This window comes from Aricia agestis, chromosome 16 (assembly GCF_905147365.1).
Source record: "Aricia agestis chromosome 16, ilAriAges1.1, whole genome shotgun sequence".
Lineage (NCBI taxonomy): Eukaryota > Metazoa > Arthropoda > Insecta > Lepidoptera > Lycaenidae > Aricia > Aricia agestis.
Window position 1 is genome coordinate 13,129,010 of NC_056421.1, and position 72,089 is coordinate 13,201,098.

Here is a 72,089-nt window from a genome sequence, read left to right on the forward strand (position 1 = left end):
AACGAAATCAGCAAGAGAATTGTGAGAAAAAGTTGGAAAAAACAGCCTTTATTTCGGTTCGGTTCGTGTGGGTCGGTTTATATTAGAATCTATACTTATATAATATAACTCAAAGGTGAGTGACTGATTGACATAGTGATCTATCAACGCACAGCCGAAACCACTGGACGGATCGGGCTGAAATTTGGCATGCAGGTAGATGTTATGACGTAGGCATCCGCTAAGAAAGGATTTTGATCAATTCTACCTCGAAGGGGTTAAAATAGGAGATGAAAGTCTGTATATAATAATACTTCTTAACGCGAGCGAAGCCGCGGGCAAAAGCTCGTATAATATAAGACGCCTGCACACATCAACAGTCAGTCATCAGTCTGAGACTGACGCCAGAATGATGGCTGAAAACTACATAATAACAAAATGATCAGTCCTTCAATCAACCGGTCAGATCATCCCATCATTCCTGACTAAACTGACGGACTAACTGATGCCAGACTGACCGAGTAACCGTAGTCTAAGCCAATTGTTCGGAGTTCAACACGGCAAGCGCGCAAAATTCACATATCTAATGGTTCTCCCTCACCGGGATTATTCGCTTGTAATGCAGAGTGGAGCATTACATCAGTGAGGGAGGAGAGCGCACAATGCGTACCTTGTAATGATACAGTGTGTTATATTATCTTGATACAACTTGTAACATCAATCTGACATTATGGAATTATTTAGCTATGCAACGCACAAAGTCGAATGTTACATTATACGCGAATGCTCGTCAGTCAGGGAGGAAGTCGAATCTTTAATGTTACATTACACGTGAATGCTCGCGGTGAGGGAGCACCTTAGGGCCTTATCACACTGGCGATAAGCGAGCGATTTGAAAGCGACGCGATTGCGCAGCGCTCACGCCGCGATGACGTCGCGATTGCGCGGCGTGCACGCAGCTTGCCTTCGGCGTTATGGACACTCAGCAGCACAATGAATTCTGACGTCACTCCCTAGACGAGTCTACTATATATAATAATTAATAATAATTTGTGTAGACGAGTCTACAAAATGGCGTCCACGCCACGCTGCGACGATGCTGCGCTGTCGCGACGTGCACGCCGCGCGATCGCGGCGTGTGCGCTGCGCAGTCGCGTCGCTTTCAAATCGCTCGCTAATCGCCAGTGTGATAAGGCACTTAAAATACTACTTTATGAAAAAGGCCATTTTCAAAATCTAAGTCGGTTGCGGTCGCTTGCTGCAAATATTGGAAAGCCACCTTTACACATACTCTAACTTGAAAGTTGAAGTTGATTTTGCGTTTTCTTTCTAGATATAACTAAATAAAATCATATTTACCTGTATATAATTATTGTTAAGTATCGTTAATTTTGTATTTCGTATTATGTACCTACATAACTTAATTAACTATAGTACTCGTATTAATATATATTTAAAATGTTGACTCTTGATAATTATATATTATGATTTTGATATAATATGGTTTCTAAGCTTATTGTTAATGTATACAATGCAATATTTTAATATTTAGTCTGTGTGCAAATAGTTTTTTTTTTTTTTGTCTATGAAGATTGTCTACCTTCATGGCGTCCGGAGTTCTGTGATCTGTCATATACATAAAACTAAATTGTGCAAGTAGATACCAATAAAACCTTCTTATAATTAATATTGTGGCTTCATTTAATAACATCACTTATCTTGATATCAGTGATTTTCAAAATTTAGACAAATCCAAACGCGTTTAACGTTGGTTTGACATTTTTGACTAATTCGTTCTCTGAACATGTTAAAAACCCGTAAAATACCCAAGTTTTACGTCTTCTGTAGCTAGCCTTTTTGTGTTTGTGCAATACTTGGGGACTTAAAGAGCTCTTTGCGTTGTCTCACGTCGAGAGTGAAAGACGAAGTGTCAGCCCACGGGAAAGATTGCACTTGTTTTTATACTTTTTTAGAGTTTTACGTGCACTTTTACTAATGCACGCTTTACACGTCAGTGTAGCCCATTGCTAAGTTTATCGACGAACTTGTTTTACGGAAATATATTTGATACATTTCTACCACACATATTTTAGTATAATATTTTGATTTTGTTTAAATACATAATATATATTCAAACACAAAAGGATAAGCAGACAGACACATATTATTATTAATAATGAGAACATTTAAAAAATTTAAACCGTCTAGGCCAATTATAACTTTTGATAAAAATTTGACGTAGCACTGTCTACGAAGTCGTAGAGAGTGCTACGGCGTAGCATTAACTGTATAAAATAATAATGATTTTGTTTACGGTTCAATATAATATTATGTGTTTACATTGATACATTTCAAAATATTAATTTATACTGTGTATGTGTGTGTCTGTGCGTGTGTGTTCGAAGTGTAATATTTGCTGTATCAATATAAACTAGCTATTTGACCGAGCTTTGCTCGGTATTTGATAAAACACGAATAAAATGACATTTTCTAAAAATGATTCCTAGCTAGATCGATTTATCGCCCTCAGTTTAAATAGAATTCTTTGTTTATCGCCCCCGAAATCTTCTATATACTAAATTTCATGAAAATCGTAGGAGCCGATTCCGAGATTCTAAAAAGTACTAAAAATGTATATACAAAGCCATCAAATTGATGTCAAAGTTCAGAAGTAAATATTTTAGTAACCAATATCTAAAATACATAAAATTTTCCCAACAGTAATTACGCTAAACGAATGGGTATTGTTATGAAAGTTTACAATATTTTTATGCTCAGTTATCCTGTTGGCTTTAATAAATTGCAAAGGTAATAATATATTTTGTATTATTTTCATAAAGGCTATATTAACAACCTTTTGTAGGTTCTTAGCTTATTAATACTTATGCAGGAGGAAAGGTTTGTTTGTGTACTGGTTTTTAAGAAATTTGGCACATATTTTTGATCGCTGGAGGCTTCTTTTTATAGCGGAAATAAAATATGGTTTCGGTGATACTTTTTGTTGTTTGTATAAAGCAGATTTTTATTACAATAGGACGCAAACAAGCAGAGTCGTAGAGTTCTGTAGTTTAGAAACATATAAGATGTAAACGAACATACAATACGTTAAGATTAGAATGAAAAGTAAATAATACTTTATTTTAATCCAAGGTTAAAAGGAATATTTCGTAATAGCTAAAATCCCCATCCAATTTTAACAAATACTGACTGACTGACGTGGTGTGAAGCGTCCATAGATATTATTATTATAAAAAAAACATTACATTATTTTTTATTTATTTTTTAATGAAAGAAGAGGGCAAACGAGCAAACGGGTCACCTGATGGAAAGCAACTTTCGTCGCCCATGGACACTCGCAGCATCAAAAAAGCTGCAGGTGCGTTGCCGGCCTTTTAGAGGGAATAGGGTAATAAGGGAGGGTAGGGATGGGAAAGGAAGGGAATAGGGGAGGATAGGGAAGGGAATTGGGCCTCCGGTAAACTCACTCACTCGGCGAAACACAGCGCAAGCGCTGTTTCACGCCGGTTTTCTGTGAGAACGTGGTATTTCTCCGGTCAAGCCGACCCATTCGTGCCGAAGCATGGCTCTCCCACGTGTTATGATTAGAATGAAAAGTATAAAACTAAATTCTTTCTTTTACCCGAGGTTAAAAGGAATATTTAGTAGAAGCCAAAATACCAATCCAATTTTAACAAAATATGAGATTTAAATACTTATATTGTTTTATACGTGGGAGAGTCATGCTTCGGCACGAATGGGCCGGCTCGACCGGAGAAATACCACGTTCTCACAGAAAACCGGCGTGAAACAGCGCTTGCGCTGTGTTTCGCCGAGTGAGTGAGTTTACCGGAGGCCCAATCACCTACCCTATTCCCTTTCCTACCCTCCCCTATTCCCTTCCCTTCCCTACCCTATTACCCTATTCCCTCTTAAAAGGCCGGCAACGCACATGCAGCTCTTCTGATGCTGCGAGTGTCCATGGGCGACGGAAGTTGCTTTCCATCAGGTGACCCGTTTGCTCGTTTGCCCCATTATTTCATAAAAAAAAAAAAATAACATTTATAATTTTTAACGTATGTAGTTAGGTTATTCTTTAAACATTTTACTTGTTTTGTTGGCTGTCATAAAAAGTACGTGCTAGCTAAATTCTGGCATCTGTTTATATTACTCCAGCTAAATTTCCAGATGAGTTTTGGCTATAGTCTAGTTCCTCAATATTGCCTGCTCTTGTTTGCTCAGGTAAGGCTCGTATGTTATGTCTGGCCAACACAAACACACAGACACTATATTAGCTAGGTTGCTCTTGTAAACTCATGTAAACTGAGGTGGTTAAGGAGGAATAACAATTTAACACATAGTTACTTAAATATAAGTATGTGACTTAACTTTATTTGTAATCTAAAATGTTTTGTTAAGTATTATTTTAGGAATATAGTTGACGAATTCACTTACACAGTTAATATTGATTTATAAATCTTAGATCCACGACAAAAAATTATTAACTTTAACACTTTTTAAAATGAAAGCTATCCGAACATGATACTTAACCTTAAAGCATTTACTTTTTATAGTAAATTAGAACAGTGATTGACCATTAAGATGGAACAGACCGACACACTTTCTCTCTCTTATATTGTACGTGTTTCTTTGTAGATCTTTTAAAGCAATTTTGATGAAATTTATTAGGAAAGTACATTGATTATTAACGCAGAAAAATTACAATTTCTGCGGCGTGACAAAATTAAGAGCAAAATTTATTTTCTATGTAATTAATTGTACTGTTGGTTCACCATACAATATATAATTGTAAAGTAAATGTTGAACACTAATAAAACACAATTTTTCGTGCACTTTTGCACTATAATATAGTGCAAAAGTGATTATAGTGCAAGAGTGCACGAAAAATTGTGTTTTATTTCTTTACTTTACAATAATATTATATTAAGTATTTACTTTATAATAATGTAAATATTAAGTACCTATATAAAATTCTTTACTTTACAATAATATATGTATGGTGGAGTCGCTGTGATTAACACGTAACAAAATTATAACCCTTTCGCTTTTCGGTTTCAGGCGTTTTCCCACTTGTAAGCAATCCTGTTAATTATTACAGCTCAACACTACGTCGCGTTACGCTGCATTGCGCCCGACGCTAATGAATGCGACGACGCGTTAATCTTTAATTAACTTACGTTAGCTGCAATCCTTAAAACCGTATAAATACTGTCTGAAGCACTAACTATATGCTGATATAAGTGCAGTTGTTTGTCTGTCTGTTCCTTCATGCTCAAGCCGCTGAAACGATATTTTATTCCGGAAAGATGTAGGATTCCTGCGCGATAAACGTTTTTTTTTTTGCTAAAAATATAAGTGCGAATGTACTTTTTCACGATTAAGGGTCAATTTAGACCGCAACGCAACGCGTAAATGCTTTTCTAAATTTATACGGATTTGACATATTCGCAAGACGTCTCACGCAATTGAAATTTGTCAATCCATACATGCCGCGTCGCGCCTCGCCTCGCCTCGTCACGTTGCGGTCTAAATTGACCCTAAGTGTCCCCACTTGGCCGAAGTTACGCGGCGTAAATTACGCATGACTACGCCCGCAATGTTTTTAAAATTACCGATGACATACTATTCCGCGTCGCGTTCCGTCCGTATTTTTATTTAGGAATTTACGCCGCGTAACTTCGGCCTAGTGTGTTTAGACACGTCACTGCACCTATTTTGATGAAATAGGACAATGGTTTATACATAAAGGTTCATTCCCGAAGAACCGTACGGAATTTCGGCGCAATTAATATGAATTATTCATAGCAATGAGAATGCAGTAAATATGTCATTAAATTGTTGGAAACAAAAGTAGTAATTTGACTACCGATTTCAGTTGCTGCATTTCTGAATAATTTGAGAGTAGAGTCAATACTGAAATATTATTTGCGGCGAGCACAATACACTTAATACGGTCCGTGTTAAAAATGAATTAAATACAAAAACCCGTTTGTAACGTAACGTAACGTAAAAAAAGTTTCTTTACGGTTGTGTTTTTTAAAGAAAATTATTACAAATTTATCAAATTTCCGTTGGAAAGAAACGACTGGTGCCGAAGCTCGCTGCATATAAATCAAACAACACTCGAAATCTGTATAGAGAAGATAGATAAAAGCTCATAGCAAGGCAAGGAGTGGAGATAGAGACAAAGTGTAAAAGAGAAATTTGTAGAAAATTTTCCTACGATTTTATTATATGTATAGATGGGTATCATGATACACTTTTTGAAAATCGTAGAAAGAACGAAGAAAATACAGAAAGACCGACTTTAGTATTTAGTATGAATATTTTGTAAATGTTTATATCTTACATTACCTAAAGATTACTTCAAATCAACTGCTTATTAGTTTATTACGGAAAGTTAGATCGTCTTAAATTCAATGAATCGCCGATAAGATTGTAAGTTTACAAAATGATAGTAATATTATATCGATTTATCTGGGGTTCTATCGATAATAGCGTCCATTCGACTTTAATAACGGACGATTATTGGCCTCCCAGAATGTTCTTTTCCCTCGTTTTTATCGGTTTGAAAAAAACATTTATCAGTTCGATAAGCCTTGTTTGAAGTTCAACTAAGGAGTTTACTTCACTACTGTTTTTATTAGCAAGTTAAAAGAAAGTTAGTATCTTTACAGTATTCTGAGTTATTCTTTTCTATATAGCTTTAGAAGATCACTAACAACATGATACTAGATGATGCCCGCATCTCCGTTGCGTCAAAATTCGTTTATCGCGCGGCGACCGTACATTTTTCCGGGATAAAAATTATCCTATGTCCTTTCCCGGGACTCAAAGTATCTCCATACCAAATTTCAGCAAAATGGGTTCAGTGGTTTGGCGTGAAGAAGTGACAGACAGGTAGACACACTTTAATATTAATATCTAGGGAATTAAGGCTGACCATAACATAACTGTACTTACTAGCGAAGATGACTAGATCATGATGATGATAATGGTGATGATGATGATGATGCTGATGATGATGATGATGATTATGATGATGAAATAAATCTGAAAACACGAGTTCTTACCGTTAATACTTTTATCCGCGTTAACAATGTATCAGATTGTCCAAAACTTTTAACAATACGTCACAGAATCGACGTGAGAGAATTATTTGATCCTCTTACCAACTTCCCGAAAGTTCTTAGTTTATGATGTAGGTGTATAGTTGTGAAAATAAAATGTACGTAATACTGGCTGACCCGGCAAAGGTTGTTTTGCCTTATGCGTTTTCAGGATCATCAGATTGGAGAGAATAAAGGAAGAGGGAGTGCTCTTATGTACCATCGAGGAAGTTGATTCCTATGCAATTGACAGACCAACGTTATTTGATCGGATCTTGTCAATTCAATGTTGATTGTGATTGGTCGACAGACAGACAGATAGACTGACAGTCAGACGGACAGACAACGAAGTCTTAGTAATAGGGTCCCGTTTTTACTCTATGGGTACGGAACCCTAAGAAATATTAAGCACCTATATTATATAAACGATCATATTTTTATCTAATAACAACACGAAATTTATAAATACTTAAAGTAAAAAGTGTTTATTATAAAATTAATCTCAGAAGTGTTTCTGTGAAAAACATTTACCTTGTAAAAGTGTTTTCTTTCTGTTGTTCCGTTTACAAAGAACTTCTTGTAATATCAAGCTTATCTGGAGCAAGCTCGTTTTTATTAAAGATAAAAATAATAATAACTTATATTCTTTAATCAAAGTATGTAAGTACCTCTTAAGTCTTAACACTGCCACAGTGTAAAAACTACCAGTAGTCTAACTTAATATAATATACCTCTATTGTACGATAAGTTACACGGTAATATTTATAATCAAATCCGTAGTTGACCATGTCAATCTGTGTGCATTTTAATTGCTTACCGTATCTATTACCAACCATGTCAATTTGTGACAATATTATTGATTTCTGAGCACATTTGCACTTGCACTTGCACCTGTTAGTACTTGATAATTTGGCCATAAGTTCTAATGAACAAAACGTATATCCATCTCATTCGCCACACCTGTATTTCAACAGTAGGAGCTTGGAGAGAGTCCAAGCAGCTAATATATCTCGCCGGCTCGTTAAGTACACGTGAAATGCTACTTTTGTAATTGTTTGACTCCCTCCTAACTCATGTGCGCCTGGTAATTTGATAAATTGGGACTACCGTTTATCAAAACATGCTATACAATTTTAGTGCAATTTTATAGCTTCGTTCCTTCTTCGATATAATACGTTTCCCATCTTCATAATATTACTGAATTTGATAAAGCATAGCAATTTGACTATGCTATTTTAAAATCTGTAATCAGGGCCAGCGAAGCGAGCCCTAATATACAACCTGGGGGGTAAGCCAAAATCTTTTCGTTTTCGCTTCGTTATAGAATCGCCGATCAAAATGTATGGAATTGACATAAGCGTTCGTTAATATGACGTTGACGTTCGACTCGTCTTATGTCAATACCATACAATATTTTGATCGGCGATTCTATAACGAAACGAAAACAAAAAAAAATCGGCTAAATGACCTGAGCACTTTTGTGGTACACTTTACGGAAAAACTATCACTATTGATTTGTGCTTTAACATAATAATTTTTGTTTATATGTAGATATGTGTATCATCGATCAGTCAAGGTTTGGTACTATTAACATATATAAAAAAAAACTGCCTTAAAGATTTAATCCACTGAAAAACGACGCGAGCCCTCACAAAGCTCGGCTTTTAGCTAGTATTTACAATAACAAATCAAAATGGAATCATTGTATACTTTCAACTAACAGTGTTGCCAACAGCACTTCCCAAAATGTTTTACCCTCCACAAATTCCGGGAGTTTTTCCCGTGATTTACTCACGGGCTGACCAATTAGCCACTGGACTTATATATCACACTCTTTCACTATACGTGATCCCTTCACACGTCGAGGATCCGATACGATATTAAAAATTATTTGGTACGATATTTTTGAACAATCAAAATATAAAAGACTAGACGCCCGCAACTTCGTTGCGCCAAATTCGTTTATCACGCGGTAACCGTACATTTATCGCGATAAAAAGTCTAAGTAAAAAGTCATACTAATAATATGTTCTTTCCTGGGACTCAAAATATCTCTATACCAAATTTCATCAAAATCGGTTATGTGGTTTAACCGTGAAGAGGTGACACACAGACGGACAAACACACTTTCTAATTTATAATATTAGTTTTAATTTTCATCTAGGTTAAAAGTCTTGAAATTAAATGTACTATACTGAGAGTTGTTCCTAAAAGGTCTCCTTTATCATAATTTCATGGATGAGTTCACAGGTGAAGGTTATTATAATACAATTTCAATTTAAACAATTAGTAATTGTAAGGGCTAATTTAATAGAGGCACACGTGCAGAAATAATAAATGAAGACGTAAATCGCAAAATTGGACGGAGTTTCTAATAGCCATTTCCAAGAATTGATTACCAATTATTAGTAATGAGAAAAATTTCTTGATATTTTAAAGATACATAACTGACAACATAAACCGAAGGGTTCCGTACCATTATAGAACAAAAATAGGAAAAAATGTGTTTTTTGTTTTTTTACCTTAATTATTTTATTTAAATTTAATTATTAATTATTAAAGTACAAAATATACAATTGAGTAATTTGTGAAAATTTCAGGTACCTATCTATTGCCAGCATTTATAGCAAGCTAAAAATGGTAAATAAATCACATTTGTTGTATGGGAGCCCCCTTTAAATATTTAATTTAGTAGGTATTTTTTTAGTAGGTATTTTTGTTGTTATAGCGGCAACAAAAATACATAGTATGTAAAAATTTCATCTCTCTAGCTATTACCGTTCTTGAGTTACAGCCTGGAGACAGACAGACATCGAAGTCTTAGTAATAGGGTCCCGTTTTTACCCTTTGGGTACGAAACCCAAAAAAAATATTAAAAGGCTTTAGAACCGAAAACATAATTTGAAATCAAAATAAATGTGGGTTCTATGTATATATATCAGATATGAACCAGGTAAGTTACAAGGTTTCTTATAAGAGAAAAACCGGCCAAGTGCGTGTCGCGCGCAATGTTTCGCAGGGTTCCGTGGTACTGCTAGTTTTTGATAAAATACATTTATAACGTGTTCTACACTACTAACAACACCATCTCAGTTATGTTCAAAGGAATTAGAATGAAAAGTTCCTTTATACTTCGCTGAATACATTTTTTATAGTTGATCGACTCTTGAACTCAATAATTTATGAAGTCTTCTTAGCCATGATAATTTTTCTTTTAAATTCAGTATGTTTCCTACTCCCGTCAATTTTTTCACATTTCCAGAAGCACCCGTTTAGCTGGTAGAAGGAGGGGACACTGGACTCTAACGATTTTTTCCATTTTAAAATCCCTATTATTTAAGATCCCTAAATCGGAAAATTATTTTAAAATACTCAAAATATTTTTTAAAAATCTATCCGACGATACCCCATACGATGGGGTGGACGCGATAAAATAACCATCCCCGCTTGATGTGTAGGGGAGGTACCATAAAAAATATTTTCTTAAGATTTTATGTACCATTTTGTTGGCATTATTAATTGCAATATTCATGCTAATTTACTGCTTTGTAGGTCCTATAGTCTCTCAACAAAACCTCGGACAGACAGACAGACCGAAACTATAAGGGTTCCTGGTTCACTACGGAACCCTAAAAATGAGTAATTGATATTATTTTGTAAAATGTTATTACCCCCTTCATCAATTCATGTCTTCAACTTTTTTCTGGGAAACCATCTAAAGTTAAGTTGGCTCCTGAATTAAATATAATTTGTAATAATTTTTAAATAACTACATTTTTAAGGGTACTGCGTGGGCTTGCCAGTGGGTGGGGTATTATTTTTATCTCAGGGAAAGTAGAGTGTCCATTACAAATTATACTTTGCTTGGATCCATATTCCATATACTAGTATTTACTGTTTTTAATATCATTTATTCACATTGTTTAACTTCTATGGCTTGGTAGTTAGTAAGTTTTAAGTTTTCTCAATTCAAATTATCTTGTATCGTGGATGTACCATCGAGGAAATTGATTGCTAGGCAGTTAATGTTAATTGTGATCTGTCAGCTGGGTTTAACGTAACGCGACCAAACTACGTAGGTCTCCCATCTGCCCAGGAATCAACTTTTATGATAGTACATAAAATAAAATACTTTATCCATACCAATACTTGCCTTTACATTTTATTATTTTTCTTGCTATGGAATCGGCTCCAAAACTACGAGGGCGACTTTAATAGAATTCTACACAGACATAATACATATTGCATATTATAATATTATAATGAATGACGTATATACTCTAGGCTACTTTTTAGAATAGTGAATTGTACAGGTCCTTTCAGGGGAACCTATTTTTTAAGTACGAAGTTGCAGCATCGAATGTCGTATATCGTAAGGTGTAAATCTAGAAATCCTTTTAAATGAAATGCGGTCACACGTCGTGCCTAATCCATGACTTGTGAGGTTTGATCTGCACTGAAAGCTTCCAGAATACTAGCTAACGATTTGCATCGGCTTTCTCTTAATTTATTGTGCGAACACTGAAGATTTTGGCGTAAGGATAGGCTCTGTCTTACAAAAACTTGATTCCAAGTTAAGTGACCCATAACCCCGCAATTGCAACGCATCGGTACAGCACAACTAGATTATAGCAAAATGACGAGTGTTCAAATATTATAGAGAGTAAATAATACAACTAAAAATAAATAAAATTTTAATAATGTAAATATTATTAAAATTTTTGGTATTATCTATATTTACTTGCCATGCTGGTGTTAAATTGTTCTATTAAATATTTTTAACTTTACACAAATTATTTATACAATTGTGCTGAGTAGTGTTGTTTTTGAATGCACGTTTTATGAATTTTTAGTGTGCAAATCAACGCGAAAGATCTCGTTACTTTTATCATAGTTGTCAGACACTGTAGTATTTACACAAAAAGCATTTTTTTAATGTTTACGTTATATTTTGTATTCATACAAAAAAGACACTTTTACGCTACTTAGAACCAGGCTGTATCGAGTCATACAAACCCTACCCAAGGGACGAGATGGGACGAGTAACTAAATTGGCATCGTTTTACGTTATACATTTTTTCTCGTCGCATTTTGTTAACGTATTCATTTTCGCAGCGCATGTATTATAATGGTTCTAAGGCTTCCGGATCATATTGATCAACATCAGATTTTCGTGATCCACTGCCTAGCGGCCGGTGCCTGTACCACACTTACATAACAAAATCGGTCAAATGTGAGTCGGACTCGCGCATGACGGGTTCCGTAACGTTATAGAGCAAAAATAAGCCAAAAATTGTGTTTTTTGTCCATACAAAAAACACAATTTTTGGCTTATTTTTGCTCCCCTAAATTTTTATTTAATTTAAATATTATTAATAATTATTAAAGAACACATATATTTAAGGCCTTAGTCATAATTGAAAGTGCCAACCAGACAGACAAACAGACAGACGGACAGACATCGAAGTCTCAGTAATAGGGTCCCGTTTTTACCCTTTGGGTACGGAACCCTAAAAAGTACTTTCGTTAGTGTCTAAATATTGGTTGCACAAAGTTAAGCGTACCACATTATACATTTTTTATGCACTACAGCTCTCCAAGGCTGTTTTTGCTCAAACATGTAGGATTTATGTTGCCATATTGTTATTTTGTTTTTGCCATATTGTAATGTATAATTTAAAAATGCTGTTTTACTTTCATTCCAATGTCATCCAATTATTTTTAAGAATAAGAATGGAATTATTTTTAGCATCACACAATACATATTACATCATAAAGTTCGACTATCTATATATTATATAAAACTCAAAGATGACTGATTGACATGGTGATCTATCAACGCACAGCCCAAACCACTGGACCGATCGGGCAGAAATTTGGCATGCAGGTAAATATATGACGTAGGCATCCGCTAAGAAAGGATTTTGATCAATTTCACCTCCAAGGGGTTAAAATAGGGGATGAAAGTTTGTATATACTTAATACTTCTTATCGCGAGCGAAGCCGCGGGCAAAAGCTCGTAATATTATAAGATTAATTTACTACAATGCTGTGTGACACCAAAAATTCGTGATTGTGACACCAAAAAATTTTTAATGCATTCACAGTAAAAATACATAATTTTCAGTGATAGTTCACAGATAGGGGAGGGTAGGGATGGGAAGGGAAGGGAATAGGGGAGGATACGGAAGGGAATTGGGCCTCCGGTAAACTCACTCGAAACACAGCGCAAGCGCTGTTCCACGCCGGTTTTCTGTGAGAACGTGGTATTTCTCCGGTCGGCCGGCCCATTCGTGCCGAAACATGGCTCTCCCACGTGTAATATTATTCTTCTAATTCGTGATTTTTTCATGCTATACAGAATATAACATGACATACACTGTGAAAATCATGGTCATAATGGTCAAACGCAAACTTTTAAAAACCTGCCTCACTTTTGGTTTGGCAACTCTTTTTATTCGGACTGAGGCAGAAACATCAATACAGAATTATTGCAACAAAAACACACGATCGTATTGTGGGGTGCTCGTTTGTTTTCGTATGTAAAACCCCACGTAAAGGCGTTTACACACTCCGCGACGCGTGAATTATGTAATGTTGATTGTACTCGTTGAAATCCATTTTGGTGAGAATTGTAGAGAAAATAATCTTAGTTGTCACGTGCTCTTAAGAGGATACACCAGGGGCTAGAGAAATGAAAAAAAAATGTACGTGTAATATCTATAGCTGTCTCCCTTACCTCAAGCTTATACCGCAGAACGCGATAGAGACAACTGCAGAAAATCAACGATTCGTTGTCCCCTGATTCCTTCTCCAAAACTTAACCGATTTAAGTACTTTTTTTCATTAAAGATTAAAGAAAGGCTTGAGTTGTGTTCCTATATTTTTTTTTTTTTGTATAATCTAGCCAAATCTGTTTTCTGGATGTTTGAACACAGCGGAAAATCTGGCAATTTTTTTGGATTTTTAAACGTTCATATCTTATTTAATAATTAAATTATGAAAAAAAAAACATAGGGACATTATATTAGTGGCCGTAGATATTCAGGAAAAAAAATATAACTCTACTAGCATTATCCAGGGAGGAAACAGGGGACAACGTTTGTATGGAAAAAAGGGCGGTGTGGACTCCTTTTAAGAGGATACACTAGGGCCGTTTTTCCATACAAACGCTGTCGTCTGTTTCCTACCCGGATAATGCTGGTAGAGTTATAATTTTTTCCTGAATATCTATGGCCACTATAAGCATGTCGCTATGTTTTCTTTCTTTTCATAATTTAATTATTAAAAAAGATATGAAAGTTCAAAAAACCAAAAAAATGGTCAGATTTTCCTGTGTGTTCAATCATCCAAACAACAAATTTGGCTAGATTATGCAATTTTATTGTATAATCTAGCCAAATTTGTTGTTATCCCGGAATAATGTACGGTTCCCGCATGATAAATGAATTTTGGCGAAACGGAGTTGCGGGCGTCAACTAGTTTTGACTAAAGCAAAGTCAAAAATGTTGACTGAAAACTCTTTAGCGGTGTTGTGCATTTTTTTGGAATGAGTAAAAATGACTCGCGTCTTGACACGTGACGAAAGAAGGAAAGAAAAAGGAAGTGTAGACCGCCCCGGCTGGACCTAGTAGGGAAAGTATATTCTCGGAAAAATCACGTTCTTGTTCTTTTTTTTCGTTATTTAGCAATAAATATATTGTATTATTTTATTTATTGCTTTATTGTACAATAAATCAATATTTAACATACTTATTGTAGTACTATAAGCATTTTAAAACGTCTATCATGACTAAAGCAAATCGAATGATACCTTTCATATTAAATCACTTTTGATAAAGCTAAGCAAAAACGATCGCGTTTTGACATAAGAGAATACACCAAGGGCTAGAGAAATGAAAAACAAGTATTTGTAAAATCTATTGCTTTCTCCCTAAAAAATTCTAATAAAAGAACAGAAAATCAGCGATTCGTTGTCCCCTGATTTCTTCTCCAAAACTTAACCGATTTAAGTACTTTTTTCATTAGAAATTTAAGCAAGGCTCAAGCCATGATTTTTACAACATTTTTAAAACATAGAGACACAGTTCAACGGTGTCTCTATGTTTTATTCTTTTGTATAATCTAGCCAAATTTGTTGTTTGGATGATTGAACACACAGAAAAATCTGACCATTTTTTTGGTTTTTCAAAGTTCATATCTTTTTTAATAATTAAATTATGAAAAGAAAGAAAACATAGCGACATGCTTATAGTGGCCATAGATATTCAGGAAAAAATTATAACTCTACCAGCATTATCCGGGGAGGAAACAGACGACAGCGTTTGTATGGAAAAACGGCCCTAGTGTATCCTCTTAAGAGGAGTCCACACCGCCCTTTTTTCCATACAAACGTTGTCCCCTGTTTCCTCCCTAGATAATGCTCGTAGAGTTATATTTTTTTTCCTGAATATCTACGGCCACTAATACAATGTCCCTATGTTTTTCATAATTTAATTATTAAATAAAATATGAACGTTCAAAAATCCAAAAAAAAATGGCCAGATTTTCCGCTGTGTTCAAACATCCAGAAAACAGATTTGGCTAGATTATACAAAAAAAAAACATAGGAACACAACTCAAGCCTTTCTTTAATCTTTAATGAAAAAAGTACTTAAATCGGTTAAGTTTTGGAGAAGGAATCAGGGGACAACGAATCGTTGATTTTCTGCAGTTGTCTCTATCGCGTTCTGCGGTATAAGCTTGAGGTAAGGGAGACAGCTATAGATATTACACGTACATTTTTTTTAGACTCGAAAACGGCTGAACGGATTGGGCTGATTTTAGTCTTAAAATATTCGTAGAAGTCCAAGGAACGGTTTTAAAGTGACACCAAGTTCACCGGGACACATTTGAAAATCCATTATTAAAAGACTTTATAAAAATGGATTTTCAAATGTGTTAGTCGCACTAAAACTCGAAAACGGCTGAACGGATTAGGCTGATTTTAGTCTTAAAATATTCGTAGAAGTCCAGGGAAGGTTTTAAAGTGACACAAAGTTCACCGGGACAGCTAGTTTATAATATTAGTATGGTTAGATCGCGATTGTTTCGGCCAAATCGCGTAGTGCGAACACGCCTTTATGCAAATAACCCCAGTAAGTGCTGTGTAAATCGACTTGAACAACAATTGTGTCCAATATCGGCGGGGCTTGTTTTATTGAGAATTTAATTCACGTTCTACAAATGGAGGTAAAAACTTTAATATATCGCCGTGATAAATCATACCTAGGCACGTGTAAATATAAAGTGCTGTTTTATTTTGACGGCTCGTGCGAGCTCTTGCCAGGCTCGTTCCCGAACCGGCGCGGCGGTAGGCTTCGTTGTAGACTTAAAATTGACAAAATATGTAATATTAAAAAAATATTGTTCTTCTTTTACTTGCCTTATGTAACTAACCTACGAACATGCTGATAATTAATAAAGTCTGCGTGGATTGTACATTTAGTGTCTAAACACACTATGCCGAATTTCCGTGGCGGAAGTTTGGCTTGATTCCGCCTGCAATGTATTTTAAATTACCGATGACACACCATGCCGAAATTCTGTCGCGTTATATTGTATGCGTGTGATCCAATAGTTTTGTTGTCGTATAAGATAATAATATTACAATATACAGTCTACTGTATATCCGTCCATACAAATATAATAAATGCGAAAGTGTGTCTGTCAGTCCGTCTGTTACCTCTTTGCACCCAAACCGCTGAACCGATTTTGTTGCAATTTGGTATGGAGATACATTGAGTCCCGGGAAAGGAAATAGGATACTTTTTATGCCGGAAAAATGTACGGTTCCATCGCGATAAACGAATTTTGGCGCAACGGAGTTTAAGGTGTCATCTAGTTACTTATAGTATATTTTTTTTAAACGGGCTTTGGCCCACCACACATCCCCACCACTATATACCACTATATATATTTATAGTATATCAAAATGTCTATATCGTACACACAGTCTCTGTGGCCGTTTACGGTTCATACGCCGTACCCCTTTGAGTGCTGTGCACACACTTACCCACTGTAATCAACTCCTGTGTGTTTGTATAAAATGACTTTCGAAGCGACATTCGAAGTATGAGAATAGAACCTATGTGGTCTTCAATTCCGCATGTAAAACAGTTCAGCGTTTAGAGACCATGAATTTTATAATGGTGGCAATACCGTTTTATTTCTTCACCGACTTAATGGCGTCCGAATATGTTAGTATGTTTTATATCGCTGTTAAATTTAGATTCTTACCTAGAAATAATTTTCCGTTTTATTTAGATTGAAATAGAGTGTTTACCTTTCGAATCTATTTATTTTTCGAACAAGTTTGGTGTGTTCTTCAAGTGGCCAATAATTGAAACTTCCGAATAAAAAAAATTCCGAATGAAAAAAGGGGTGTATCATTTGACCGATCATATCGACGGTGGAAAGGCAAAAGTTACCAAGCGACACTAGGGGTCAAACTGTAATTTTTGGCTTTACACGTTTTTAATTCAAACTACAGTTAGTAATTTGTGCCTTTCCACTGATGGTATCAATTAGGTACTTGGGACGTTTTACCTAAAATACATTTATTTATTTTTGGTATTTCGGACTCTTTTACAAACCCTTGAGATATTTTTTCTGTCGTTAAGTATTTTTTAACAAACCGTAATCATATCAAAAATTCGATATAGTAAATTTTACTCGCCGAAACTAAGATAATAGGTGGCGCTTGGTAACCTTTTACCTGCCGTTTAACCTATAAATTTTGTTACTTGGATACCAATTGCTGAAATAATTATTTAATTTTAAATGTGGTAAGCCCAAACAAACACTTGACGCGTTGTCGCTTGTCCCCGCTGTAAATCATACCTAATATGGTGGATAGTAACGGTTTTTTCGATCAGTCGTAGTTCCACTGTCGCTTAGGCAACCAGCGTGCGCGCTCTCGCGCATTTCCTTACTACTGTTTTGTGCGATACGACACTTGGTATCTATTAAAATTATTATTTTCCAGCTAATTTGTTTTTTTGAGTTTTCTGTTATGAATATAAGAACTTACCGATGTGGTAAGTTCTTATATTAATTTTATAATAAACTCATACCAAATATTTTACTGATTCCGTAGCAAAAGCTGATTATAAAATAAACGAATTTGTGAAGAGAATCGTCTTTTTATTTTGAACCGACTTCCAAAATAAGAGGAGGGTTCTCAATTCGATAGTATGTTCTTTATTTAGTTATGTTTGTTCGCGGATAACTCCACTATTTGTAGACCGATTTTTAAAATACTTCTGTTGTTGTATATGACATAGTTGAAATTTGGTACCACGTTCACAAAAGTTGTGATTGATGATCCACGATGAATCGAGGCAACTCCTTAAAAATTGTAAGGAAACATGTACATTGTACAGGGGTATTACCGTTATAGTGATTTTGACTTTTTCTAAAGGATTTCAAACATATATTATGTACTACCAAAAAGTAACATTCTGCAAAAATGTATAGCTTGGTTCCGAAGGTGCTGTACAGAACTTTTCAATCCTCATAGATAGATGTTCAGGGATTTCAGCATTTAAGCATAATAATATGCCAATATATCAATTTCATCAATTGTCATCATCATCACCATAAAGTTATTATGCCACGCTGCACGCACCGTCAATCCTGACCCTATCATTGGTACTTCTCATGGTCATCAATCAATCACATCAAAATAATGTGTATTTTTTTTTAAATACACCCAGGTATAGTTAACTCTCTTGGTAGTTATATACACATAGATAAAATTATTCACCACTGACTGCGTACAATATATAATATATGCGTAATGGACATCTAGGTAACTAACAAAACCAGCCAAGTGCGTATCGGACCACGCGCAATATAGGGTTCCGTAGTAACGCAAGATTTTGATAATTTTTCACCATCTCAGTAACATTTAAAGGAATTTTAGCGAAAAATTCCTTTATACTTTTCATACATTTTGTTTATGTCATCGACTATTACTAAATAACTTGTTAAGACTTCTTAGCCGTGAGTGATTTCTTTTTAAATTCAGCATCTTTGCTTCTCCCGTGAATATTTTCACATCACAGTAGAATGGGGGGGGGCGAGGCACTGGACTCTTACGTATTTTTCCACTTTAAAACTTCATATTTCACAAATGGACCCCGAAATCGGAAAATGATTTTTGAAATGAAAATGTTTTGGGATGGACACGAAAAAAAACCGGCCAAGTGAGTGTCGGGCCACGCGCAATATAGCCTATAGGGTTCCGTAGTACCGCTAGTATTTGATAATTTTTGTATAGTTAATGAATGTACATTTATAACGTGTTTTAAATTACTAATAACATCATCTCAGTTACATTCAAAGGAATTTGAAGTTTGAACGAAAATTTCCTTTGTACTTCGACGAATACAATTTTTTAGTTGATCGAATACTCAATAACTCATGAATGTCTTCTTAGCCGTGATAGTTTTCCTTTTAAATTCAGCATATTTCTTACCCCAGTGAATTTTTTCACATCTCCAGAAGGAACCGTTTAGCTGGTAGAAGGGGGGGACACTAGACTCGCGATTTGTTCCACTTTAAAACTTCATATTTCACAAATGGATCCCTTAATCGGAAAATGGTCTTTGAATACTCATAATATTTTTAAAAAACCTATCCAACGACACTCCACACGTTGGGATGGACGCGGAAAAAATAAATCACCTCCGCTTAATGTGTATCGAAGGTACCACAAAAAAATAATTAAAGGTTTTATATACTTACCATTTTGTTGGTTTGATTAAGATGTACATTCATGCCGAAATACAGCTTTGTAGGCGCGGACAGACAGACGGACAGATAGACGGACAGACAGATGGACAGACAGACGGACAGACCGAAACTAATAAGGGTTCCTTGTTGACTAGCCGTAAAAAAGAGAAAAATAAATTATTTTCAAACAAAAAATTGGAACTGACTTCCTTGGCAAAAACAAAATTAATAATATTCTTATGAATAAACTAAAAAGTGTTATATAATTCTTATTTTACAGTAGTGCATTTTTAGGGTTCCATACCCAAAGGGTAAAAACGGGACCCTATTACTAAAACTTCGATGTCTGTCTGTCTCCAGTCTGTATCTCAAGAACGGCTACAGCTAGATCATTTTTACAGATAGTGTATTTCCGTTGCCACTGTAACAACAAATTCTAAAAAAAAATATTTTCCCATACAACAAACCTGATATTTTGGCCTTTTTTGCTAGATATCAATAATGGCAACAGCTAGGCACTTGAAATGTTCACAAAATACTCAATTGTATTTATACTTTTATAATTAATAATAAAATTAAAATAAAATTGATAAATAATCCCATACAAAAAAAACCTATTTTAGCCTATTTTTGCTCTATAATGGTACGGAACCCTTCGAGTTGTGCACGATTCAAACTCACACTTGGCCGATTTTTACGATTGGACTAAGCCTAAACTATAATATTATCTGTACTCAATCTTCATACATTTTAGAAGTCGGTAAGTAAGTTACGGTTCATTGGAATACTGAACATTGTTTTTACCGAAAAACTCGGCTTCAATTATTTGTTTGAAAATTATTTATTCAAAAGTATAATTTAAAATATTGTATACTTGATAGATTTTTCTTTAAGAGTTTAACTTTAGTTATTTTCGATTGCAGCATAATTACTAAACTGAGCAAATTTCCTCACTGAGTCTAAAAAGTAAAAACTTTTGAGTTCTAGCTCAAATTTATTTGGCGGCAAGTAAATAATTACTTACACTAACATAATTTTATTTGTCGTATAGTAAATATTGCTTGTTATAATAATGGAATATTATGAAATTTAGACCCCTTTGCTTGTTCAAATAATAAAAAAAATCTCTACTTAACCCTTTTTGCTTCGAACCATTTGGAAAAAAATATATATTTAGATATCTTTACTAGATTGAAAGATAAAACGTTTTTGTCGGTTGGTAACTTTTACCTGCTTCTAAATTTAGGTAAATTGTAACCAAACGCCACTTCTACGCTAAGTATACAGAAATACCTTTTATTTAATAAACCAACTAATAAAGGCATTAAAATACTTTAAAAATCCGTTGGAATTTTTAAAATATCTCTAATAGCTAATTTTCTACGATTTTTTTAAAGAAAAAATGAATCTTTAAACGGCTCTCCTGTAAAAATAGCTATATGTCGCTTGGTAACTTTTGCCTTTCCACCGTCGATATACAAAATATTAGATACGGATATTATGGAAGTTGGAACTCTGGTGTGACATTATATACTAGGCCTTTACATCAGTTGTGGATGATTTATACAGTATTTTGCAGAGCGAAGTAACCACTCCTCAAAGTAGTGCCTGGGACAAGATTTTTAAATGTCCGTATGTTTGCCCAAGGACATACGGCATTCTCGCATCATAGTCAGCCTAGTCCAGAGGAAAGAACTAGTCAATACGTCTGGGACCAACTATGTGCGGGTTTCCTCACGATATTTTCTTTCACCGTACGAGCGTCCGTATTAAGTACTTGAGATCAGAAAATGTCTCATAGGTGTACCTACAGGTGTCATAGGTACACACCTCCACCCGGGTTCGAACCTGCACCCTCTAGGAGTGCGAACCGAAGGTCTACCCATTAGGCCACGGACGCTCTTTACGGACGGACGGACATATTATAGAGCTGATGATAATAATTAATTTAGTGCACAGATTACTAAATAGTTGCAACGAAATATTTTAGACTGTCAATTTTGTAGAGTTTACTGTAAAAATAGTAGCGCTGAAAGTGAGACAATAATTGACTTTCATGTTTTAATTTTTTTTTTGCCTACTAAGGCAATAGGCCACGCCCAAAACATCTGTAACTCATTTTTTCGTGCTAAAAATAAAATTTATGGATATGCACCATGAATATGCATACACCATAATATTATAGTGTCAATTCAGACCGCAAAGCGACGCGTACATGCATTTCTAAATAATTGTAATGAATTGACAGACTTCAATTGCGTGACACATCTTGCAAATCTGTCAAATCCATACACATTTAGAAATGTATCTACGCGTTGCGTTGGAGTCTGAATTGGCCTTAAGTCTGCTCCTTATAAAAGACCACAATAAAGAATTTCCCAGGATCTCACAGGACATCGTTTATTAATTCCCCATAATCTCCCCTCAGCTCAGCACAGCCCTCAGTTAGCCACAGGGCGGCAAGAGGGACGGACGCCCTGCGCGAGTGTTGTGAGTGGATTGTGAGGAAGTAAGTTTGTATATCTTGTATAATTGTAGTCTTGTATAGTGTAAATTATTATACAACTGGACGCAAATTTTTTTTATCTATAATAATTTTAGTTCTGTTATAGTGAAGGATATTATACAATTGGACTTAATATTTTTATAACTTGTATAATTATTGTAGTCCCGTATATACGTGTACAATAATAAATATTTATACATATTTCGTTATTCTACACGACTACAATAATTAATATACAAAAGTAAGTTTGTATATCGACTTGTTTAATAATTGCAGTCGTGCAAAACGAACGATTTATGTATGTAAAATGAAATGAAAAATTATTTTTAAGAAGGAATACATTTCAAAATTTAATAACTTAATGTGTAGTCATGGAATACTGATTGTTTTAAATGTTGCTTAATATTTCAATTATTAATTCAACAGTTGAAATTATGTATTTAAAATACCGGTACGCAATTATTTTCCGGTATCTTTTGCGATGCCTTCTGGCGTTCTGTTTCTAGGAGAATCAGTTCAAAATTAAAACGAAAATATTAATTATAATATAAATTAATATGTTACTCATTGGTATATTAATATTGCGAATCTTTTGCAATCTTGCTGTTTGAGAATTGACCAACTCCGATTCATCACCCCGCTTAGAAAAAATCCTAAAAATAGTCAAAAACAAAATAATCTTATAGCGTGTACTACTCGTAATTACTATCCACTTTATATAATAATATTATTAAGTGTCTATTTAAATTCTAGTATATTAATTATATTATTTCTAAGTCGAAGTTGAAGATTTTTTTTTTTATGAAATAAGGGGGCAAACGAGCAAACGGGTCACCTGATGGAAAGCAACTTCCGTTGCCCATGGACACTCGCAGCATCAGAAGAGCTGCAGGTGCGTTGCCAGCCTTTTATGAGGGAATAGGATAATAGGGGAGGGTAGGGATGGGAAGGGAAGGGAAAAGGGGAGGATAGGGAAGAGAATTGGGCCTCCGGTAAACTCACTCACTCGGCGAAACACAGCGCAAGCGCTGTTTCACGCCGGTTTTCTGTGAGAACGTGGTATTTCTCCGGTCGAGCCGGCCCATTCGTGCCGAAGCATGGCTCTCCCACGTATAAACTCTGTTTAAAAACAGATATGAGTTCCGGGAGAATAACCGGGATTGTTTTTATCTTAGAAAAATGTACGGTTCCAGCTTGAAAAACAAATTTCAGTGCAATGAAATTTCCGGCTACATCTATTTAAAAAATCGACCATGTGCCACGAAGGGCGGAGCCCTTGTGTCTGTCCTATCTGTCTGTCTGTCTGTTTGTCTGTCTGTTACCTCTTCACGCACAAACCTCTGAACCGATTTTGCTGAATTTGGTATAGGGATACTTTGATTCCCGGGAAAGGACACAGAATACTTTTATGACGACCTCTGTGGCTCAGTTGGTGGGCTGTTGGTAGCTCAAGCCGGGGGCCGCGGGTTCGAATCCCGCCGGCGGAACAAAAAGTTTTCAAAGTTCCTGGGTCATGGATGTGTATTAAATATGTGTATCATATAATAAAAATCTTAAATATATGTAAAGTATAAAAGTATTAAATATAATTCCGTAACACAAGTCCTTCAGGTACTTACCACGGGGCCAGACTGACGTGGTTCCATAGATATTATTATAATTTTTTTTATCCCCGAAAAATATTCGAATAAACGAATTTTGACGCAACGGAGTTGCGGGCGTCATCTAGTTTAAAAAAATATATTTTTCATTTCAAATCCACCCAACTAGAGCAACATTTAACATCGCTACAATGTTAAATGTTGCTCTGATTTTGTATGGCGTCTAAACAAAATGTGCCACTCAAATTTTGTGTTCCATTCAAACGTTTTAACCGCGTTAAAATTACGTTTTACTACTTAATTGTCCATTAATGTTACGAGCATAATGTTATGCACACATTCATACTTCCATACTAATATTATAAATGCGGAAGTGTGTCTGTCTGTCTGTCTGTCTTTCACCTCTTCACGCGCGAACCGCTGAACCGATTTTGCTGAAATTTGGCATGGATATACTTTGAGTCCCGAGAAAGGACATAGGATAGTTTTTATACCGGAAAAATGTACGGTTCCCATGCGATAAACTAATTTTGGCGCAACGGAGTTGCGGGCGTCATCTAGTATATTATAAACTAGCTTTTGCCCGCGGCTTCGTATCAAAGTGTCAGCCCGATCGGTTTAAAATTTACAAAGTTTCATACAAACTTTCATCCCCTATTTTATCCCCTTGGGCATAGAACTGATCAAAATGCTTTATTAGCGGATGCCTATGTCATAACATCTACCTGCATGATAAAGTTTAGCCCGATCCGTCCAGTGGTTTGGGCTGTGCGTTGATAGATCACTATGTCAGTCAGTCAGTCACTTTTGAGTTATATAATATACGAGCTTTTGCCCGCGGCTTCGCTCGCGTTAAGAAGTATTATTATATACAAACTTTCATTCCCTATTTAAACCCCTTGGGGTTGGAATTTATCAAAATCCTTTCTTAGCGGATGCCTACGTCATAACATCTACCTGCATGCCAAATTTCAGCCCGATCCGTCCAGTGGTTTGGGCTGTGCGTTGATAGATCACTATGTCAATCAGTCAGTCAGTCACCTTTGAGTTTTATATAATACCTATATAGATTTAGACTAGATGACGCCAAAATTCGTTTGTCGCGCGGGAACCGTATATTTTTCGGGATAAAAAATATCCTACGTCCTTTTTGGAACTCAAGGTGCCTCCATACCAAATCAATGGAAAAAGAATTCAGGAAAATCAATTTAGCGGATTGGGGATGATGTGCTAATAGACAGACAGACCGATAAATAGAGAGATAGACAGACACACTTCCGAATTTATTATATTAGTGTGGATTATAAGATGCTTGTATACGTATATTTGTTTGTCTATGTGACGAGAAAGGAAAACAAGATAATAAATTCTTAACTTTGTAAAAATTGGTTTTAGGTTTTTGAAGAAAAAAAATTCTTTGCACTCTTTTGGGATACGTAAAAATTTTAAACTCGCGTCTGATCAAATGTTATAAGACGAAGAGATAGTAGACAGCCGGCGCGGCATAGAAAATAATGTATCTACCCCGCTTTCTATCGCGCTAAAAATTGTTTCTGCTGTTTTTTTTTAACTTCTGTCGGTACTCCTACAGTGCAAAGCCGTTTTTTTGTTGAATCCATGAATTGAAGACATATTATAAATGCGGAAGTATGTCTGTCAGTCACCTCTTCAAGCCCAAACCGCTGAACGGGTTTTGCTGAAATTTGGTAAGATACTTTGAGTCCCAGGAATACATAGGATACTTTTTGTCCCGGAAAAATGTACGGTTGCGTGCAATACAGTTGCGTAAAGTCTAAAGTCTAAATGTTTGTTATAGCAATGTATTTCAGCATCTTACATGAAGGTCGCATAATATTTTTTTGAATATTCGTAACAGAAGCTGAATAATACGGCCAAATTGTATTTGCAAAGTCGTAACGCAATTTTCCTCGAAAACCTTGTTAGATGTTGTCGTGTATGAAGTTGTCATATTAAATTATTCCAAGTCATTTCGCCAAGATTCAACTTGTAATTAGATGAGAATGCAAATGAATGTTTACAAAACCAGCGTAAAATAACGATTTTTTGATGAATTTGGAAAAGAAAAACAAGAAGGTTCAAATTAAATGAGAGAAAATATAGAGGGATGTTGAAATGAAGAATATACGGACTATTTTGATGTCTGTGTGTTTGCGACAGATTTCTCTTTACATTGCAACGTGAAGCGTTGATGCTTGATGCAAAACGATGCATTTTAACCCTCGACAAAAAGAGGGGTTTTGACTGTTACTAACTCTTGATTATTATAATCACTCTTTGCCATATCATGAAAGAAGAAACGAATTAGTTAAGCTCTTTCGGACTCACGTACCTCGGGTTCCGTAAGATTATTACGCTATTAGTTGGCATCAACAAAATGATTTTTCCTTATACTACGAGACCCTAAAACATGGTTCTTTGAAAATACAAAACGACAGGTTGTTTACATCCTGTGAAGGAAAAGTAAGCATCTTTTGGCGTATTTTTGTGGCAGACATCTTTGGGGATATTGTTCGAAATAAATAATATTATTGTCTTACATAAAAAAGCTTTTTTCTGTCAAATACCTTTTCCCAAAGATGTGAATTTCAAACGTCTTTGAAGCGACATGTAACATTAAAGGGAAAGTAATTGGATAAGCGATTATATCTTTTGAAATTTTCAGGTCTAATATATCTCCTTGATTATTGAGCTAGAAAGAGAATGCTTCTTCGTTCTCCGATATTAAAATGATTACTTATTATAAACTTCTTATTTTAAATTAAGGTTACATGTAATATTATGATCTTCTTTATTTTATTTTCTTAGTACAATAATATACGCAAGAATATTTTTAATATTATGCTTATAGTCTAACGCGCGAGCAGAAAATGCTACAGCTGCTGATTGACTGTACTAAATGTAATTAATGAATTCATGGCCTGAGGCTGGTTTCACAGTGCAACGCAAGGTGAAGATACAATGCGATGTAATTTATATGAGTCATTGAAAACTGAACTTTATTTATAACACGAGAAAATACAATTTTAAGGCGACGCCATGATAATTGGGCTGTAGCGATATCGATTTTTCTCAGCAATTTTGAATTACCCATAACACGATTGGTCAACTTTTATAACACAGAATAATCAATCAAAAAGACCTCTATAAAAAAAGGGATTCCTATTTTGCCAACAGAGGAGAGTGATTTAAGCTTCCAAAATTTGTACATAGATTGGTTCAAGCATACACTTTAATTTGCCCATAGCTTATATGAAATGTATTTATGGTTTTTAAATTACGCGACCCGAAAAACCATTTTGTCGCTTACGCCCTTTCCATTTTTTGCTGTTCCATTGCTTGTTTTCATCATAGAAAACATTATTATGGATTCACCATGTTAGGTCTCCGACACAATCATAGACATGAGCATATAAACAAGGTCTAATATTATGCTAGCTAGTCTCACTTTTCAAACTATACCTGCACGGAATAATTTAAAAATTTCGTTAAAACTTTTCGACGCTGTGTTTTTGTAAAGCAAAATAACTACAGGATTTGGCAGTCAGCATTTTCAATTTGAGTGAATTATTTTAGTCGGCGTGGGCATGCCTGATAGAAAAAATATCGTCAGCCATGCAATATGCATTGAGGTTTTTATTTTTGACCGCATATTTTTATCTGCCTTTTTTATTTTAATTCTATCCGATAGATATTATATTATATTTCCTAGAATTGTATTTGTATCAAGATTTTGCCAAAATCGCTTCAGCATCAAGGTAAAAACTGACAGAGAGTCAGTCTCTTATTTATCATCAATCATCATCATGTTTTTCAACCCACAGACATAGATCAATATAAATACCGCATTCCCAAACGATCGAGCAATGCTCGTCTTTCGAAAGTCTGTGCTTTACTGCTATCGGAATCGGATGTCAATCGGAATTTTAAAAATGCCTAAATGCCTAATTGTGCCGTATTGAATTGTAGAAATTCAAATAGCAACGTTAGCCTAGATAATTGACACGTTTCTTATCATCGGTACGTCACAGTAGGTAGGAAAAAAGTTGCACGCTCGTTTTCATACAAATGAAGCGACATGCGGTATCTATCTTGATCTATATCTATGGTTGAACCTTAGTCCTTACATAATAAAAGGTGCACATAACATAGCTGCGAATTCCTGAAATTCTCAACAACAAGCTTGATCACTTGTCAGAAAGTTTAACGTGGAAACAAGTAGAGATTAAAAGTATGTATACTCCATGCTAAAGTTACATTGTTTCAAAACTTCGATACACACGAAGTTTGAGAACCCGTGACCTCTTAATTCTGAAGACAAGCGAGTGACGTAAGCAGTGGCGTAACTAATAAGGAGCAAGGTGGGGTGGCGTCTGGGCTTAAGGAGCCCCTCAATTGCTGATTTACATTCTATAAAATATTTTTAATATTTTGTAACCGTTCATTTATTTCCGAGATATAATATTTTCGATGTGTAATTTAAGTAAAATTATATTATTTAATCTTGCAAAACTAAGCTTACACGATTTTCAAGTTCCAAGTTTTACGTGTTGAGTTTATAAAGTTGGAACCCAATCCAAACCAGAAGCGTTTGGGGCCCTACTTTATTTTTTGCCCCAGGGTCCTCGTTTACCGAGCTACGCCACTGGACGTAGGTAGTCACTTAGGCCAACTTCACGTGAGGACTCAACTAAGTCCACTTAACGCTTACCTTACTGTACTAACTTTACGTAATTAAGTCAAAATGAATTGTTTCCAGACGTCTTGTTTTGTGCCTTCGTGTGTAGTCAACTTGCTCTAAATAATCTTAGTAAACGTTTTTTGAATATATATCAGATGTTACCAACTATAAATTAAATTAATAAAACATTATAAACCATAAACTGTTATAAGTTGTTTTGTTAATTGATATTGTTGTGAATAATAATATTATTACTATCAAGGAAAATATTATTACTTACATTTAGATTGTGCCTGTAAGTTTTCGCGAACAAAAGAAAACGATTTAATTTTTATCTGAAAGAAAATAATCCTTTCCCGTACAACTGAACAGATATTATGTTACTTATTTCTGCTAAAACCAATACAGAAGTTTAGGATTATATTTGTTTTCAAAGAAACAAGCAATCAATCAAATATTTTCTTTTGATATTTTTATTATTTGTGTATCACATTTCACCGGATGTTGTAATTTTAGCCGAACGATAATGATATTATTATTTATTAGTTACCTTATTTACTTCTCATAAGACAAATGATAATATTATGATATTAAAGTATTATTGTCTTGTTGTTCTAAAAATTAAGAATGGAACGTGCCACCTATCCCCCTATGTAAACTTGCAAAAAAATATATTTATTTAAATTTATCTAGACACGTAGAAGATTACACTTCGATAAAGAATACAGTACTTTATATTTAAATATTATTTTTGCTTGTTACAGATAAAATATGGAGCATCGACTAGCGACTGTTTATTTAACAATGATACTCGTGTTCGCCAACGAAATGTCAACAGCCGTTCCGGCCGAGAATAAAAGGCGAAAAGAAAAAAATGGCTTCCAAAAGAATATCTGCGACGTCTCAGATCGAGAATCAAAAGTGCATTGCTATTGTGAAAATACGAGAGAACCTAGAAATGCGACGAAAGCGGAGTGTTGGGTGTTTAATGGAGGAATACCTAGAGACGACCCCATCTGGAAAAGTTTTGCTTCCCAACCTTTATTGCAAAGTTTGTCGTTCAATGTAAGGGTAGACGGCGCTATGAACTACGTCCCAACAAAACCGCTCCAGTATTTACAGAGGCTCAAACATATTAATATCAAATACGGAAACATTGCAAACGTGAGCTCATACGCTTTCGCCAATCTGACGAATTTAAAGGAGGCGACGCTAACGTCAAACCAAATAGAGGCTTTGAAGCCCTACGCGTTCGCCCACCTTCCCAACCTGACAGTGATAAATTTGGAGGAGAACACGATACTTGAAATAGGCAGGGACACGTTCTTTGATGTACCGAAATTACAGAAATTGATGTTCACCAAGAATAATATTTCCTACATAAATGATGGAGCGTTTCAACATACGTTCAATCTATTGGAATTAGATCTGAACAGGAATAGTATTTTCTCCTTAAACCGACATACCTTTGATGGATTGGCCAATTTGCGGAAATTGGATCTTAGAAGAAACCATATTTACAATTTGACTGAGTTCACTTTTGCCGAACTCTGGAACTTGCAAGAGTTACTTCTGTCCTATAACGATATCAAATACGTATCGGCCAGGGCGTTCGATGGCCTCTCGCAACTTAGGAAATTATCCCTCGATAATAATAATTTGGCCTCGATTCCTGCGGATTTATTCGCTGGAGTTAGGGGATTGAGCGTATTGGATTTGAGCTCGAATCACTTACACAAAATTACTTACGATGACATTAAACCCATTCTGGATAATTTGAAACCATCAAACAGCAGCTTACAACTTGAAGGTAATTTTATTCTCATTTCATGTAAAAGATTATTAGCTCTAGTGATCGTAATAAAAAAATATTGTTATTAATATAAAGCCGTAATGTAATAATGCCGTACTTTACTATAAGTATTTTATTAAATTCCCATTTTTGATAAATTGGCATTATGACGAAGAACTAACTTTATATTTTATTTACAGGTAACAAATTCATCTGTGACTGTAGGTTGAAATGGATGTACACACTCAGGGACGAAACTGACAGTAAAAGCACTAAAGACTCGCTTTTAAAAGTAACATGCCAAGATGATGAACGGATAGTTACTTCTGCTTTTAACAGACTAGAAAATAGAGGAGAATCGAATATCGCAATCAAAAACATAGAAGAAAATGAAGGCGTTAAAGTAAATAAAGACATTAAAAACAAATCTAAAAGTGGTATCAGAAATGTATTCAAAATATCACCAGAGTCTCTACCATGCCCAGTTCCTAAGCCAGAAACTACCAAACTTCCGTTTGTAGTAGACTATGTAAAGCCTTTTGATCATAATACAAGGCCTCTAAGATTCCAAGAAATTAATTATGCTAATAAGGGAACTATGGTTGAATGTATATTCGGCAGCTTATTGTTCCTTTTCTATTTCACTTAGGGTATTTTAAACATTAATTAAACGTTTGTAAATATAATTATTGTTATGAAACTTATATCATTCTGTTGTATAAAATAATACAAGATTAATTTTTGAAACGACACGATTTAAAATAGATGTAATTACTATTATAGATAATACTAAATTGTGTTCTCAATTTGTAAATATAATGATTGTAGTTACTTTAAGTGCCAATTTTGTGTTAAAATCTACATCTTTTCTCAGACTGTTAACATTAAGATACAATTTTAGATAGGTATAATGAATGTTTCTTAAGGTATATTTCTAGAATTGGTGACGAAAATTGTCGGTGTAAAATGTAAATCCTATCTTTAATTATTGGTTTCATCTTCAGCACAAGGAACTTTTTCACAGTTTGTATACGAATTAAGTACGTTATAATTTAACAATCGTACACAATTATTGTAAATAACACTTACAGACATAATATTATTGTGACATTTTTGTTGGATTAAACGATAACTTCTGTAATTTTGATTATTCACACAAAATTCTGTTTCCCTTATTAATTTCATTTACAGATAAAAAAATACTTTAATCATTATTCAAGAATTCTCTTGTTATTTTTTTATATTTCTTGTTCATGGATAGCAATAGCAAAAATAAAGAATCTAAAGTACTTTACACTCTGTCAGATAAAACTAAGTCATTCCATTTTGCAGGAAATATGTAAGCACTTTCAGAGCCACACTTCAATCGTCCTCAATAGAAGAGAGCTAACATTTCGAAATTTATTTTAACATATTTCACGCTTGATGCACCTACGTAATGGCAATGCATGGAAGCTTATTTCTATTTAAATCTCCAGTAAAATTCTAGTGCATATCTACAAAATATGGTCATCTTTGAAATTTTTATGTAATTCCTTGAAATTTCTTTGGTGTGTATGTCGCAGCCAACTAGTTTAAATAGCCGTTCAAATCGTCTGGGTTTTTAATTGAATATTTAAGTCGCTCAAAAGCCGCCGTTTGATTGAATTAGTTCAGCGCTCACCACCGCGCTAGGTGCGTTTTGTTTACAATATGGCGTCAAATAACCGGTGTTATGTGGTTGTATATAAATATTTTTCGTAAATATACGTTATAAGTATTATCAAAGAGACAAAAATTATGTGTCTATGTGAGCACATACGAGTGAATCAAAATTTAAACTAATATTCGAGGAGAAATTATGGGATTATGAAATGCATCACCAAGGTTTTAGGCCATTTGTGTTCAAAATGAGTTAGAATACATAAAATCTGCTTGTTATCTTTACGCTTGTGTAATAATAACTCTAAGCTAATGGTCACCATTGTTAATTTAACATTTAACTAGTTGGCCAAGCGTCATCTAGCTGTAGTGTTGAATGTTGCAGTGAACAAGTCGGCGAAACGACGTATAGCCGTGTGACTGAATGGCGTTGTTCAGTTAAAGGGCTAGCTGTTTGATTGAACGGCTATTTAAACCAGTTGGCTGCGATATGTATGCTATGTGCTTATTAAACTTTTCACTATTAACAAGATCCAAACTGTATAATGTACATACGGATGATACTTATACAATGGTTAGTTCTTGTCTGATTCAGATTAAAACACTGTTTTCCAACCCCTAGGAGGTTGTGAAGCTTCTTTAGGGGATCGCAAGAGGTTTTAGGAATACTAATTACTTCAGTAAAAAAAAATAATGAGTAACATTTTTTTCTTTTTTTTTCCAAACTAATATTATTATAAATGCAAAATGTATGTATATTTCTTACCTCTTCACGCCAAAGCCGCTGAAACGATTTAGCTGGTTATGGAGTATGGAGATAATTTAAACGAAGAGACTTTTGCCATCACGCTTCACCCTGCGCCGGCACGTGTATTGTGATAGAGACAGATACAGTAAATCGAGGTTGCGTAGTCCTCTGATTCCTTCTTCAAAATAGAGCCTTATATCTAATTACTAGCTGTCCCGGCAAGCGTTTCTTTGCCATATAAAGTATTGCGCCCTTATTATTTTATTGAAGTAACTAAATAAGTATGTCACCATGACAACGTCCATCGCTATCCCGTCGCACAAACAATGGTCGCCGTCAGTCTCGAGTTGTAATAATTTACTATAATTTATTCAACAAATACACTTATCAACATAAAAAGTACCCAGTAGCCGATTCTCAGACCCACTGAATATGCATATAAAATTTGGTTAAAATCAGCAAAGCCGTTTCGGAGGAGTACGCGGCCTAACATTGTGACACGAGAATTTTATATATAATATAAGATAATTTTTTGCGATTTTTGAAGGGTCATATTTTTTATTTATTAGTAAATTTAGAAAAAATCGAACGTAGGAGCATAGATTTAACAGATCCCAATATTGTATAAAAAATCATTTGTCTAGACGCATTGTCCAGGGAGTAAATTGGGGAATACGTTTGTATAGAAAAACAGTGTTAGCTTTTCCTCCTAAGTACCGGGAAAATGTACGGTTCCGGCGCGATAAACCAATTTTGCGCAACGGCGTTGCGGGCGTCGTATAGTAGAGTAATACAGTTTATTCTAATCTGAAACTCGACTAAATTCGTATTTGGGACCGGCACGGAAGTAGCGTACAGAATAAATCAAAATGACATACGAGCCACAGCATAAACTATTCGTGGCCAGCGAGTGTACCGCGGAAATTGTCATGGCCTTCTTGATTAACTTTTGTTTTATACGGCCTTCAGGCTGCGTTTCCACCAGCGCTGAGCTAAGCTGCGATGCGATGAACGTGTTTTTAAGAACCAATAGAAACGCTTCATTTGCGAGGATGAGCGGAGCGGAGATGTGTTTTTATGAACCAATAGAAAAGCTTCATTTGCCTGACCACGTTCAGTGCAACGATTTTGTTAGTTCTTGTAAAACACATTCCTCGCAACGCAGCTCATCTCCGGTGGAAACGAAGCCTAACACTCGGGCCATGATGGACGATTACAGATGAATACGTAGGTTTGTAGGTAGGAAGCCTTTAATAGGTTTAGAGTATGTGTATATGATTGCTCATGATCGACTTCGATTGTGCATACTGAATAGCTTCACAATCATGGTGACAATTGTGGTTATCCCTCATAGCAAAACATGAAGAGTTTTCACTTTCAGCAACGATGGACAACAACAAACGTGTAGAGACCATGATCGCCTAAGATCGGCGTTGATTGTGCTAACATCCTGTCCGCCACAAACACACACACAGGCAGCTGCGGTGGCTATCATGGTGAGTGATTGCCCATCATGGTCATGTGTAGAGAATCTTTAAAAATATGTTAAATGAATAAAGACATCTGATGGAAGTTGGAGCGACTACAGCTACAGACATTGCAGTGGCTACGTGTGTCACCAGAAGGATTTCAGATTCACTATCGTCAGACTTAGCCTGTATTCTTTCGAGCTGGGTTGCAAGGAATATTTAAAGTATCCATTAGAATCGCTTAGAGATTAGGCAAATAAAGCTTTTCTATTGATTCTCAAAACACATCGTGGAAACGCACCTTTAGAGCGATCACTTGTTTAAAATTGATCATTTATATCCTTCGACTATGTTAATATTTTTCAGAATTAACCTAGTGAATGGGTCTTCGGTATAATATAATATAGGAAACCATTAGAAAGTACCAATTCATTCGCAAATTACGATAGATCGAAACAATATGTTGCAAAATATGTAGAGCCGCCATTAAATATACAAGCTTCACTTTTTCTAATTCAAAACTTTTTCTTTAACACTTTTAGCACTTTTTCGTTAGCTTTAACACTAGTATAGCAAAATTCTGTTAAATATGCAAGTTAAAAGTAAATAATGCATTCTAGGTAGCTGTATTTAAAATTCCCCAGTCTGCAAGTTGATAACTTATAAGTATTAAAGTCTAGGATGAGCCGCCGACGAAAATCCTTAGCCGCTGCAGCGAGGTTCAATTTTCCCTAAGCCTCTTTCAATAAATAAAAGTAATGATACGAACATAACATTATTATTTCCTTTCGCGACTTCATCTCTCTTTAAGCTTTTACTTGAATCTAGCACAAAAACCTGAAAATGTGCTTCGTTTTTTTTTATGAAATAAGCAAACGAGCAAACGGGTCACCTGATGGAAAGCAACTTCCGTCGCCCATGGACACTCGCAGCATCAGAAGAGCTGCAGGTGCGTTGCCGGCCTTTAAAGAGGGAATAGGGTAACTACCGTCGCCCATGGACACTCGCAACATTAGAAGAGCTTGCAGGTTAGCCGGCCTTTTAGGAGGGAATACGCTCTCTTCTTGAAAGTTTGCAGGTCGTATTGGTAGGGAAATACTGCTGGTGACAGTTCGTTCCAGAGTTTTACAGTACGCGGCAGAAAGTAACGCGAAAAACGCACGGTGGAAGACTGCCACTCATCAAGGTGATGAGGAAGGAATACGCATCATCGCGGCGTGTGCGCTGCGCAGTCGCGTCGCTTTCAAATCGCTCGCTAATCGCCAGTGTGATAAGGCACTAAATGTTGTGTTATTTCTGTTTAAAAATTTTCAGGGTGTAAAATTTATTTCCAAAACACCGGATATTATACAGGTCCATCGTAACAACGCTTGCAGACATTTTCGTCCATGAGCTAAATGTAATTTATATCCTCATACGAAATACATCGCCTGTAAGACCTGTAATATCGAACATTTTTATTTTAACAACGGTAGTGGACCGTATTGAAAATTTTACTACAACGTAACCAGATGTTGAAGAGTTATAAATATATGTCAACTTTTCACCAGCCTAAACAATTTGTTTATACAAGGTGTGACAAAATTAGGTGTTAATACTTAAGGGTGTGTATGTGTTCCTCATCCGGGGCTTAATAAAACTAAGTGATAATAGTTAAGCGTGTGTACGTATAAGAATACGTACATACACACCCTTAAGTATTATCACTTATTTTTATTACACCCTGTATGGAGTTCACTGTGAAAGTAGCGGCGCCAAAAGGGCATTTTTTGTGATTTGAATCCATGGGCAAGCGGCGCGACATGATTTTTTTCATACAAAAATGAAAAAAAAACTTAAGGCGAGAATAAACCCCAATTTGTTATTCCGTGATTTCTGATTTACCTAGTTCCAATATAATAACGAAGTTTTAAAAAATATGAGGTATAAAGCACAATATTTAAAATACCTTAAACCATAAACATTTTAATAAAACTTAATACTTTGGCTGTAAGTAATTTACAAACTCACCTCCGATAAAAATCTATTTCATCGAAATATAAGTATTAACTAGGATAATTATACATTTTATTTGAATAAATTGTTAGTAAATCTATATTAAAAATTTTTTAACCGAACAATTTTGTTTCTTAATGTTTATTTCCAAAGATATTTAAAAAAAAACATGAAAAATAGAGAAGATCCGCTCGAGTGACTACAGTTTTATGCTAAGCTAAAATGAATCTTATTGCGATGCGTATACGCTTGGTCTTTGGTTGTGTGCAAAGTTATCGGTTTGGATTGAGATTAATCCCCGCCTTAAGTACTCAGCGCTGCTACTTTCACAATGAACTAGGTATATAATATTATAGAGGTGTGTCCGTACACACCCTAAAGTAATATCACTTAGTTTTGTTACACCTTATACTACAAAAACACTTTTTATATTAAAAAGTAGTCTATGTTTTTATACCGGCCTCTAACTATTTACCATAACAATTTTCATCCAAATCAATTTAGAAATTTGCGAGAAGTTACGAACATTTTATTATAATTTATAATAATTATCATTTCATTATCATTTAGAGATAACTCTATTGGGCGCAGAAAAGTCTGTAAAATAAGAAATAAAGAAGCTTCTGATTTCCTTATCACTATTGATTGACATCCATATTGGAGTTTAAAATGCGTGGCCAGCCTATAAATTATAATAATTATAACATCACTCAATAGACTTTTACTTATTATAGTCACTAATAATTATATTATTATGATGACCTCATTTTCAAATACTAAAAGGCCCAATATTTATGATATTTGCTGAAAGTAATATAGGAGATATTACAATATAGCATGAACGGACATCATAAGACCCGCTATGTGGGACAGAAAACTTATATGCATATAAATAGTCGGCAGTCCTATATTACTGGATCTTGCTGAATACTAAGCATTTCTGTAGTAGCTAGCGTTTTTAAAGAAGGCTGGAATAGTATTTTATTAGTACGAAATTGCCTATTGGTGATAATATTATGTCAATAAATACATACTTACTAATATTATAAATGTGAAAGTGTGTTTGTCTGTCTGTCTTCATGTTTGTTTGTCTGTCTCTCTGTTACCTCTTCACGCCCAAATCACTGAACTGATATTGCTGAAATTTAATATGATGATAGTTTGAATTCCGGAAAAAGACATAGGATACTTTTTATCTCGGAAAAAATTATAGTTCTTGGGTGATAAACGAGTTGCAGGCGTCATATAGTTACAAATAATAATCGTATTAAAATGGATCCATCCAACTTTCGTACGGTAAAGCCAAAGGATAATTTTCTTCGAAGAGAAAAACTGAATTCATTTCATATGATCCATTCACGTGAAGGTCGTCGCACACAACCCTCGATTACATTTTAATATTATTCTACGGCGTGTGCTATTTAGTCCAAACGGAGACAATAAAGGTTATTCTTAAAGTAATTTTTCAATGTATGTTTTTAACAAATTATTTTGGGGGCTTTTACTGAAGATTATTTTTTCAATAACGTTGTTAATTGGTTGAAATTCAGACTTTAGAAGGCTAGCATTATGAATATTGATAAACACCTATCAAAAGACTTCACAAATTGGGTATTAGCGATTCAAGTCTACTTAGCTTATTAAATTGGCTGGTTAAATTGACTGGATGGCATGTTCCACATTAAAAATATGTTAAAAAAAGCAGTAACTAGAAGAAGTAACATTAAGAATAGAATTTGGATCACTGCATTAAATATAAGTAACAGATAACAGATTCAATCCTATTGAATGAAGTGAATAGAGGTACTCGTCGAATCCCGGAGAAAGTATTGTTAGGTACTTCGGGATTTTAGTGGTATAATGTAAATAGTAGGATCTAAAATGTTGTGCATTACTTTTGGGTATTTCTCTCCAGCCATAAATTATATAATGTTTTACACATTGTAATATTATCTAACTGCTAATCGTAGAAAGTAAAATAACACCTAAAATAGCTGCTTTTATCCATAAAATGTAAAAATTATGAAAAAATATCAAATTAATAAGTAACATTTTAAAGTGTTTTCAGACGAACATAAAATTTTTATCCTGTCTCAGAGTCAGTTAAAAATTAATCAAAATCTTTTCACTTCTACTTTCTAACTTATTATTATTTAAGATACATTGTAGTGAGTGTGCGACGACGTCACGCGGAAGTATAAGTATATTTGGCGAATTCGCGAGTTATTTAAATCCACACAATAAAGCGCCATAAATATTAAGTTTATCTCGCCCAAGACACTCGCTGTATCAGAAAGGGCAAAGATTATATCTTCACTTCAGGAGGGCTATTAAGTGACATAGCAAGTCATTTTAAAGGCAATTAAATGCTAAGGTCCTATAAGAAATCGATGGGACAAAGGGCCGTATTTTCCATACCTTTTTTTTTTTTTTTTTGATGCGCAGGGGAAACCCATCATGGGTCCCCCGGGTTGGGTATGTGCCTCAGTTAAGCTGAAGCACCCCGGGGGTATGTGAGACTCTTACTCACTAAAACCACCTGCACATCTGACATCCTGACATCCCTCTGTATACGGCTGAAGGCAACCGCCTTCAGCCGTATACAGAGGGATGTCCTGGATCTCTCTAACACAGGACTCCCTCCACGACAGGCCGGTCTACCTCACAAGGGACCGGACTTCCACCAAGTTAGGGAACGCTTAGGCAAACTAAAGCGTTCCCCTCGGCGCCGGGACTAGCTAAGCCGGGCAGGTACCCATCCTGACCCGGAGCCCCGTGGGACGGAAGTTATTGGAGGTTCGCATAGCGACGCCTCCGCACTCCCGTCCTACGCCGGCGGAGCGGAACGGAGGAAGGGTCATCCTCTCTATTCCGCTCCGCGGTCTCTTTCTGCGAGATGACATACTCGCAGAAAGAGACCGCCGCCTGCCAGGCCTCATCGCTCTCGAGCATGCAGCGCACCATGCTCGGGAGTGAGAGGTCCCCGCCTAGCACTGCCACAAGATCGTGGCGCTGCACGGCCCAGCGATCGCACACCTCGAGGGTGTGCTGGGCCGTGTCCTCCGCAGCGCCACAGTCGCGGCAGGCTGGCGTAGGTTCCCTCCTGGCGACCTTACAAAGGTACGCACCGAAACAACCGTGTCCGGTGAGCACCTGTGTAAGGCGGAAGGTGAGGGGTTTTCTCTTGCGACGCATCCACGCCGCAAGAACTGGACGCAGGGCCTCAGCAGTACGTTGACCGTCGTATTTTCCATACCTGACCTATAACATGATATCATGCACTCAGTCATAAAACATGAAGTCACAATGTGCAGACAGTAACAACTCCTAAGATTGCATAGTATTAGATTCCCTGTTAATTTTTATAAAAAAAAAAAAAAAAAAAAACAAAACAACGTTAACAATTTAGATCGCTTAAAGCGATAAGGCCGCCCTTGCCCACATTTTACTGTAAACATGTTAAGTTAATCGAACTAGTCATACCTAGTACCAATTTGTGAGCAATAAAGACTTATTTATCTATCTATCTAATTTTGATTATAATAATACATAAGTAAACTGTTTATTTCATAATAATTAGCCCATAGTAATTATAAAAATCCGAAAGTATTTCTGTCTATCTGCCTGCTTTTTACGTTTAAACCAACGGGCTACGAAGTAAAATTTAATCAATTTAAACCGCTTTTTATTGCACGCAATAACCCCCTTTGTAATGGGAGTGTGATATGTTTCGCTCAAGTTTTAAGATGTCTGATATGCCCGCTGAGGTATAATTTGCTGCGAAAGCTGTTTAGATAACGTTATTATTGTTTTAGTATTGTTAACGAAGCATAAGGACGTACAATCAGAGAAATTGATTCTGAAAATGACGTTAAAATAGGGGCGTGGAAACTGTCACTCCAAATGACATTCGTAGGGTGAGTTCTGAAATATAATCCAGTATATGAGCACTGGCGAACACACTGGGTTTTATTTGAGAATCTAGGTTTCTAAACGAACGTGGATAACTGCAAAGCATGATTCGGTAATATCACTGTAATAACTAGGTAAATATTTATATTATTGTATTAAATTTTGCATGCTTCTAAAGCAGAATGTTTGATACTGTATAACATAACTAAGATCTTTGTAAACAACATTCTTTGCAAATAAATGATGATTATGATAATATGTAAACTTGGATATCATTGACAATCATGATTCAGTCATAAGCAAACGTGATTAACATAATTGACAAGGCATGATTCAGCCATATACAAACTTGGATGACATTGAGAAGGCATGATTCAGCCATATACAAACGTGGATGACATTGACAAGGAATGGTTCGGCCATATGCAAACTTGGATGATATTTATAAGGCACGATTCGGCCAAATGCAAACGTGGATGACATTGACAAAGCGTAATTCGGCCCTATTACGCATGCTTAGATAACATTGACAAGGCATGATTCAGCCTAATGACATTGACAAAGCATGATTCGGTCTTATGTAAACTTGGATGACATTTACAAGGCATTATTCGGCCATATGTAAACTTGATTGATATTGATAATCATGATAAATTAATAAACATACGTGATTGAAATAACTTAAAAACGGAACTAAGCATTTAATATTACGCTTAGCTAAGAACACTCCAGATCATATTAGACGCCGTTTTTCGACAGGGTTTAGGAACTATCGATAAATGAAAAAAGCAAAAAGGGCGTAAAATACTCCAATGAAGTGTGACGACAGACGATACGAATAAATACCCAATCTGTTGAGAATATCGGCAACGCTGACATTTTCCGCGCGCGAAAGCCTTCGATTTCACCTCCAATATCTTTCGTCACCTTAAGTCCTTAATACTAATGGAAATGGAATCGAGCGGCAAGGATTAAATCTCATAGGGTTTGTTATTCAATGATTTACTTATATTGTAAGAGGATAATATTATTATATTATTTTTTGTTGTAAAGGAATCCTCCCCTTGACACAAAGAAAAATATTTGTTTGTATTATAATATAATCGACAGCTTACATAAACGTTTAGGCATTAAATAAAGTAATGGCTTAATATTAAGCGACGGCCAGACATTCGTCATTTTAAAACAATAAATAAAATGAGAGGTGTCAAGGGATACCCGAATGGAACGAAGTTATTTCTTATGTTCAAGAAACCTGTATACATAATATTATACACTCAAAAACATTATTAAAAAAAGGCCATCAATTGGTGCACAGGATCAACTGCCCCTACCATGCAGGTACTAATAAAAATTAAAAAAGTGTCGAGGTCAAATATCGTTCTGCCTCCTTTACGCCGAACGTGCGATAAGGAACTTCGTTCCAAAACTGAAAGTTTCCTGTATATGACAACCATAGTGGTAAGAACGACCGCTATGGGATTTCGGTCGCGGTTACTTTAGAGTTTAGAGTTTAGAAGGTAATTAGTTCTGAAGGTTAACCTTACCTTCGATAAAGTGTAAAGCTAAGACTTTAAAAACATATTTTCTCTCTTCTTTTTCCTCTTTCACTGACGGACATTTTTGACAATTCCTTTCCACTGCTAACCATCCCTTAATTTAGTGTCAGGCAGTGGGAGACGAGATTCCTACAGTTATCCCGAAAAAAATAAGGTAAAAAGAGCTTCATACTTTATATTTATGAGGGTATCATAATTATTATACTATAGCTACTAAATTACTATTTTTGTCCCAACGGTAAATACTTGCACTCGTATCAAACTTCGTTTACCAAATTCCATGATATAAGTTCGTCAATTGCCTATAATTCCTACATCCCAGTTAATATTTCGTTATGAGTTACGAACTTGGCTTCTAATTAATAGTTTGTCAGAGTTGTACCGTGTTAGAAACGCCTTGTGTTAATCATATTAAGGTTAACAAACTTGAAAACTAAGCGAGAATTCCGTGCCGCTTTGATTTGTCGTTAGAAATTATGTTACGGAATTTACTCTGGTTGGTTAGGTTAGTACTGTTATTAATTATTCATGTAAAGTCTAAGGTTAAACTGTTATGGTTAAGATCTTTTCTTATTATTGATAAACTTTAAGTGCGTTCTGCGTAGATCGGAACACAAACTATCTCATAAAACTCTCTCTCTCTCTCTCGTGTCACAACTCACAGTGTTTGTGCGCGAACTCCTCCGCCTCGTTCTTTAGACCTGAGAAAAGGGTTTTTAATTTTTATCTACTTTTTGTGTTGATACTAGAAATAATTTATATGGCAAAACAACGTTTTCCGGGTCAGCTAGTTAATATTAATAATTGTTATTATTATTGATGAATCTTCGGGTAGTTTTAATTATCTTCAGCGAGTTTAACATCTGTCACCACACTCCACTCCCCACCACACCCGGATGGAAAGAAGTTATAAAAAGAAAACAAAAAAGAGAGAGAGTGAAACAGGCGCTACCGCACGGCTTACAATTATAGCATTGTTGCTTTAGTTGCAATATACCGACACTTTTGTGTCATGTCGTTACAACTTCTTCCGTCTAGCCCCCTTTCGCAACGCGCGATAAGGAACTTTGTTCCAAAAAACTTCGATCGCGTCGTAACAGAATCGTGCGCTATTAGGTTTGATAAAAGTTAAAAATAGTTTGATGTATGATATTCTGCAGTCTTACCCCCGAAACTGATGCGATTTTCATTTACGAGTCTGATTAGTTTCAAATTGAGCTGCAGCACCACCGTACGCTAGTATAGTTGTTAGGAGTGGGAAAAGCCGTTGAGATCGAATTAGTTCCAAATTGAGCCGCAGCACGATCGTGCGCTAGCATAGATGTCAGGAGTGGGAAAAGCCGTTGAGATCGAATTAGTTCCAAATTGAGCCGCAGCAGGATCGTGCGCTAGCATAGATGTCAGGAGTGGGAAAAGCCGTTGAGATCGAATTAGTTCCAAATTGAGCCGCAGTACGATCGTGCGCTAGCATAGATGTCAGGAGTGGGAAGAGCCGTTGAGATCGAATCAGTTCCAAATTGAGCCACAGCACGATCGTGCGCTAGCATAGATGTCAGGAGTGGGAAAAGCCGTTGAGATCGAATTAGTTTAAAATTGAGCCGCAGCACGATTTTACGCTAGTATATAATATTATTAAGTATATCGGAAGTAGGAAAAAAGTTTGAGATCGAGCTGATTCCATTCTGATATCCGTCGGGGGTAAGGCAGCTGTAATCAATTATCTTTTAGCAATTTACTATACCAAAATATATAAAAATAGTAGCAATTTTCTCGACAAGCACATCACAGCACTAACTAGAGGCTGAAAATCACTGAGTTGTGAATTCGTCGAATTGGGCCACGTATCAACGTGCTCTGTAACTTGCTCCGCGTTTGTTTTATTTGCTCCTTTTGCTGGTGCCAGTTGCGATGTTTACTGAAACGTGACAAATTATGGAACTGTAATGGATTGAATATACGTAATGAATAATGTTGATAATGTAAATAATAATAAAACATAATATATTTTATTTATTACAACAGGCAAGACAAAGAAATAGACCAACGTGTTGAGAAGGCATGGAGAAGCTTTTGGTCAATGAAACATCTGATGAAAGGGGACCTACCAATATGCCTAAAACTCGTGGACATATTGTGTATCTTGCCTATTCTGACCTACGGTGCCCAGTCCTGGTCTTTGACAGCTTCACAGAGGTCCCGACTCGGAGTTTGCCAACGAGCTATGGAACGCAGCATTCTAGGTATAAAAAGGATTGACCGCGTCCGGAATACCACCCTGCGTTCCCAAACGAAGCTCGTTGACGTAGGCAGAAAGGCAGCTAGCCTTAAGTGGCAGGGCACGTCTCCCGTATGCACCCGGACAGGTGGGCGCGTTTAGTTTCGGAATGGCTACCGACTGGTCGGCGTAACAGAGGCCGACCCAAGAAAAAGTGGCGCGACGAACTAGATGCGTTTGATAAAGAGTGGCCAACAACATCACAGGATCGTGAACTTTGGAAAGAGAGAGGGAAGGCCTTTGCCCAGCAGTGGGACACAGTAGGATGATAATAATAATAAATAATTTTATTTATGAGAACTATTTACTTTTAAAATAATTAAATAGAAAACGTTTAACTGTTCAAAATATAAGAAATATACCAATACCTAATTATAGTGTCCAACAATAGCAGTTAATATCTCACAAAAATAATATTTCTTTATAAATCAATGTACTTAAGGTAAGTTAAACTAGCATGGCAATAATTATTGGCAAGAGACCCTCGTTGGCAGTTATCCTACTATTGACCCATAGACTTTTGAAGATGCTAGGTACACCAATAATAAGACGCTCTGTGTTAAATAACATTAACAAAATTATGGTTTAACCATTTTTTTCTTCTTCCCAGCCTTGACTTGCTAAATCACTTGCGATGCACGTGCAGGCATTGTAAACGAAGCACGGCTTCGATTGAATCAGTAATAGCTGACCATTGTGACTGCGAGGGTTAAATTATGGTATTACTTTCAACCATTATTCACCAAAGGTTAAAATGATCTCAATTAAACAATTGAATTGCTTCAGGTAGAATGAATGGGGTTATGATGCGGTATTGCGTAATCGGCCCTGTTACGACAAAACAACGAAACCCAGGTTACATAGTTTTGTAATAATATAGTCTAAACTAATCTACTTGATGTAAGCTTTGTATTGATTGAACCCACAAAATTCAGAACGAGTTTTCGACCAAAATATTCCATATTATATAGTAAAAAATATGATCACTTCTATATAATACTAGCTGTCCCGGCAAACGTTGTTATGTCATAATATAAAGTATTTCGCCCGTATTATTTTATTGAAGTGACTAAATAAGTATGTCACCATGGCAACGTCCAACGCTATCCCGTCGCACAAACAATGGTCGCCGTCAGTCTCGAGTTGTAATAATTTACTATTATTTATTCAACAAATGCGCTTATCAATATAAAAAGTAACCTGTGGCCGATTCTCAGACCTACTGAATATGCATAAGTATAAAATTTGGTAAGAATCAGTAAAGCCGTTTCGGAGGAGTACGGTAACTAACATTGTGACACGAGAATTTTATATATAACATTACACCTTGTGATAGATTTTCCTCGGCCTTTTTCGCTAAGCAAAGTTTACCTGCGAAAGATACGTATAAGCGATAGTGAAAATGCGTGTTTCACTAGTTACAGATTTCATCTAAACTTTTTGCAAGGGTCTAATGTTAGCAAACTTATTTAACTTCGACAGTTCCACCCTTTTGGTCATCCGCAGGTAAAATCACGCTAAGGGCCAGGCCACAACACTGCGTTGCGACGTCGTATCGCAAAAACAACCAATGCATTTTTTGCGATGCGACACCGCAACGCAGTGTTGTGGCTTAGCCCTAAAAGCGAGGCCACGTTGATCTGTTGCGTTGCAACGCGCCATAATTCTGCACAGTGGCAGCACAGCGCACATTTCTTTTACTTTCAACACATGATATCTTTGCATGAAAAATGTGAAATAACGTTGTGTTCAAACTTCATACTGTTTACTGATCTTCTATATCAATAAAAATGAATTTAGTTAGTCTCACTAAAACTCGAGAACGTTTGAACCGATTTGAAGTATTCATGGAAGTTATAGGAAAGTTTCATATTAAGTGAGAAATGACCTGTTGGGCTAAAATGGTCGCTTTGAAGAATCATGATATGAATCATAATATGATTTATTTTTCTAAAATCGCAAAATGCAACTCTGCTTGCAATTCATTTCTGTATTTTTGTACTGATTTGACATTTGTCAGTTTGACAGTTTTGACAATTCATTTGCTGAATTGATTGAGAGGAATTGCTAAATGTGACCATTTTAGCCCCGCTGATTTGACATTTGTCAGTTTGACAGTTTTGACAATTCATTTGCTGAATTGATTGAGAGGGATTGCTAAATGTGACCATTTTAGCCCCGCAGAAGTTTACTGGGCCATGACCAATGGGTAGTAATAAATAATAATGTAATGAATTTTACGGTGCGATGACGCAGCACCAACGCTGCGAAATCGCAACGCAACAAAGATAATATAATATGGCCACACTCTAACATAGTATAAATCCTTTCAGAATTTGGAAACACGTTTAACTTTTGACAAGGGAAACTATAGTAAATCAGACCTACTGATTTTGTGATTAGGAATAACAAAAAGAAAAAGTTTAAGAGCAAAATTAGTATATCTAATTTGTGTTCAGAATTAAATTAATTATCATAATAAATTACTAATATGAATTTGACTTTTTAACACAATTGTTATTTTATTATCGATTTTTAAATACAACAAGACGTTTTCTCATAATCTGCATATTATTGATTCTATATTTGCTTGGATTTTTGCATGTTTTTTAAAAATACATAATTAGATACACAATATATCCATATATAATAGACTATCATAACGGTATAACAGTATAATGGAAGATTTTGCTAGATTTTAGACTATTAATTCAGAATATTAAAATACATCTGCCGTCCTTGGATGAGTTCAAAATATTCTACACTAGTTATGTTACTTTGCTATGCGTTTAGCTTAAAAATTTTAAAAAAAGTTTTTGTATTTACCAATGTTAGTGTATTTATGTACGTTGTGTTTTTGTATTTTTCTTAGTCTCGGTTATTCTAAATCTTAAATTTCTCCAAATGTACATAATAATATAATTATACCTATAGATAAGATATAGATAAAATACTTTAACTGAATTACACAGTAAAATATGAAAACTTCAACTGTAAAGCTAGCCGCCGTTTTCCTTATTCGATTTCCGTATTCGGAATTCCGTGAGACTAGCGCAAACGCTCGTTTTAATATGCGCGAACGCCTCGGCTTCCACTTAAAACGTACGTGCGGAATTCGTTCCGTACCAAGAAAAACGAACGTGTGCAGCGGTTAATGTATTTTGAGGGTTCCGTACCCAAAGGGTAAAAACGGGACCCGATTCGATGTCTGTCCGTCTGTCTGTCTGTCTGAGTGTCTCCAGGCTGTAACTCAAGAACCGCTATAGCGGTGAAAATATTATAAGTCTAGCTATAGCTAGACTTCTAATATTTTCACAGATTGTGTATATCTGTTGCCGCTATAACAACAAAGACTAAAAACAAAATAAATTAAATATTTAAAGAGTGCAGCTCCCATACAACAAACGTGATTTATTGCATTTTTTTGCTCGATATCAACTAGCACTTAAATATAAATGTTCACGGAATACTCGGTTTTATTTGTAATAAAATAATTTATAATAATATTTAAATAAATTTAATAATTAAGGCGGGCTCCCATACAAAAAACACAATTTTCGGCCTGTTTTTGCTCTATTGTGTTACGGAACCCTTCGTGCGCGAGTCCAACTCCCACTTGGCTGATTTTTACTGATTACATGTATTCGGATATATTCTGAATAAGGAAAACGTATTTATGCAGCTGGCCTTAGATACAGAAAAATCTCTCAATACTATTTCTTTCGTATTTTAGGGTTGTCGAATTGTAAAAGGACAAACGTACGGAAACAAGTTTTTGTATATAGATAAAAGAATATCGATTAAATTTAATGATGTTTGAGTTCATTCACCTCGTATTGTCTTATATATAGGAAGAGCAGCTGATTTTGACGTTATTCGACTAAGATGCGGCTCTCACTAGTATTATTTTTGTGTGCATTCACATTTGAAGTACAGTGTACTAATATTTTGGAAAGATTAGTTAGAAAAGGTCAGTGTACTTTTTGGTGATTGTGTGGTGTAAATTGAAAAGTAAACGCGCTGTCGGATCGCCTTTTAATTATATAGGATTAGCGCCTATCATCACTCTCAGCTTCACAGGATCAGGAATGCAAAACACTTTATTGGTTCTTTACTAGTGAACATCTACCTATAAATAATAACTAGCTATTTCACCGAGCTTTGCTCGGTATTCGATAAAACACATATATATATATATATATATATATATATATATATATATATATATATATATATATATATATATATATATATATATATATATATATATATATATATATATATATATATATATATATATATATATATATATTTGCAAGAGTCGTAATTTCAGTACAGCATTTTATTGACATGTTAAGTATTAAATATATTATAAACACGTTATTATTGGCCAAATATTACGATTATTCGCAGAGCCCTCAATAGAGGACGAGTCGCCGAGACTGGGAACATTTATCTTAAACTGGCGTATACAGTAACACGCACAAAATCACGCACAGCTTTGTCCATACTGTGCCTTTTTCTGTTCGTCAAGGGCATGCGTTATAGAGCAGTCAACAGCGAACGTGTGGCATGCCCGCGACGCATGCCCTCTGACCGTATCCAAAACTTCAAAAATTGCGTTCCTTGGCGCATTCAATTACTGAATGCGTCAATATGAAAGTTGATGACGAAAATTGAAGATGAAAGTGCACAGTGTGGACATAACTAATTACAATCAATTTTATGATTATAAGAATACACACAAGAATAATTATAAGAAGCAAATAATATTTTTCTATTTATATTTAGCATAGATTTATCTGTCTTTCTTCCAGTAAATTCTTTCTTTTCGGATACGAACCCGACCGCGAGTTGCAGCTATGGTCAATTCCAGGGGACATACAACACGACTCGTCTTGGTCGTACTTTCGAGTCCTACCGCGGGATACCATATGCTGAAGCACCAGTTGGCTCTATGAGGTTTCAAGTAAGCTTTTAAATAATATTATCTAATATCAATCATTTTTTCGTTTTTTTTTAATGAAATAAGGGGGCAAACGAGCAAGCGGGTCACCTAATGGAAAGCAACTTCCGTCGCCCATGGACACTCGCAGCATCAGAAGAGCTGCAGCTGCGTTGCCGGCCTTTTAAGAGGGAACAGGGTAGGGATGGGAAGGCAATAGGGGAGGGTAGGGAAGGGAATAGGGAGGTTAGGGAAGGGAAACGGGTAGGGGATTGGTCCTCTGGTAAACTCACTCACTCGGCGAATCACAGCGCAAGCGCTGTTTCACGCCGGTTTTCTGTGAGCCCGTGGTATTTCCCTGGTCGAGGCGGCTCATTCGTGCCGAAGCATGGCTTTCCCTCGTTACACGTTATCTATCACAAATGAAAGCACTAATTTAAGCTGTAAGGAAATTTAAAAGTGCCTTAAAATAGATCACGTTAAAACCAACAAAATTTCATTAATATTTTAAGAGTGAAAACTTAATATCTGATAATCCTATTGATTGTAGTACAAAAAAAGATGAGACATTTATTTTCTAAGACGAGATAAATGTGGAATATCCGTTAAAATAGATTGTTTCCGTTTAAGACAATTTTTATTATGTGTTAAAGGAAGTAAGGAGTAAAAACTGGCTACAATAAGGGTATTATAATAATTACCGTAAAAATTAATGTCCTTGATGCATTAACGACTTCTTCCATGGTATTTATACAGGTGACGACAATATTTTTAAGGCAACAGAATTTAAAGCAATATTATTTTTCAGCCACCGAAACTAATTCAATACTATAGAGGAATGGTGAATGCGACCAAAGATGGCAAGATATGTCCGCAATTATCGAGCGAAAACAACACCTTTGCTTTTGACGATATGGACGAAGATTGCTTATTTGTCAATGTTTATACTCCGCAACGGAGTGACAGGTAAATATTAAACAACCAGATGATGCTCGCAACTCCATACATTTTTCTGGGATAAAAAGTATCCTATGTCCTTTCTCGGGACTCAAAGTACCTCCATACCAAATTTCAGCAAATTAATCGGTTCAGCATGAAGAGGTAACAGGCAGACAGACAGACACACTTTCCCATTTATAATATTAAGTATGGATATAGTAATGTATGGATTTAACTCAACATAAATAATGCATCTTTTCTTAAATGCGAATTTCTGTGGTGAAACCAGTGGACGGAGTGTCTACTGTTTCTAAAAACTTAGCCAGAAGAAAGTAATAATTGATTTTACTGACTTTTGTTACAAAAGTTCCGTCAGTTTGTTCCACGTAACACAACAGTTGGTTGCCAAATTCGTGGAATAATTATAACTTAGATATTCCAATAATTATTCCAATAAAACCCAATTTATTGGCATTGATAGCCCATGCAGAATTGCCCACAAAATGTTCAACGAATGCAGTAATTTTGTTTTGTTTTTTTTTTTTTTTAATTTTATTTTTACTTTTTTTTAGGAAAAGACTTTTACCAGTGTTTGTTTACATTCACCAAAGCGCTTTCTACTTCAAAAACTCACGTAGTGACTTATATGGACCCGACTATCTTCTAGACCGCGATATTGTCTTTGTTACGTTCAACTACAGACTTGGAACTCTAGGTAACTATATTGTTTATCATTTATAAATAGTGTGTGCTAAAACTATTTATAGTAATACAACTATAAAAGGACGCTGTTAAGCATTCGTGTACTAACCCACAAAAAATTATTACGTATTGAATTATGAATGCAGTTGTGTTCTTTAGATGATTTAGAACAAGGCTGTATTCAAAATTTAACAATAAAAAAATTGTGGGTTAGGACACTAATGCTTAACAGTGACCAAATTGTTTTAGCTCGTTTAGTAACATTATAGTAATAAATCTAGATTGCAACTCTTCCAACTAACTCATATTCAATAAATTAATATGAATGGTTTTTGTGCTCATAGTAGATTTTGACATCTAGCTCAGTCACATATTATCATACAAACATTTTAATTTTATTTTTCACTTTAATACGAGTACAATTTTACTTTGTCCAGCGGGTGTCATTAAAATTGCAATAAAAAATGATCATTATAAATTCACAGGTTACCTGAGTACTGGAGATGAACTAGCTCCAGGTAACAATGGATTTAAAGACATGGTTACATTACTCAAGTGGGTGAAAAGGTACATAGTTGCCTTTGGAGGAAACCCTGGTAGTGTGACAGTCGGAGGATATAGTTCAGGAGCTATCAGCATCGTCTCACTCATGGTGTCGCCGATGGCAAAAGGTAATGTAGATATAGCAACTAGAAGAAACTAACATTTTATTAGCAATAAAGAACCTGACATTGATGTTCCTAGTATTATAGTATTCTCACGACTAAAGCGAATCTAATGATATCTCTTAAACTAAAATTCAACATACCGTTTAGGTTGATGATGACCTTCGGGCATGACATAGAAAAGTTTACATATTATACAAAGTCGAAAACACCTTCTCGCGCATAGTGATGAGCAAAAGTCGAAAAAAGCGAGTCGCTCAGTGAAGTAAAATAAAAATAAAAATTATATGTCTATAGTAGTCCAAGCCATGTTTATTTTTGTTACAGGACTATTTCATCGGGCCATAGCAATGGGTGGATCATCAACGAGAAACAACGAGACCAAAACGGACTTGTATGACTTAGCCGTGAAACAAGCGGAAATCTTCAACTGTCCAACAGAAAACTCAAAAGTAATAGTGGAATGCTTGAAGGAAAAACCTTGGATTGACTATGCAAAAACGTTTTCACAATTTTGGGTAAGCAGAGTTACTCGTAATGTTATATATTTTGTACTAGTAACTGCACTACTTATGAGCATTGGACAGTAATTGATATCTAGCATTGTACGCTTTTACTATGGATATGATAGCGTCTTTGTAGAATTCATAAAAAATTCTACAAATAATAAAAAATGAAGAAAATTAATTCTATAATCTTATATTTTAGGCATTCACAAACAATCCGAGTCATCTATGGGAGCCGATAGTTGAGAAGGATTTTGGACAAGAACGGTTTCTAACCATGAACACAATAGAATCAATCAGGCAAGGGAAGATGATGAATATACCTCTGATCATCGGTCAGGGTACAGCAGAAGAATATCCTTTCGCATATCGTAAGTAGAAATAATTGTGTTACATTTATTTTATATAGTAAAGTAGCATGTGCATTGGATAGCATATTTGAGTATGATGAACATAAGATTCGTTTTAGAAGTTATAACTATGAGATTTAATAATATACAAAACCAACAGGTAACCTTTCGCATATCGTAAGTAGAAATAATTGTGTTACATTTATTTTATACAGTAAAGCAGCATGTGCAATGGATAGCGTATTTGAGTATGATGAACATAAGATTCGCGTTAGTAGTTAAAACTATGAGTTTAATAATATACAAAACCTACTTTACGTTTCAGCAATTTTAAACAATGAAACACTTCTCAAAATGGCTAATGAGCGGTGGGACGAATTTGCTTCTATAGCATTTTTCCTACCAGAACAAAATAGGATGAAGGCCTTAGAGGTTTTACGCACTTATTACATTAAGAATGAGATATTAAACAATGATGATGAGAGTGCTGATAGACTGGGAACAATCTACGGCGATGACAGTACTGCTTTTCCAGTGGAGAGGTAAGCATTCAAAACAACATCAAAATTATTTATTAAAACCAAGTGCTAATAATTGAAAAATATAAAGTCTGATAAGATTATTATTAAAATAGTAGTGAGATAAAATTATAGGATCTAGTGTTGTATAATTTGGTAATATATATTTTTATAAAAGTGGTAATTTTGGTTTGATTTATTTTCAGGTTGTCTAAATTATTGTCGATTCATTCCCGAAAACCAGTTTACTACTATTACTTCACCTATGTCGGCAACCACAGCTATACTGAAGAATAAACCCCCATAAAAATAGTTTAAAAAAAAAAAAAAAAAAAAAAAAGATGAAACTCTTTACTTCCTTTCTCAACCGCACATATTTCCTAACATCGGAAAAGAAGGTGACGATGCCAGAATGGTGAACATAATGACTGGCATAATTTACAACTTCGCTTCATATGGGTAAGTGGCTGAAATATTTTTTGATCATACATTTATCCATACTAATATTATAAATGCGAAAATATTACCTCTTTATGCTAAGCCATTTAAACGATTTAGATAAATTTTGGAGATGGTTCGAGTCCCGCGAAAGGTAAAGGGTCCTTTTGATTCCGGAAAAATGTATGGTTCCCGTGGAATCACAGACATAGATCATGATAGATACTTACCGCATGTGTATGTACTTCGCGTGCCATATCGCGCTCCCAAACAGCGTTGCCAGACGTCCCGGTTTTGGCGGGACGTCCCGATCTTTTCATCAAAATTAAATGTCCCGCGCGGGACAGGCTCAGTCCCGCTTTTCGGGGAAAGCCCGAACGTACGTGCAGCGTGCTGCTGCTAAGAGTGTAGAGGTAGAGGGGTGGATTTTCTTTGGCTACTTTTGCTATCTTTTGTCACGTAAACGTTATTTTAACGCAAATAAAAAGATAAAAATTCAAAAAAACTTTTAATTTTATACCTTTTTTTACTTTGTCCCGCTTTTGACTGAAAAATTCCGCTTTTTCACTCAAAAAGCTCCAAAGTCCCGATTTGGCGCAAAAAAAATCTGGCAACGCTGCTCCCAAACGACGAGCAATGCTCGTCTTTCGAAAGTCTGTTCTTTAGTTTGCTATCGGAATCGGACGTCAATCGGAATTTTAAAAATGCCTAAATGCCTAAAAGTGCCGTATTGAGCTGTAGAAATTCAAATAGAAACGTTGGCCTAGATAATGGACACTTTTCTTATCATCGGCACGACACAGTAGCTATGAAAAAGTGGCACGCTCGTTTTCATACAAATGGAGCGACATACGGTATCCATCTTGATCTATGTCTGTGCGTGGAATAAACTAATTTCTGCGCATAGAAGTTGAGGGCGTTAAAATGTATTATACATAAACCTACCGATTTTGATTGAAAAATAAAGAAGGACAAGATGATACTAACATTACAGTTCTAATTGCGTTATAAATTTCAACATCTTCAGCCAGCTACAGTACTCCCAAATTAATAATGCGCATGGAAATCTTCGCTAACTGTCGTAATCACGAAAACTCCCGGATCTATGAATCTTGCACTTTGCATCTTGTTCAAAGAAAATAGAAGTAAATATCATATAACCGGTGGCTGTCCGCTGTCGCCGGTCCATCAATAAGTGCTATAACTCACCGGGTTACCATGGTAACGTCACAGTAAACAGAATTATAGAGTATGCCGACGTAGAACTGATCTTGAAATTTTTAAATTTGACGTATTATGACGAAAATCGTCGCTAGGGTTGACATACAAATTAAAACTATGACATATTCGCTGGACGTGTTCCTCTTTGGTCGTATTATTGTTTGTATTTTGGCACATGTGATTAAAATTGTCAGAATCCAATTTTGAAATCTTTATTTTAAATATTTAAAAATAAATTATATCAGCCAGTGCGAGGCACATTCCGTTCATAATCCTAGTGAAACCCGACGAATTTGACAGATATTGAAACCTGTCCGTTTCTTTGCAGTCGAACTACTGGTAGTTATGTCTATTGTGGTAACGTCCAAGCAACGTCAGGCGCCTCTACGTCGCTGCTGTTTTTGTTTAAAACCTTTTAAAACCTAAAAACTTCCGACGCTCGGGAAATACGACCGTTGCCGAAAGATTACGAAAATTTCTATGCGCATTATCACTTTGGGAGCACTGTAACTGCTTAAAAATTCGGAGGTTTTCTAAAAATTTTCTACCAAAAAAAATACTTAGTTGATATTAAAAATATTTAATGTTGTTACAGGAATCCTATTAAACGTACATACAATACGCCCGAGTTGAAAGGAGTAACTTGGCCTGCGATGAAAGCTAACGACCGAACATACCTGCAAATTGACAAGACGTTTTCCGTAGGTCAAAATTTGAAGGAAGAAAGATTGCAGATATGGGAAAACCTATACCCTATTAATTACAATTAACAACGATCTTGAATAAACCTTTGTAATTTTTTATGATTTTCTTTTATCCATTATATAAAATATAATTTTATTTAAGTCTTTAAAGATATATCAGAAAAGAATTTAAAGATATATCAGAAGAGACTGTAAAACTCTGGAACGAACTGTCACCAGCAGTATTTCCGGACCTACACGACCTGCAAACCTTCAAGAAAAGAGCGTATTCCCTCTTAAAAGGCCGGCAACGCACCTGCAGCTCTTCTGATGTTGCGAGTGTCCATGGGCGACGGTAGTTACTTACCATCAGGTAACCCGTTTGCTCGTTTGCCCCCTTATTTAATAAAAAAAAAAGATAAGTACTAAGATAATTTCTTAAATTAACCGGGTCAAAATATCTGTAGATTAAATCAAATGTACAGTATATAATATTTTGTCTTCTTAGGGTTTTGCTCTTAGCTGTTTCTGGCTAGTATTTACCATCTCTATTTAAAAGTAATCACAATTATTTTATGTGAATTAGCTCAAATATTAAATGTTTGAAGTAACGTCTTAAACTGACAAATTATTTATTATCCCCCAATAAACTTTTTTGTCCTATTCTTTGTGTTGTTATTTCCTATCAGCTTCTTTCATGACAATTATATTTTTCACGCTTGTTGGAGATTTTTGATAAGATTTTAATATTTTAACGTCGTTATCTGAAACCTTTCAAGCAACATTATCAGAATCTACTTCTTGGCTCAAAGCCACGAGAGTAACATTAGCTATTGATTCCCTAGTTAATATAACTCGTGTATAATCCTCCTAGTCAATTAATGTAATTAGTCCAAGGCGACTGGTTAACATTTATTGGGATAATGTATTATGTCAGGCTCTATTTCATCTTGGCATTCGCCTATTCATATTATCTTTCCTATCGTTTTTGCGTCTTTGTCCAAGTAGGCGGTAGGTTCAGGCAAAAATATCTTATATATAAAATTCTCATGCCACAATGTTAGGCCGCGTACTCCTCCGAAACGGCTTTACTAATTTTAACCAAATTTTATATGCATTTCAGTGGGTCTGAGAATCGGCTACTGGGTACTTTTTATATTGATAAGTGCATTAATTGTTGAATAAACAATAGTAAATTATTACAACTCGAGACTGACGGCGACCATTGTTTGTGCGATGGCCGACGGGATAGCGATGGACATTGCCATGGTGACATACTTATTTAGCCACTTCAAAAAAAAATACGGGCGAAATACTTTATAATATGGCAAAGAAACGTTTGCCAGGACAGCTATACTCCACTCGAGCTAACTTGTCGCTAGCGGTCATTGACTCCCTGTCAAAAACTTGTCATTTTTCATATAAACGGCGATTGACAATGAAGTGTCAGATATTGTCAATCGTTGTTTTATATGGAAAATGACAAGTTTTTGACAGGGAGTCGATGACCGCTAGCGATAAGTTAGCCCGAGTGGAGTATAGTAACCTATAATATCGGAAATTACTTTTTAGTTATCAGGTGGTCATAAGTGTTTCCAAATCGTGACTGTCACTGATGATTATTGATCTATAAAATGATATTTACACTTAGCCATATTTTCAATCAAGAAAATAAACTAAAATGTTCCGTTTACATTTTTGTATGCATAGAAAATATGACAATATAATATTAAGGCCCTGTTTCTCCACTTCCTGATAAGGCTATCCACCAATTAACTTGACAGATCAAGTATGGAGAATCTGTAAAAAAAGTTGTGAAAAGCCTATTAGGCACTTTATCAGAAAGCGGTGAAACAGGCTCTTAGATATTATTGCTAAAATTATTTTATTATTGTTTCTTTTTCTTTATTAAGAATTTAATTTTGTACATGTGTGAAGTTTTATTTAATTTTAATAATAGCTCCCACACCGGTTTCGGTGACTGTGGCCGGTTTCATTGAAACCAGGCCAGCTACGCAGGAGTAATTTTATTTTAAAGTGCCCAAGTGTGTGCGCAGTACTCAAGAGCACTCTCTATTCCTTTACTCTCATAACCCAGTGGGACGGAAGACCGACACGACCGGCGAGAGATCAGGCGCAGGATCGACTTTTTACATGCCCATCCGACGCATGGATCATCTTACTTGTCAGACAATCAGGTGATCAGCCTGCATTGTCCTAACCAAACTTGGAAATAATATGTTTCCAACGCGGGAATCGAACCCACGACCTCCGAGTCAAGAGCCGACTCTGTACCACTAGACCACGGAGGCGTTTGAAGTTTTATTTACCTTATAGATAGCCATGTGAATTGGTATTAATTATCATAAATTACTAAATTTAATGGAGTTTTAAAGGCAGTTATCAATTTACTCGTGGCTCGGTTGGTTTAGTGATAAGATGCAGGAGTTGTTGAATTTTATTTCAAGTATATTTTTACTTTTACTTGGTACTCCATTGCATTCGGACAAGCAAATAGAATCAGGTAATGCTCATATTACTTAATACTTAGATATGAAGATTCGTATTTAAATTATTTTTGACGTTAATTTTCTTATCGGTTCTCAGAATCAATGATAATTGATAACTAACACTGTTTAAAGGAGTGAGCACACTGAGACGGGCCGTGCCGGGGCTCATCGCAAAAATCCGCCTCCATACAATTTGTATGGAAGCGGAAATCCACTGCGCCCCGACACAGTGTGCGATACGCGCATCCGCTTCCATACAAATTGTATGGTGACGGATTTTTGCGATGAGCCCCGGCACGCTGAGCCCCGGCACGGCCCGTCTCAGTGTGCTCACTCCTTAAAAAAACATCAAAATATCTCACCGATTCACTAACCAAATGTCGCGTTCAACTTCATTGTGCAAGCATTCATTTATTGCGCGGGAACCGTACATTTTCCGGGATAAAAAGTATCCCTTGTCCTTTACAGGGACTCAAAGTTATTTAGTATCTCCATACCAATTTTCAGCAAAATGGCTTTAGCGATCTGGGCGTGAAGAGGTAACTGATTGACTGATAAATAGACAGACAGACGGACACATTTTCACATTTATAATATTATAGTTAGTAACCATACGACAATAATATTACAAATTCAAAAAGGGTGTCTCCATTTTTTAACACTGCAATTTCGAGTATAACAAATGGGCAACATCTAGTGAAATGATAATTTTGCTTTGATGCTTACATTCTATAATTTATTCGTACAGATTTGCAACCTGTCACAGTGACTCCATCGGGGACTATATTTGGACTATATAATGTGACTCGACGTGGTCGCAGGTTTGAGTCCTATCGAGGCATAAGATATGCTGAACCTCCAATCGGAGACCTTAGATTTCAGGTATAAATTAATATTATACTCTAAAAATTATACAGTAATAATTATTAATAACGCTATTTAATAAAATATAAGCTCCTGACAAAAAACCTTTGAAACTGGACGTAAACTGTACTGTTCCTTAAGACCTTCGAAGTTCCAATGATAGTAGGCATCCTCGAGACTTTTGCAATTAGTAGATATGGAGACCAATATACACACTAACAAGTATAATACTTAGATTTTTTTAAATGCCTACTATCATTTGAACTTCGAAGGTCTTAAGGAACATACAGGATCTTAAGGTACATAACATATTGAAATAACTTGGTTAAAGTTATTTCAATATGTCCTTCAACACCAGTGTCCGATCCTTTAATGTCATGATATTGTGTGGCATATATTTTTATTGGAAAAGTGGCTCTCAAATAACATTATATTATAACACGACAAGAAAAATGTTACAGGTTCAATTAAATTTTTCCTTGACAGCCACCGAAGATGATCGACAAATACGAATCGCCAGTAAATGCCACCAGAGACGGCCATGTTTGCCCACAAGCTTGGAACAACTGTTGTCGAACTCCACCGTACGAGGATATGGACGAAGATTGTCTCTTTATGAACGTGTATACTCCATTGAAGAAAGATAGGTAAGTGACAGTTATTTTTTCTAATAAGATTTTGAAAATAGAATTATATTTTAACAATACACATCTTCGAATTTCGAACTGCAATGAAACGTGTTTCTTCAGAATCGCAGATGGGCTTATAAGTTTCAAAGTCGTTTCGGAGGAATTTGGCAGCTCACATCGCGACACCAAAATTTTGTGTTACATATGGGCTGTTTCACCACTTCCTGATAAGTGCCGGATAGGTTTTCTACAACTTATATGACAGATACTCCATACTCTATCTGTCGGATAAGTTGTGGATAGCCTATGGCACTTATCAGTAAGTGGTGAAACAGGCCCTTATAGATACATTGATTTTGCAGGAAAACACTGTTGCCAGTGATATTCTTTATACATCAGAGTGCGTTTCTCGCTAAGACGGCGCGCAGTGATATTTTTGAACCAAACTATCTCCTTGATCGAGACATCGTTTTGGTCACATTTAACTACAGGCTCGCAACACTTGGCAAGTTTATTTTTTAATATTGTGTAGTGTGATTTAGCTGAAAATTAAACATAGCGTCACACAAAGGAAGACAGATTGCATTCCAAAAACATAATATCAGACCTTTTATGTAACTCTATCTATTTATTTCTTTATATTATCGGCATTATAGAATGTAGGAGCCATACACGAAATAATCTGGCTGAAATGCTTTTTCGATTTGGCTAATAATTGTGGTATTAGCCTCTTAATCCTGCATCGCTCTATCGAATTTTTCTGAGTTAGTCGGTATATAAAATACGACAGTTGAAATTAATCACGTGGACTTCGGTCTGACCGAGCACACCACCTCGCTCAGTCGGAAGATCTTCCTTTGCGGCCTCCGCGCTTGTCCCTACAAGAATAAATATTTATAATATAACATACACATTTCTAGGATTCCTTAGTACTGGCGACAAAATTGCTCCAGGTAATAATGCAATGAAGGATCAAGTTATAGCTCTTCGTTGGGTCCAAAAGAATATTCGGGCATTCGGTGGGGATCCGAACAGTGTGACGATATCTGGCTGCAGCTCAGGATCTGTTAGTGTTATTGCGCATATGGTGTCTCCTATGTCCAAAGGTATTTATGACTAACCTAAGACTTTTCTCATGTTTTTTCTGGCCTGATATTAATTCAAATAAATGATGCAATCTGTTGAATCATTCTACCAAAGCCCGTTGCCCGATACGGCAGCTTTAGCATGTCCTTTGGACATATCTCTCAGATCATAATATCAAAGAGATAATGTGGTTTTGGAAGATGTATAAGTTCGATCTTTTGGATTTTATTTTTTGTCCCTGAAGTCAAAACTGCGGCTTTCACATCCACTCATACCTTGCTCACTAGCCCTTTCATACTTCTTTTTTATATTTTTTAAGCACTATCATTTTCAGGACTATTCCACCGTGCCATAGCAATCAGTGGATCCCCCACGAAGATAGATAAAATGCCGTCAGACCAATATACGTGGGCGGAGAAACAAGCGCGACTCCTTGACTGTCCAACAACCAACTCATCAGTCATTGTGGCTTGTTTAAAGACTAAGCCCTGGAGGGATTTTGCAAGGACATACGATAAGTTTTATGTAAGTTCTTTACACTCCGTCTTTACCTGATTACACCTAAAGTGTTTCGAGTGTTCTTTCTACATTAACATTGCTCATAAGTCATATTATAATTATTATATCAACTAAACGCAAACAGAATACTGAAACTCTGACTTTACTTACTTTACCTTACGCTGATATAAGTCGAATATTAAATTAGAATTATATTTTTTCAGGTTTTCGACAGAAATCCCATTCACCAATGGGACATGGTAGTCGAAAACGATTTTGGACAGGAACGCTTTCTCGCCATTGACTTGATGGAAGCGATCAGACAAGGCAACATGACTCACGTCCCCATCATCATCAATCAGAACACTGCTGAGTTCTTCTCCATGGCACCTCGTGAGTTTGAAACTTGAAAATACTAGATTTTCTATAGTAAAAAAAATTAAGGATATTCACGTTTTATAATGCGAGATTTGGATTAACGGTTAGAGTCCCTGGAAGGCCTACAATTTTATCTTTTTCATACCAACAAAATGTACTATTCCGATAATTGAATATAGGCAAAACAGAGTTATGAGCAAGTAAACATCTACCAGCTACACGCAATAATAAATTATCTGAAGACACTCATAACCAAATTACTTATATTTCAGCTATTATAACCAACAGTACAATTTTGAAACAAATGAATGAAGATTGGGAAATGATGGCATCACTGGCATTTCTTCTTCCGAAGACAAACTTGAAGAAAGCATTGGAACTTCTAAGGACAGTGTACCTTCAGAATCGACCGTTGTATTTGAACAGTCCTGAAAGTTTGGAGAGGCTAGGTTCTTTGTATTGTGACTCAAGTGTTGCTTTTCCAGTCCATCGGTAAGGGAATATTATAATGCACAGATAAACTTTGAATTTACCCAAATGTAGAAAAAACTTGAAGAACTTGCTTCATCTGCTTTAAAAGAAAACATGGAACCGTATACTTCTCAACAAATTGTTCAAAGTCGGCTCATTCGTTATTTGCTTTCTCCCTTACTCATAACTGTCCCATACTCATAAAATTATATTTAAATAATAAACGTATATTGTTATAATTACTTTGCAGATTAGCTAACCTGATGTGTCGTCACTCAACCCAACCCGTATGGTACTTCTTCTTCACCTACGTTGGTGAATGTGGTTACTACATCAGTCCCTATACTGGGAAACCGGATCGTAAGTAGTTTTTTTTTAAATATAAGCAACTAGTCACAAGACAGGTCATCTTTTCAAAAATACGTGGGAGAGCCATGCTTCGGCACGAATGGGCCGGAGAAATACCACGTTCTCACAGAAAACCAGCGTGAAACGGCCCTTGCGCTGTGTTTCGTCGAGTGAGTGAGTTCCCCTACCCTATTCCCTTCCCTACCCTCTCCTATTCCCTTCCCTTCCCATCCCTACCTTCCCCTATTACCCAAGGCCGGCAACGCACCTGCAGCTCTTCTGATGCTGCGAGTGTCCATGGGCGACGGAAGTTGCTTTCCATCAGGTGACCCGTTTGCTCGTTTGCTCACTTATTTCATCAAAAAAAAAAAAGACTGAACTTCTCAGAAATTGGCTCAGATAAATGACATTGGTTTCGTAGAAATCGGACGTATAATAACGCGTGTGCTTTATATTTACCACTTATTACGTAATAAATAGGTAGTGTATACTCGTATTAAGTGGGCGACTAACTCTAAATTGACGATTTTATAATTCCTTTTTATACTTGAAAATAAGCCCCGAATTGTTTAATTTTCTAAAATTAGATACTACATTATATTTCCGAGAATTCGATCTGAGCAAAAACACGATATCTTAAAATTTTCTCGATAGAAAAAAATCACAAAGATGCATCTAATTTTCACGAATTTTTCATTTATTGCCATAACCGTGCATTGAACTAAGTTAATATCTTAACACATAGTATAAAATTCTATCATTGAGAGATCGACCTAGCGGATTTTTAATATGTTGTATATTTATCGAGTTATTGAGAAAAAACGAATTTAGCGATGAATCCGCGTCGTTCCTTTTCACCTGGCATATGAAAGACGGGCGTGAGTGTGAAGATAGAAGGACGATGTTTGATTTTTGGGGTTAGTCGCCCTCTTAATTATAGAGTAACTCAAACCGCACTCAGGTATACCACATACGTGGGAGAGCCATGCTTCGGCACGAATGGGCCGGCTCGACCGGAGAAATACCACGTTCTCACAGAAAACCGGCGTGAAACAGCGCTTGCGCTGTGTTTCGCTGAGTGAGTGAGTTTACCGGAGGCCCAATTCCCTTTCCTATCCTCCCCTATTCCTTTCCCTTCCCATCCCTACCCTCCCTTATTACCCTATTCCCTCTTAAAAGGCCGGCAACGCACCTGCAGCTCTTCTGATGCTGCGAGTGTCCATGGGCGACGGAAGTTGCTTTCCATCAGGTAACCCCTTTGCTCGTTTGCCCCCTTCTTTCATAAAAAAAAGGTATTAAATTAAAGTAGATTTTAAGTTTTGCGTTTGTCCATACAACTGCTTACTATCTGCTCCTTTCCTGATCCATTTTCTTTCTCCAGGTGCAGTCCATCAGGACGAGACTCTCTACTTGTTCCCGTCGCCTTACTACTGTGAGCAGATCGGCCTGATCGGCAGAGACGCGGTTATAGTCGATCGGATGACGGCGATGTGGTACAATTTCGCCAAATATGGGTAAGTTATAGCATTTTTAGGATTTTATGGTGCCAACCACGAAGCTCCTCAGATATTTAGTCATTAATACGATAGGTTTTATGGTTCGTTATTTAGACTAAAGCCTTAACTTGAGGTTCAGCGCCTTGGACCAAAGGAGTGTAAATTCATTTTGGTGGCTTTTTAACCGAATTCACCTGAATCATGAATTATTATTGATGATTAAGACAATATTTATATTATACGAGTTTTTGCCCTCGGCTTCGCTCGCGTTAGGAAGTATTATATACAAACTTTCATCCCCTATTTAAACCCCTTGAGGTTGGAATTTATCAAAATTCTTTCTTAGCGGATGCCTACGTCATAACATCTACCTGCATGCCAAATTTCAGCCCGATCCATCCAGTGGTTTGGGCTATGCGTTGATAGATCACTATGTCAATCAGTCAGTCACCTTTGAGTTTTATATATATAGATGTGTGTATGTTTGTACTACCTTAATGTCTAAACCTCTACATTTAAATTAAAGGTGTCAAAAGCTTCGCAGTACTGGCCTTTTCGCATTACACAGTTGAGTTTTACATTTCTGAATTTGATTGTCTTTATTGATATTTTTGTACAAAATAGTGTTTTATTTACTTTCCAGCGACCCTAACCCTATCGACGCAGACCTGGGGCTGTATTGGCCCCCGATGACACCAGACAATAGAACCTACCTCAAAATATCGGATGACCTAACCCTGCACAAGAATCTACGTGAAAAAAGATTTGAGCTTTGGGAACAGCTGCACCCTATAGATTATAACTAACATTTTGCAAGTGTGTTTTTTATTTAATGCCTAACGGATTGGGGTCATTTCACATTGTAATGCGACGAGGCGATTCGATGCATTTTTAAATGATTTGTACAAAACTGAACCCTGTTCACAACACAAGAAGACACTAATTCATTTTATATGCTTGTCACTCAGTAGCTGTTTGTTCCAAACTCGAATGGGCCGCCGGCCGATGGTCAAAAATTCCAAATTTGAACAGGTCATCATCAAAAAACTATTTCTTAGCGTTAATAATTACTCTTATCCATCGCGGTGGCCGTCATGTTGCCTAAGAGAGTGAGTACACTGAGACGGGCCGTGCCGGGGCTCAGCGTGCCGGCACGGCCCGTCTCAGTGTACTCATTCTTTTAGGCAACATTTTCCGCTTTTCCGCTTCCATACAATTTGTATGGAAGCGGAAATCCGCTACGCCCCGACACAGTGTGCGATACGCGCATCCGCTTCCATACAAATTGTATGGAGGCGGATTTTTGCGATGAGCCCCGGCACGGCCCGTCTCAGTGTGCACTCCTTTACTTCTCGTTTCAGTTTTTACCCAAGCTACAAAAACTATATTACGAATTACGATAGAGATACCTTGCAAATATTGTCTTAATGTTGCTCGGCAGGCTTCAATAAAATGACAAACAATGCATAAAACGATCATTCGGGAAAGACATTAAGAGCATAGTAGTACACAATATCTTTTCCGCCATTTGGTTTTACGACTAGCGCAAGTATAAAAGACAATGCAACAGTACAAAATATTATAATGATCTTCTTAAAGAAGATAATTATTTACAAACTAAATGTTGCTGCAATATTATTTGTTCGTTAGTTTAGAGAGCAACAACCGTAGTACATTTTAATAAATTCTTAATTTTGTTGTCCGGCACTCAAAGGAACGTGTTAAGCGTTAACAATTAATGACAGACATAATATAATAAAATCGGCCAAGTGCGAGTCGGACTCGCGCACGAAGGATTCCGTACCGTTAAAAAAAACAAAATGTTTTATTTCCGAATAGATTTGTAACAAATGCTTTTAGAACGTTGATACTACTGGTGCCTACCACCAGTAATAGACCACCAGTTTATAGAACGAAAATAAGGAAAAAATGTGTTGTTTGTATGGTAGGTAGTAGGTAGTTAATTATTTATTTTATTTTAATTTTATTATTTAATATTAAAGAACACATATAATTGAGGATTTTGTGAAAATTTCAAGTGTCTATATGTTGCCATTATGGATTACGAGCCAAAAAGACCAAAAAAATAACGTTTGTTGTATGGGTTCCCTCCGTAAATATAAACTTTATTTTGTTTTTAGTATTTGTTGCTATAGCTGCACCAGAAATACATAATCTGTGAAAAATTCTATAGCGGTTCTTGAGTTACAGTCTGGAGACAGACGGACAGAAGGACAGACAGACGGGCAGACATCGAAGTCTCAGTAATAGAGTCCCGTTTTTACCCTTTGGGTACGGAACCCTAAAAAGGCACTTTGTTGCAAAATATATTATCAGGATGTTATTTTTGCAAAAAAAATATTTAAATTGGGAATGAATTTATTTATGCGCTACTGTTATATTTCAACTATTTACTAGCAATACTGTCAAGTGTCATATATTATTTTGTTTATTTGCATCCTCAATTTTGAAGTTCGATAAAAAAAATACATGTGGCACTGCAGGGGGACTGCTGCGGCCGCGGCGGTAAAGCTAGGTAGGCGGTCGCACGCACACAAACACCGAGCCGAAATCTGGCAATGCCGCATGCCGGAGCAGGGGATGGCTTTTTATTAAAAAAAAAAGGCCAAGTGCGAGTCGGACTCGCGCACGAAGGGAAGCGAAGTTAGAAAAAAAAAAGTGTTTTTTGTATGGGAGCCCCCCTTATTTATTTATTTTTTTTTTAATATTAAAGTGCACATATAATTGAGGATTTTATGAAAATTTTAAGTGTCTACATGTTGCCATTATGGATGACGCGCCAAAAGGACGTTTGTGAAAAAATAACGTTTGTTGTATGGGAGCCCCCCTTAAATATTAACTTTATTTAGTTTTTAGTATTTGTTGTTATGGCGGCACCAGAAATACGTAATCTGTTAAAATTTCAGAAGTCTAGCTAAAGCGGTTCTTGAGTTACAGCCTGGAGACAGACAGACAGACATACAGACAGACGGACAGACATTGAAGTCTCAGTAATAGGGTCCCGTTTTTACCATTTGGGTGCGGAACTCTAAAAGTTATGCAATAGTTTAAAAACTTTCGAACTAGGGATGAAGCTGCAATGTTGCATTATAGAGGCAAAAGTAGATTGGGGGTACAGCTTATTTAGCAAAATACCGACTAGTAATGGGAATTAATGCTATTTTCTATTAATTTAATTAACATGCTTATTTTGATGTCACAGCATGCTAAGTATTATTGCTTTGCTATTTGCTAAAAACGCGGCATCGTGAATTATCGGTTCGCATCGCACCGCTCGCGTCGTGTATTATTTCGCATCGAGTGAAAAATAGCAATTCATTTTAACAGATAGCACCGCGGTGCGATACAGCGCGCACGTGATTTTTATCATGATCGCAGACTATTGCTGCGCACGATAATATTAGCAAACGTATTTTTTAGCAAGTACGATTAATTTAATTGTTGCTAATAGGCATTTAACAATTAATTATTATTGCTAATGCTATTTTACCGACACTAATACCGACTACTCCAGCAATTATGCGCAATTTAATTATGATTTACGTTCAAAGTTATTTTACCTCCGATTCAATGAAAGTGAACATTACACGTTCGGTAATTAGGGCCAGGTTAACAGATTAGTTACTATGCACATACATTATTAGACACATTGATACAATCCACCGATGCGTATACTGATGGAAATTCAAATACACTAATTTAGTGTATATTTAACCCTGGTATAAATGGTGATTGTGATTGTAAATGTATGAGATAAACGTAAAGGTAGTCAGTATCATTACAAGCAGAAACAATGATAGAAAATCGGCCAAGTGCGAGTCGGACACGCGCACGAATGGTTCCGACTCATTTATTGATAAACAAACATGTAGAAAAACAAGCGTTTGGGTGTATCAGAGTCCCCCTTGAATATTAATTGTCTAGCTATATCAATTCCTGAGATTATGCCTGGTGACAGACAAAAAAACGGACTGACAGCGAAGTCTTTTACTGTTTGGGAAGCCCTGGACCTGTAAGTTAAGAAAAATGTTGCTTCCTTACTATTTGGAATCAAATTAAACTTATTCTAACCTAACTTTCCTAAAACTGATAGATGGCCGCTGTAAGCATTTGTATCCTAGCCCATTTTTTTTTGTTTTTGAAGGCAGTTTTGTTCTAAATCATCTAAAGAACATAACTGCATTTAGACGTGGAAGAACCATGCTTCGGCACGAATGGGCCGGCTCGACCGGAAAAATACCACGTTCTCACAGAAAACCGGCCTGAAACAGCGCTTGCGCTGTGTTTCGCCAAGTGAGTGAGTTTACCGGAGGCCCAATCCCCTACCCTATTCCCTTCCCTTCCCATCCATACCCTCCCCTATTACCCTATTCCCTCTTAAAAGGCCGGCAACGCACCTGCAGCTCTTCTGATGCTGCGAGTGTCCATTAGCGACGGAAGTTTCTTTCCATCAGGTGACCCGTTTCCTCCCTTATTTCATAAAAAAAATAACTCAATACATAATTTTTGTGGGTTAGTACACGAATACTTAACATCGTCCAGATAATATCATGCAGATCAATTTTTCTCCCCCCTAGTAGTAGGTAGGTAGAGGCTAAATAAAAGGCTGATGATATTTTCCATACGGTCTATTTCACCTGAAGCAGTTCTGACGGACTTTGTTTGTAACTTCACGCTCACCTCTGGACCATTGAAAAGTTAGAATAACTTTCAGTGTTCCTGACTGTATCCTGAAATAGGTCAAAAAGTAATTGCCTAACTGAAAGTGTTTTTTGGTTTGTCTGAAAAAGTAAATGATAAATTAACAATCTTATACAGGTTGTAACAAAACTAAAGGTAGGGTCTAAAGTGATAATACGTTAGGCCCTACCCAACGGTTAGGGTGTGGTTTTGCTCGTTAAAGAGAATTCACTGTGAAAGTAGCAGCGCTGGAAGACCAAATTCTTCACTTTTGTATGGGCAAGCGCTCCAGCGTCACGAGTTTCCCCATACAATAGTTAAAAAAATGGTCTCTCAGCGCTGCTACTTTCACAGTGAACTCTCTACGAGGAACACGTACACACCCTAAAGTATTATCACTTAGTTTTGTTACATTATGTATAATACTTTCCCATGTCGCAATGTTTGCCAAACACCGAACTCTTTCTAAGCGGCTGGATCTTGATAGGATTGTATTGAAAGTGTGCTTATCCTGTAGGTTCGAAAATTATTGGAACGAAGTTCCTTATCAAGCGTTTGGCGTAAATCTGAAGGCTGGACAGAACGATATTTGACCTTGATTTGACTTTTTATTAGTACCTGCATGTTAAGGGCAGAGGGCGTTGAATATTCCTGTGCGTCAACTTTATGGCGTTTTTTTTTTAAATAAACAGCGACGCGTTGTTAGTATTAATAATTTTTTTGAGTGTATAATTATGTATACAGGTTTCTTGAACATAAGAAATAACTTTGTTCCATTCGGGTGTCCCTTGACACCTCTCAAGTTTTTTTTTTATATAGACCCAAATACAAAAGACGAGGTACGCATCTCGTCTCTTCTATCTATAACAAAAGTTTTATTTTAGTTACAAGAACCTCGTAAGTCGTAAGTAGATAATACTCCTGGTACAAGCACCAGCTAAGTGACTGCTCGTAGTTGAAGTGACACTAAGTTAAATCTGAGCGCCGACTTTGGTGAAGTTCGAGGTAACTTAAGTTCTACTCAAACTTAAGTATAGTATGTTACAAAGAACCCGTTTGAACTCAAAGTGTATACTCGAGTCAACGTATGAGATATTTAATTGAATCTTGTTTTAAAAGTCACCATATTTCACCACAGTATAACTCATAAACAGTATACCATCTTCATACATAACCGGATCATACAATTAATACGAACATTTAATTGAATCTTGTTTTAAGAGTTCTTTATAACTTACTTAGCTTAATAGATGACGCCTGCAACACCGTAGCACCAAAAAACGGTTATCGCGCGAGAACCGTACATTTTTCCAAGATAAAAGTATCCTCGGTCCCTTCTCGTTACTTAAAGTATTTCCGTGCCAAATTTTTGCAAAATCGGTTCAGCGGTTTGGGCGTAAAGAGGCAACAGATAGACAGACAAACAGACGGACAGACACACTTTCGCATTTATAATATTAGTATGGATAGGTACGTATACTATAAAAGTATTAAATATATTTTCGTTGTCTGGTACCCGAAACACAAGTCCTTCAGGTATTAAATACGGGGCTAAACGTGGTGTTCATGAACCATAGTAACTATAGTTATTAAAAATTTTAAACTTGTATCAAGACGTCACGTGATTTAGTAATAACAGTTATTACTAAATCAGGTGATTAGTAATAACTGACGTGATTTTTTTTTACCTTTTACAAAAAAGTGCAAAACGCCATCAAAGAAGTTTTCATTTCAAAAAACAATACGTTTGAAAATTATACACACGAAAAACAACACAGCTCTCTTCATTATTTCGAACGGCGAATTGTATTTTGTTTAGTTAATTGTTTTTTTTTTTTTTCACTTTGTTCTGTCATCGCGTGAATATTGTAAAGGTTTTCACGGGATGCCAGTTTTGCAAATTGTCCGCCCGCCAAATTGTATTCTAGCGTGAAGCGCGCAAATAGTAGTGTATTTTAACAATTCCTAAATAAATGCATTCAGATGTTTCTCTTTGTTCTTCCTTAACTAAAATCAACGTTCATACATTAAAGTCACAATATACACTTTGTTGTGTCTACTCACTGTTAACGTGCAGTCGCATTGTACCATCGAAGTAACTGATTCTTAAACAGTTGACGAGCCTACGTCATTCGGTCAGATTATGTCAATTCAATATCTGCTGGCTGGGTTAGGCTGGTTAAATATTATATTCAACACTAACAAATATGACTACGACTCTTACTAACCGCAGTGTTAATATTATCATGATATGATCCGACCAAATGATCCTGCTACGCGGGGCTCCTATTTCTGGGTAGTTCACAAAAAATTACCACGATGGCTAAGGCCTTAGCCATGTAACCTAACCCAATCAAGTCGTATTGTACCAACATTGCTATTAATTAAGAATTATAATATACTGTTCTTATACTTTTGGAATGATAAATTCGTCCCCCACTCACCACAGCCTTACGATACCTTGAAAAATGTTAGTAAGCAAGTAACACGTAAACACCAGAAAACATAAGACCTTAATATGTCAAGATTATGAAAATTTGAAATGCGGATTTCTCCTAAACGGGGAGTTTTCCGGGGATGGAAGTGATGCGGAGGGGTTCATCTCACCCAAAACATCCTTCCTTAACCCATGTGACCACCAAAAAAAATTGAGATAGGTTTCTAAACCTTGGCCAAGTCGTAAGACTCGTAAGACATCGGTTTTGTTTTCCTTAAATTCTGTATTATTTTTTTATACGATAAGCCTAAATACAATTCCTAAAATTCGATTTCAAATACTCACACAACCACTATGTAACGAAAATATAGTCTAAGTCTTCCAGGTGACAACAAAAAGTAAATTTTGACTCGGAAACGTACGGTAAATACTATGCATATAGTGATGGGATTTTAGGTGTTCGATAAAATTATTAAAAACCCAAGAACATAAAATACCATCGTTTTGCGAATTAAAAATGAAGTAGTACACAGGGAGTAACATACCAAGTGATAATACTTTAGGGTGATTGTATGGTCAAGCGTCATGATTTTGCTCATACAAAAATTAAAAAGAAAAGTTACCCTATCAACCCTAATACTTTCACAGTTTTTTTTTTTTTTTTTTATGAAATAAGGGGGCAGACGAGCAAACGGGTCACCTGATGGGAAGCAACTTCCGTCGCCCATGGACACTCGCAGCATCAGAAGAGCTGCAAGTGCGTTGCCGGCCTTTTAAGAGGGAATAGGGTAATAGGGGAGGATAGGGAAGTGAAGGGAATAAGGGAGGGTAGGGAAGGGAATAGGGTAGGGGATTGGGCTTCCGGTAAACTCACTCACTCGGCGAAACACAGCGCAAGCGCTGTTTCACGCCGGTTTTCTCTGAGCCCGTGGTATTTCACCGGTCGAGCCGGTCCATTCGTGCCGAAGCATGGCTCTACCACGTAGTGGACTTTATTTATGGGACATATCACACCCTAAGTTTCATCACTATGTTTTGTTACATTAAATATTAGTCTAGAGATTTATAGACACGTTAATAATAAGTAATAACTATTATTATCAATATAAAACTTTCGGATTTCTTCAATATCTTAGCTTAGTACAACCATAGACAAAGGAAAATATAATTTCTCTATGGTACAACTGACAGGACAGACTGCCAGCAAATTAATGTACCTTTTACCTGATAAAGGTGCACTAAAATCTTCTATGCCAGTACATGCACTTTTATTTTATTATCTTCATTTTTATCCAGGGTTTAAAAATCGGATGAAGGATAGGATAAACCGATATTATTTACTCTCGCCTTCTATCGACATGATCTCTATTCGGCCCATCCCTACGTCTTCACTCACATAAACAACGTATCGAGCCATTTACCCTCACATAATTTCCGAGAGCACCGCGGCTAAACAATAAACGATGCTTATTTGAAACGTACTTTATGTAATGTTCCGGTTTTTGATTAAATTCGTTCTATGTTCTATTTGGAACTAGGTAATAGGTTTTCAATTTCTTTACCCTACAGAAATCATTAAAGGTTGAATGTTCTACAATATAATAGGAAATTATAATTCTTGAAT

General features: G+C 36.0%; 4 protein-coding genes across 4 annotated transcripts; 3 read left to right on the forward strand and 1 right to left on the reverse strand.

Moving 5' to 3' along the window:
- Positions 1-22,335: 22,335 nt before the first annotated feature.
- On the forward strand, positions 22,336-31,181 carry LOC121734834 (connectin-like). The gene is made up of 3 exons (XM_042125460.1): positions 22,336-22,392; positions 29,454-30,499; positions 30,682-31,181. The coding sequence occupies exons 2-3, from the start codon at positions 29,461-29,463 to the stop codon at positions 31,128-31,130; spliced, it is 1,488 nt and encodes a 495-aa protein (XP_041981394.1). The 5' UTR covers positions 22,336-22,392; positions 29,454-29,460; the 3' UTR covers positions 31,131-31,181.
- Positions 31,182-39,139: 7,958 nt separating this feature from the next.
- Positions 39,140-41,125, reverse strand: LOC121735049 (the record flags this gene model as incomplete). Its single annotated transcript, XM_042125716.1, has 2 exons — positions 41,093-41,125; positions 39,140-39,595 (listed from the first exon to the last, which is right to left on the reverse strand). Coding segments are annotated over exons 1-2 (489 nt in total), but the record flags the coding sequence as incomplete, so codon positions are not given.
- Positions 41,126-47,151: 6,026 nt separating this feature from the next.
- LOC121735050 (venom carboxylesterase-6-like) lies at positions 47,152-53,002 on the forward strand. The gene is made up of 10 exons (XM_042125717.1): positions 47,152-47,182; positions 48,494-48,547; positions 48,898-49,049; positions 49,834-49,991; positions 50,537-50,679; positions 51,152-51,337; positions 51,659-51,849; positions 52,040-52,208; positions 52,513-52,729; positions 52,912-53,002. The coding sequence occupies exons 1-10, from the start codon at positions 47,152-47,154 to the stop codon at positions 53,000-53,002; spliced, it is 1,392 nt and encodes a 463-aa protein (XP_041981651.1).
- Positions 53,003-57,457: 4,455 nt separating this feature from the next.
- On the forward strand, positions 57,458-64,133 carry LOC121735051 (juvenile hormone esterase-like). The gene is made up of 11 exons (XM_042125718.1): positions 57,458-57,571; positions 58,306-58,439; positions 58,908-59,068; positions 59,413-59,555; positions 59,971-60,156; positions 60,471-60,661; positions 60,859-61,027; positions 61,285-61,504; positions 61,734-61,843; positions 63,213-63,345; positions 63,971-64,133. Exons 1-11 carry the CDS (start codon positions 57,487-57,489, stop codon positions 64,131-64,133), a joined length of 1,695 nt encoding a protein of 564 aa, XP_041981652.1. The 5' UTR covers positions 57,458-57,486.
- The last annotated feature ends 7,956 nt before the right edge of the window (positions 64,134-72,089 follow it).

Excerpts from the sequence above, each read along its gene's own strand:
- LOC121734834 (XM_042125460.1), top strand. The coding sequence starts at position 29,461 with ATGGAGCATCGACTAGCGACTGTTTATTTAACAATGATACTCGTGTTC. Across the intron at positions 30,500-30,681 it reads CAGCAGCTTACAACTTGAAG|GTAACAAATTCATCTGTGAC; the intron begins GTAATTTTATTC and ends TTTTATTTACAG.
- LOC121735051 (XM_042125718.1), top strand. The coding sequence starts at position 57,487 with ATGCAGGAGTTGTTGAATTTTATTTCAAGTATATTTTTACTTTTACTT. Across the intron at positions 59,556-59,970 it reads CTACAGGCTCGCAACACTTG|GATTCCTTAGTACTGGCGAC; the intron begins GCAAGTTTATTT and ends ACACATTTCTAG. Across the intron at positions 61,844-63,212 it reads CTATACTGGGAAACCGGATC|GTGCAGTCCATCAGGACGAG; the intron begins GTAAGTAGTTTT and ends TTCTTTCTCCAG.
- LOC121735050 (XM_042125717.1), top strand. The coding sequence starts at position 47,152 with ATGCGCGAACGCCTCGGCTTCCACTTAAAAC. Across the intron at positions 47,183-48,493 it reads CCTCGGCTTCCACTTAAAAC|AGCCCTCAATAGAGGACGAG; the intron begins GTACGTGCGGAA and ends GATTATTCGCAG. Across the intron at positions 48,548-48,897 it reads AACATTTATCTTAAACTGGC|TAAATTCTTTCTTTTCGGAT; the intron begins GTATACAGTAAC and ends TCTTTCTTCCAG.